At 44.3% G+C, this 72089-nt stretch overlaps 1 protein-coding gene and 1 non-coding gene across 2 annotated transcripts; both read right to left on the bottom strand.

The window, feature by feature from the left end:
• Positions 1-24943: 24943 nt before the first annotated feature.
• Positions 24944-25135, bottom strand: LOC116968965. The gene has a single exon (XR_004410572.1). It is a non-coding gene; the product is annotated as a U2 spliceosomal RNA (small nuclear RNA).
• Positions 25136-43318: 18183 nt separating this feature from the next.
• LOC116968956 lies at positions 43319-55273 on the bottom strand. Its single transcript, XM_033015944.1, has 2 exons — positions 54646-55273; positions 43319-43476 (listed from the first exon to the last, which is right to left on the bottom strand). Exons 1-2 carry the CDS (start codon positions 55271-55273, stop codon positions 43319-43321), a joined length of 786 nt encoding a protein of 261 aa, XP_032871835.1.
• Positions 55274-72089: the final 16816 nt, after the last annotated feature.

Below are 72089 nucleotides of genomic sequence, written 5' to 3' on the forward strand. Positions count from 1 at the left end.
CCAACCTGTGCAGCGACGTCCTCCACAGTTCGCATGGGGTAGTGTGGGCGCTTGATGGCAAGGTTCAGGTCCTTGGGGTTTATACAGATCCGGATTTCGCTTTTGTCCTTCTTAGCCGCGACCACCATGGTGGAGACCCACCTGGTGCGATCAGTCACCTCCTTGAGGACGCCAGTTGCCACCATGTGTTGCAGAGTCGACTCCACCTTGTCCTTCATGGCAAAGGAGACGCGGTGCGGCGGGCGGATCACGGGCTCAACGCCTGGGTCGACAACAATCCTGTAGCTGCAGGGCAGCTTTCCCAGCCTATCGTCGAAACGGTCAGGGTATTCGTTAAGCGGGTCCAAGGTGGAGCGCACCAGATGGATATCACGGTGGAAGGAGACTAAACCGAGGTCCTGCCACGCTCGTGCGCCCAACAGGGTGACGTTGTCAGTGTCCAGCAGAAAAAAAGTGAAGGGCCGAGAGGCCTGCGGGACCTTGCAGAGTAGGGTAGCCGTGCCGACAGGTTCGAGCACACCTCCTCCGTTGGCATGCAACAGGGAGTCGTTGGGAGTAACTCTCTCACCAGACCTTATCTTTTTGAAGAGGCTCAGCGACATAACATTGGCAACAGCGCCAGAATCGACCTTGGCAGGGAAAGGGGAGCCGTTCACAATAACACGAACTGAAGGGTCTGCAATCAGGGCAGGTGCACCCAGCAGCGAGAATATGCTGGTGTCGTCGTGGGAGGAGCTGTTATCAGAATCTGGGAGTTCGTCTAGGTGGTACTGGGAACCGACTGCGCTATCAGCTTCAGCAAGGTTGTTGACCATTCCCCGATGGGCAGAAACCTGTTTCCCACGGGACCGGCATGCGGCTGAAAAGTGGTTTAGTTTCTTGCAAAAGTTGCAAGTCTTGCCCAGCGCCGGGCAGACATTGAATTGGTGGGAGGCAAAGTTGCAGTTGGGGCAGCGCCGGGGACCACCACCACCCCCAGGAACTGGGGACCCCCGTTGCCGCGGCGGGCCGGAGGTGCGCCGGCGGCCAGCAACGATGGCAAAGTTAATGTCCTGGGCAGCAGGCGGCACCGCGGAGGCGACAGCCGCGGCCATGCGAGATGGATGCATGGCATCGTCCAAGGTCAAATCGGGCTTCCGCAGAAGTTCGGCCCGAAGTTTTTCGTCCAGCAAACCATAAACCAGGACATCGCGGGTCAATTGCTCGGGGGTCAGTAGGTCCAGGCGGCAGCGCCGCGCCAAATGCCGTAACGCAGCTATATAGTTGTCGATCGACTCACCGAGGTTTTGACGCCGGGTGAAACACTTAAATCGTTCAAGGATGCTGTTGATGGGAATGTCACACAGCGCAGTAAACTTAGCGATAAGACATACCGCGTCCCTGGCATCTTCACCAACGCCGTAGACGAACGACTCAGATCGTTCCAGGGCTTCGGGACCAGCAAGGTTGAGGATCAGAGAAGCTTGCGTTGCAGGGAGGGCAGCAGGGTGGGCGATCGCAAGGTAGTGCTGAAAGTCACGCCGAAAGACGCCCCACCGGTGAGCAATGTCCGAGTCAAAGACCAGGACATCAGGTTTGCGGCAAGAGTGTGCCATGGCACAGAAGACACACCAGATAACGGGAAAGGGAACTGGGAGAGAAAAAATAAAACCCGTTAAACAGGAGGCGCAGGGTACGTCTTTGACACCATGTAAAGATGTCAAGTCACACACTGTATCTTTACTGCTACTTTATTATCACTATACACAGACTGCTTCTCATATCTGTTCGTGGTCTGTCACCGAAGCTAGAGAGAGAGACACAGTGGGGAGGTTACAATTATACTAGTCATATGGGGAGTGGTTAGTAGTGATGAGGTCACTATGTTAAAGGTACATGCACAACCCTCTACAGAAACCAGTACCTTCGGCCCACAACACTCATACTAGCGCAAAATAAAGTGCACCCCCCGCCCACTGGCCAGCAATATTGGAATTGATGTCTGTGGGGAAGTAGCTATTCCTAAACCTGTTTGTTGCAGTCTTCAGGCTCCTGTACCTTCTACCTGAAGGTAGCAGGGAGATTAGTGTGTGGCCAGGATGGTGTGGGTCTTTCATGATACTGCCAGCCTTTTTGAGGCAGCGACGGCGATAAATCCCCTCGATGGAAGGAAGGTCAGAGCCGATGATTGACTCTGTCCCGCCCACTCCTGTGACATTAGTCTGAAGAGGATCTCGCCCCGAAACGTCACCGATTCCGCCTCTCCAATGATGCTGCCTGTCCCGCTGATTTACTCCAGCATGTTGTTTATATTTATGCTACAGTGTGTCACTCCATTTGTACTACCATACATGTTGTCACATCATCAGTACTACATGTGTATCACTCCACAATATGTCACTCCATCAATAATGCGCCATAGTGTATCTCTCCATCAGTATTACCCCACAGTGTGTTACTCCATCAATGCTCCACCTCGGTGAGTCACTCCGTCAATACTACCCCACAGTGTGTAATTGCATCTGTACTTACACACAGTGTATTCCTCCATCAGTACTACCGCACACCATTTGTCACTTCAAATTGGAAGAGTGGGCTGAAAAATGGCAGATGGAGTTTAATGCTGATAAGTGTGAGGTGCAACATCTTGGCAGGACAAATTAAAATAGGACGTACATGGTAAATGTTAGCGAATTGAGGAATGTAGTTGAACAGAGTAATCTAGGAATAACTGTGCATAGTTCCATGAAGGTGGCATTTCATGTAGATAGGTTGGTAAAGAAAGCTTTTGGTGTGCTGGCATTGAGCATAGAAGCTGGAATGTAATGTTTAAATTGTACAAGGCATTGGAGAGGCCAATTCTGGAGTATGGTGTACAATTTTGGTCGCCAAATTATAGGAAATACTAGACTAAGTGGGACCCGTTAGGACTCAGCATCACACGGGAGGGCTGGATACCCAACACAATATTCCGCCTCTGCAGCAATTCCAATATTGCTGGCCAGTGGGAGGAGACTTTCTGTTGCGCTAGTATTAGTGTTGTGGCCCGAAGGTGCTGATTTCCAGAGGGCTAGTATGGAGTTTGTGGGCCGAATGGATATTTGGGCTGGCAGCTCACTGAGGCCTGGCAGTACAACCACACGGACCTGGCAGGCTGGCGGCTGAGAAACTGCCAGAAATTGTGCCCAAAACAGGTGACAGACAGAAGGGGGAGAGGGTGGTCTTAATGGATTATTGGGCTGGCAGTTCACTATCTCACGGCTCGTGGGCTGGCAATGCAGTTAATCACGCCTGGGACGATGGCAGTTCACTCAGTCATCCCACCTACCTTCACCGCCCCCACTCTGCTCTCCATAGTGCGTTCGGCCGAACGCACTACTCTCTGCAGAGCCTTCTTGCCCTTGGCAGAGCAATTCCCAAACCAGATGGTAATATTTCCGGACAAGATGCTTTCCACTGCCGCTGCGTAGAAGCACTGGAGGATCCTCGGAGACACTCTGAATTTCCTCAATTGCCTGAGGTGGTAAAGGAAGACATACATAATCTGCCGGAAATAGCAGGGGACCACGGGTCAAAGGAGTTGGAGGAATTGAGTGAAATCCAGGTTAGTCGGGAAGTGGTGTTGGGTAAATTGAATGAATTAAAGGCCGATAAATCCTTAGGACCAGATAGGCTGCATCCCAGAGTACTTAAGGAAGTAGCTCCAGAATAGTGGATGCGTTAGTAATAATCTTTCAAAACTCTTTAGATTCTGGAGTAGTTCCTGAGGATTGGCGGGTAGCAAACGTAACCCCACTTTTTAAGAAGGGAGGGAGAGAGAAAACGGGGAATTACAGACCAGTTAGTCTAACATCGGTAGTGGGGAATCTGCTAGAGTCAGTTATTAAAGATGGGATAGCAGCACATTTGGAAAGTGGTGAAATCATTGGACAAAGTCAGCATGGATTTACGAAAGGTAAATCATGTCTGACGAATCTTATATAATATTTTGAGGATGTAACTAGTAGCGTGGATAGGGGAGAACCAGTTGACGTGGTGTATCTGGACTTCCAGAAGGCTTTCGACAAGGTCCCACATAAGAGATTAGTATACAAACTTAAAGCACACGGCATTGGGGGTTCAGTATTGATGTGGATAGAGAACTGGCTGGCAAACAGGAAGCAAAGAGTAGGAGTAAACGGGTCCTTTTCACAATGGCAGGCAGTGACTAGTGGGGTACCGCAAGGCTCAGTGCTGGGACCCCAGCTATTTACAATATATATTAATGATCTGGATGAGGTAATTGAAGGCAATATCTCCAAGTTTGCGGATGACACTAAGCTGGGGAGCAGTGTTAGCTGTGAGGAGGATGCTAGGAGACTGCAAGATGACTCGGATAGGCTGGGTGAGTGGGCAAATGTTTGGCAGATGCAGTATAATGTGGATAAATGTGAGGTTATCCATTTTGGTGGCAAAAACAGGAAAGCAGACTATTATCTAAATGGTGGCCGACTAGGAAAAGGAGAGATGCAGCGAGACCTGGGTGTCATGGTACACCAGTCATTGAAAGTAGGCATGCAGGTGCAGCAGGCAGTGAAGAAAGCGAATGGTATGTTAGCTTTCATAGCAAAAGGATTTGAGTATAGGAGCAGGGAGGTTCTACTGCAGTGTACATGGTCTTGGTGAGACCACATCTTGGGTATTGCGTACAGTTTTGGTCTCCAAATCTGAGGAAGGACATTATTGCCATAGAGGGAGTGCAGAGAAGGTTCACCAGACTGATTCCTGGGATGTCAGGACTCTCTTATGAAGAAAGACTGGATAGACTTGGTTTATACTCTCTAGAATTTAGGAGATTGAGAGGGGATCTTATAGAAACTTACAAAATTCTTAAGGGGTTGGACAGGCTAGATGCAGGAAGATTGCTCCCGATGTTGGGGAAGTCCAGGACAAGGGGTCACAGCTTAAGGATAAGGGGGAAATCCTTTAAAACCGAGATGAGAAGAACTTTTTTCACACAGAGGGTGGTGAATCTCTGGAACCCTCTGCCACAGAGGGTAGTTGAGGCCAGTTCATTGGCTATATTTAAGAGGGAGTTAGATGTGGCCCTTGTGGCTAAGGGGATCAGAGGGTATGGAGAGAAGGCAGGTACGGGATACTGAGTTGGATGATCAGCCATGATCATATTGAATGGCGGTGCAGGCTCGAAGGGCCGAATGGCCTACTCCTGCACCTAATTTCTATGTTTCTATGTTTCTATGTAGGCGCTGCCTTGCCTTACTCACGAGTGCTGAGGCGTGTGATGCCCATGTCATATCCTCGGAGATGTGGACTCCCAGATATTTAAAACAGTTCACCCTATCCACAGGATCCCCATTTATCCTAAATGGAGTGTACGTCCTCGGATGATGTGCCCTCCTAAAGTCCATGATCAGCTCCTTCGTTTTTTTGATGTTCAAGAGGAGGCTGTTATCCTGGCACCAGAGTGCTAGATCAGCCACCTCCTCCCGGTAGGCCTTCTCGTCGTTGTCTGAGATCAGGCCCACCACCACAGTGTCATCAGCACTTAATTATTGAGTTGGAGCTGAACCTAGCCACACAGTCATGTGTGTACATGGAGTACAATAGGGGGCGGAGGACGCAACCCTGGGGCGATCCTGTGCTCAGGGTGAGGGACTTCGATGTATTCCCTCCCATCTTGACTACCTGGGGCCTGGCGGTGAGGAAGTCCAGGACCCAGGCACACAGAGAGGTGTTGAGCCCCAATTCCATTAACTGCCCGGCCAGTCTGGTGGGGACTATCGTGTTGAAGGCTGAACTGTAGTCTATGAACAGCATCCTCACGTAGCCCCCCTTCTGGCTGTCCAGATGGGAGAGAGCGGTGTGCAAGACCTGGGAGACCGCTTCGTCCGTGGATCTGTTCGGACGATATGCGAACTGCAACGGGTCCATGTTCCGAGGGAGGAAGGCGCAGATGTGATTCTTCATCGGCCTCTCAAAGCATTTCATGACTACCGAGGTAAGGGCCACCGGACGGTAGTCATTCAGACAGGCTGGGGAGGCATTTTTTGGTACCGGTACAATGATGGATTTTTTGAAGCAGGCAGGGTCCACGGACTTGTCCAGGGAGAGGTTGAATAATGCAGTGAGCACTGGAGCTAGCTGCGTAGCACAGGACTTGAGTACTCGCCCCGAGATGCCATCGGGGCCTGCAGCTTTTCTCGTGGTCACCCGTGTCAGAGCCCTCCTCACGTCGTGCTCGGACAGCGAGAATGTGTGCACATTCCTCCCTTCAGCTTCGGTAGCCAGCCCGCTGGCGGTATTGTCGATAGTCGGCAGACCTGGAGTGGTGTTGCCCCTCTCGAAACGAGCGTAAAATGAGTTCAGGTCATCAGCTAGGGAGGTGCCGGCACTTGCGGATGAGGAAGGGGTGCTCCGGTAGTTGGTTACAATCCATAACCCCTGCCACAGGCTTCTGGTGTCCTGCTGCTCCATCTGTAACTCCATCTTGTCCCTGTACCTTCTCTTTGCGTCCTTCACCGCCCTTCGCAGTCGGTAGGACTCTGCCTTGTAGACGTCCATGTTTCCTGATGCCAGGCCCGAGTTGTAGGCAGCGGTGCGAGCATTCAGGGCCACACGAACAGACCCGTCTACCCAGGGTTTTTGGTTCGGAAAGGTGCTTACCCTTACCGTGGGGACGATATTGTCGGTTACTGTTGCGATGAAGTCCGTGACTGCTTCCGCGAACTCACCTACGTCACTGGAACTTGCTTCTAACATATTCCAGTCTACATCACTCAGTGCATCTTGCAGCATGGCCTCTGACTGGTCAGACCACCGCTTTACGTCCATCGTCTCTACAGCTTCCCGAACTATCCTCTGTTTATACTCCGGCAACAGGAAAATGGCAGCGTGGTCAGATTTTCCTAGGGGAGGGAGTGAAACGGCCTTGTAGCCTTTCCTGAACAGTGTGTAGCAGTGGTCCAAAGTTATCTCCCCTTGGTGGCACACGTGATGTGTTGGTAGAAGTTCGACATTCTTGCCATAGAGGGAGTACAGAGAAGGTTCACCAGACTGATTCCTGGGATGTCAGGACTTTCATATGAAGAAAGACTGGATAGACTCCGTTTGTACTCGCTAGAATTTAGAAGATTGAGGGGGGATCTTATAGAAACGCACACAATTCTCAAGGGGCTGGACAGGCTAGATGCAGGAAGATTGTTCCCGATGTTGGGGAAGTCCAGAACAAGGGGTCACAGTTTAAGGGTAAAGGGGAAATCTTTTAGGACCGAGATGAGGAGAACTTTTTTCACACAGAGAGTGGTGAATCTGTGGAATTATCTCCCGCAGAAGGCAGTTGAGGCCAGTTCATTGGCTATATTTAAGAGGGAGTTAGATGTGGCCCTTGTGGCTAAAGGGATCAGGGGGTATGGAGAGAAGGCAGGTACAGGATACTGAGTTGGATGATCAGCCATGATAATATTGAATGGCGGTGCAGGCTCGAAGGGCCGAATGGCCTACACCTGCACCTAATTTCTATGTTTCTATGTTTCTATGTTTCAAGTCATGCATATTGGATAGAGGTATCACACAATGGAAAACTTATGGAATTAAAAAGATTGAACATCTTTATAGGAAAGGCATGTGTCTTTCATTTCAAGAGTTACAACAAAATTATGGACTGCACTGTAATAATTTATTCAGATATCTACAAATTAGAGATTATGTTAAATCTAATAGCCAAGTTTATAGGACTAGGGAACCAGAAATTATTGATGAATGTTTGAATAAGCATCCTAACACTGAAAAACTAATAGCTTATCTTTTATAACACCCTCTTAAACAACGAGGTACCACCGACGGAACCATATAGGCGCACATGGGTAAATGAATTAGATCAACCTATAATGAAAGATATGTGCGACGAAAGTTTACAACATATACATCAATACTCGTTAAATGCCAGATATGCTTTAATACAACTTAAAGTCTTACACAAATTAAATTACTCCAAAATAAAAGTAAATATAATCTAGCCACATATTTCTCCTATCTGTGATAAATGTCTGCACCTAGAGGCCAATGCTTTTGGAAATTGTACAAAAATCAAAACTTTTCGGACTGATATTTTTGGAACAATTTCTGAAGTTGTTAATACTAAACTGGATCCAGACTCAAAGTTGATAATACTTGGGATATCAGAACAAAGTTTAACACTCACAACAAGCCAACGAATGTTCCTCGACTATAGTATAATAACTGGGAAAAAATTAATATTAAAATTTTGGAAAGGCCCTATAACGCCCACAATTAAAATGTGGATTATGGAAATGTCGGAGACCCTACATCTAGAAAGAATTAGACTTGTCTTAATGGACAAACAAGAACATTTTGTTAAAATATGATCTCCATTCATTAACTATTTGAAGGGATAGATTGGCCCGGCACGGAAACCCAACTGAAACTTGAACTCAGGAGTAGATGAAATGTTATACTTTATAACCTACGAACCTATCTCCAATGACGTATTATAAGTAATTCATTCCACCTTTTCTGTTTTTTTAATATTTGTAACTCTTTTTTTCTCTTTATCTATCTTTCTATCTACATATAAAAACTCTAGAGGCAGAATTAATCGACAATTGAATATTTTTAATAATGATGTATATGAAAAGTTTTTTTACTATAATATGTGACTATACTTCACCATAATATGTTTGCTTCTAATAAAAAAAAAATGTTTTAAATGTGAACGAGTCTTAAAACATTGCAAGTCTAACTTCACAGCACACCAAGCAGAGTGCAGGAGGCAAGTCCAACCTCACAGCACACCAAGCAACGTGCAGGCAGCAAATCCAACCAGACAGCAAGTAATGCAAGAGGCAAATTCAACCTCACATCACTTCAAGCTGAATGCAAACAGTAAGTTCAACTTCGCAGCACTCCTATAGAGTAGGCAGCAATTCCAAACCCACTGCACTCCAAACACTCCAACAGAAACACACATACACACACACAGACACATACACAGTCTCACGCACGCGCACACACACTCACACACACACACACACACACACACACACACACACACACACACACACACACACACACACACACACACACACACACACACACACACACACACACACACACACACACACACACACAGACACACACACACACACACACAAATAAAGATACCCAAAGACAGACACACATAGTCACACAGAGCACCAATTATAAAACGCCAAGTAACTTGAGAACATGGTAAGCATACTGAATCATGTTACCAACGGTTCCGAGCGGTGTCTCCACTGGACCCTTCCGCACTGAGCGCAACCTCTGAACTGCGGAAATGACACAATCAGCACCATCTCTCCACTAAGCGGAATTCACAGAAGGAGCGGCAATTTTGCATTAAACACAGTCCTGATCTAATAAATCATGTATTCACTGTTTTTCCAAAAACGGTTGCACAGCAAGCCACATTTAAAATACAAGCCAAATTTAAAACGCAAGGCACATTTATAAAGCAAAACACATTTTAAAATATAGGCGCACTTTAGCGGCACAGTCGAAAGGCACACTTTTCAATTAGCGGCACAGTCAAAAGGCACATTTTTCAATTAACGGCTGACAAAAGGCACACTTTTCAATCAGGGGCACTGAGAAAAGACACAATTTTCAATTACCGGCACAGTCAAAAGACACACTTTTCAATTAGCGGCACAGTCAAAAGACACACTTTTCAATTAGCGACACTGTCAAAAGGCACACTTTTCAATTAACGGATGACAAAAGGCACAATTTTCAATTAGGGGCACAGACAAAAGGCACACTTTTCAATTAGCAGCCTCTCAAAAGGCACACTTTTAAATTGGTGGCACAGTCAAAAAGCACACAAAAACATTTATTCCTTCCAAGCACAGTTCCCAATAAACCACATAAAAGCACATAAAACCACACTTACAGTTTAGTAGACATGTTTTCAGTGTTCAGTTTATTCACTGCTCGGACTGAGAGTTGTGACCTCCCCATCCCCAATCTTGCAGCGACTGCGGCAAGTCAACACTTCCGGGTTGATAGTCCCTCTCCCTCCCAGCGGATGGGGCATATTCAAAGCAACCACACTTGCTTTTGCATTTTCAAAGCAACCGCACTTGCCTTTGCATTTTCAAAGTAAACCACCTTTTGCATTTTCAAAGCAAACCACAATTTCCATTATCAAAGCAAACAACCTCCTGCATTTTCAAAGCAAACCATTTTGCATTTTCAAAGCATACCACCTTTTGCATTTTCAAAGCAAACGAACTGCTGCGTTTTCAAAGCAAAACACATTTTCCATTTTCAAAGCAAACCACCTTTTGCATTTTCATAGCTAACTTTTTGCATTTTCAAAGCAAACCATCTTTTGCATTTTCAAAGCAAACCACCTTTTGCATTTTCAAAGCAAACGACCTTTGCATTTTCAAAACAAACCACCTTTTGTATTTTCAAACCACCTTTGCATATTATAAGCACACCACCATTTCCATTTTCAAAGCAAACCACATTTTGCATTTTCAAAGAAAACCTTTTGCATTTTCAATGCATGCTTTTGCATTTCCGATCCAAACCACGGTTTGCATTTCTAAACCAAACCATGATTTGCATTTTCAAACAAAACCACATTTTTACATTTTCAAAGAAAACCTTTGTTGAAGGCAAACCATTTGCATATTCAATCCAACCCTTTTGCATTTTCATAGCAAACCTTTTGCATGTTCAACCAAATCTTTTGCATTTTCAAACCAAACCCTTTGCATTTCCAAACCGAACCACCTTTTGCGTTTTCAAAGCGAACCACCTTTGCATTATCAAAACAAACCACCGTTTGCATTTTCAAACTAAACCACCTTTTGCATTTTCAAAGCACACCATTTTCATTTTCAAAGCACTTCTTTTGGATTTGCAAATTGAAGTGGGCGCATGTTCGCATATGCGGAGCTTTTCTAGAGTGTGCGCCTGTGCAAGACTTTTCCGGAGTGTGCGCATGTGCGAGGTATTTCGGGCAGGAAAGGCCTGCAGAATCAGCCATGTTTGCCAGACGTTTCTGAGTTTTCAAAGAAAACCATTTGCATTTTCAAAGCAAACCCTTTGCGTTTTCAAAGAAAACCTTTTACATTTTCAAAGCAAACCTTTTGCATTTTAAAAGCATACCATCTTTTGGTTTTCAAAGAAAACCACCTGTTGCATTTTCAAAGCAAACCTTTAGCATTTTCAAACCAAACCACCTTTTGCATTTCCAACCAAAACCAACCTCAGTGTTTTCAAACCACAATTTGCATTTTCAAACCAAACCACCATTCGCATTTTCCAAGAGAACCTTAATTTGTTTTTGTTTTTGTTTTTTTTGTTTTGTTTATTTTATTAGAAGTTAATACAATACAAAACAATACAGTGGAACCTAATTTTAGGTGCCAACTATGTCATACCGTAATCCATTCTATGTACAACCTCTAGTTTTATGTTATGAGTAGGCAAGACAAGAAAAATAAAACAATAGAAAGGGGAACGAGTGGACAAATAGATGGTAGAGAGTAGAAAAATGTGAAGTGTGGTTATAAAAAATAAAAATAAAAAAATAAAATAAAAAAGAAAAGGTGCAAAGTAGAAATAGAAGAAAAGGCCCCTTAAAAGAGAATTTTTCAAATCTATATTCGGAGATGTAGATCTATCCACGTCATGAACTGAAATCAGCAATCCTTATGGTACCGCTGCATCACATGATTCCAAAAAGTCGATGAAAGGAGACCAACTCCTTAAGAATTGGTCATATTTATCTATTAGTCGGAGTCTCATTTCTTCAAGGCGTGCTATGTCCATCATATTCCTAATCCACATTTTAACAGTTGGTATGGTTGTATTTTTCCAAAATTTAAGTATCAATTTCTTTCCAATTATTAACCCATAATTAAAAAAAACATTTTGGTCTTTATTTAAATTGGTATCTTCTCCTATTATTCCAAATATAATCCATTCCATTTTGGGTTCTATTCTTGACTTGAAGAGCTTTGTAAATATATCAAAAATATCACTTTGTACATCCGACAAATGAATGTGTTAAATTAGCGTTTTGAAACAAACATTTATCGCATCTGGGAGAGATGTTTGGATAAAATTTATTCAACCTCGTTTTTGAATAATATAGTCTATGTAATAATTTGAATTGAATTAAATTATGTCTTGTATTAATAGAACAGTTATGTGTATTCATCAAATACTTTTCCCATCTATCCTTCGAGATCATTATCATTAGCTCATGTTCCCAATCTTCCCTTAGTGCTTCTGTTGAGGGTGATTCTCTATATAATATATTATTATAAAAGTATGATATTAATTTTTGTGAATCAGCCTTAATATTCATTGCTTCTTCTAAAGGGTCTAAAAATATAGTTTGAAATCTATGTATATATTTCTTCATATACACGGCTTCCTGTCCTGCAGCTGTCCGTTTTTCCCCCTTCTTTTTTATTATTTTTAGTTCGTTAAATGTACAGTCAGGGGGTCTAAATCTTTTATGTGTGGGGGGTGGTGGGGGGGAAGGTGGAAACTGCTTTTCTAAGTCCCTACCTGGTCGGAGGGGTTGCCTTCCTCCGAGCAGCGTCTTCGACCTGTCCTCGCGGCCTACCAGCGGGTCCTGGAGCGACGTTTCCCTGAGGGGACCTGGCCAGAACATCGGCGTTGGCGGCGGCGCTGAACGTCGGCGGTGGCGGCGGCGGCGCAGAACATCGGCTTTGGCGGCAGTGCAGCGCTGGAGCGCTATTGCGGAACGGGCGATGCCTTTCCTGGGTCGCCGCGCTGGGACTCCAGTATGCTTGGTACCGCCGAGGAAAACATCGTGGAGCCGCGGTTCTGCGGAGCGGCCAGCTGCGACGTTGAACTTACATCTCGCCGAGATCACCAGTGTGCGGAGCTCCGTCTGGCGTGGTCTGTTGGCTTGGAAGCCGCAGGCTCCGGTGGGAAGGCGGCCGTTCCTGGTACCCCAAGCTGCTGGGGTTTCTCCCGACGCCGGTGTACCATCACCCGGCGAGAACTTCGGGCGCCGTGGCGGCGACTGTGGAGGCCTCAATAGGCCCGACTATGGGTGGACAAGAGGATGGGGACTGGACTTTGTGCCTTCCCCCACAGTGGGAATCACTGTGGGGGGATGTTTTGGTGTTGAATTTCTTTATGAATACTGTGTTGTATTTTTATTAGTGTGCTGCATGGTCATCAGAATTTCCCCTGAATAAGGGGATTAATAAAGTATTTATCTATCTTTATCTATCTATCTATCTATCTATCTATATTTAAAATGTTGATTATCCTTCAATTTAAATTTTAATTTTAATTGTTGAAATGATAACAGTTTACCCAATTCATACATATCCCCTACTTTCCTAATCCCCAGTCTATCCCATTGTTGATATGTGTTGTCGATGAGAGACGGTTTGAATGCGGGGTTGTTCAATAGTGGGGTTAGTACTGATAAATTATTTAATTTCAAGGATACTTTTATTTGTTTCCAAATTCTTATTATATTGTGAATAATTGGGTTCTTCTTATATATTATACTATTCAATTTTATCGGTGAGAGCAGGATCGTTCCTATATCGTGCGGATAGCACTCCTCTTTCTCCATTTTTATCCACTCCAACTGCTGAGTGGAACCATCCAGCCAGTACATTATGTTCTTAATATGCACTGCCCAGTAGTAATACATAAAGTTAGGTAATGATAAACCCCCAACTTCTTTAGATTTGCACAAATGCTTTCGTTGAATTCTATGTGTTCTGTAATCCCATATAAAATTAGTGATAGTGGAATCTAGTTTTTTGAAAAAATATTTTGGAATATATATTGGGATCGCTTGAAACAAATATATTAATTGTGGTAAGAAAGTCATTTTTATAGCGTTAATTCTACCTATCAATGAGAGCGGAATTGTTTTCCAAAATTTAATCATATCATTCAGTTTATTTAATAGTGGTATAAAATTGGCACTAATTAATGATTTGTGTCTTCTCGTAATTTGAATACCCAGATACTTGAATTTTTCTGTTGCAATTTTGAAGGGGAATTTTAGTAAGTGTCTCAAATCCTGTGGTTTTAAAGACATAATTTCGCATTTATTCCAATTTATTCTATATCCTGAAAAAGAGCCGAATTCCTCAATTAGTGTTAATAAGGTGGGTACACTCGTTTGTGTATTAGTACTATATAAAAGAATATCATCAGCATATAGTGAAATTGTATTCTTTGAATCCTTAGTGTTATATCCGTGAATATTCGGGTGATTTCTAATCTTTTCGGCCAACGGTTCTATCATAAGGGCAAATAGCAATGGTGATAAGGCACACCCTTGCCTATTACCCCTTGGAAAGTAAAATTTTGGAGATAGCGTATTGTTAGTTAATATCCTTGCCGTAGGTCTATCGTAAAGTAGTTTAACCCATCTAATAAAATTCTCTCCCATATTGAATTTTTGGAGTAGCTTGTATAAATACTGCCATTCTACTTGATCAAATGCCTTCTCTGCATCCAGCGTAATAACTGAAATATCTTCATTGTCCTCATTATGAGAGTACATTATATTGAAAAGCCTTCTCAAATTATTAAACGATTGTCTTTTGGGTATAAATCCCGTTTGATCCGTATTTATTAAATAGTTAATATAAATATTTAGCCTTCTAGCTAGAATCTTTGCTAAAATTTTCTGATCCGTATTTAGTAGTGAAATAGCTCTATAAGAACCCGGTTCATCTAAATCTTTATCTTTTTTTGGTATAAGTGTTATTGTTGCTTCTGCTAGGGTGTCTGGTAGTTTATTTTCGGTATAAGCCTGCGTGTATAAATTGAATAATCTTGGTATAATTGACTCCTGAAATCTTTAATAAAATTCATTACTAAACCCGTCTGGTCCTGGGGTCTTCCCATTTTTCAGTGAGTTTATTATTTGTTTTATTTCTTCACTAGTAATCCGTGCTCCTAATTGCTCTTGTTCTAAACTATCCAATTTTGGGAGCTTGCAATTATATAAAAAATTTGTAATTTTACTTACATCTGTATTTGTTTTAGATGTATATAAATTGTGATAAAATTGGGCAAACCTCTTGTTAAGATCCTTAGGCAGTGTTAAAAACTCACCCTTATCCGATTTAATTTTAGTAATAGATGTTTCCTTTTCTCGTTGCTTCAGTTGCCTCGCAAGTAGTTTATGTGGCTTATCCCCAAATTCGAAGTGTGCTTGTTTTGTAATTTGGAATAATTTTATTACTCTAGCCGATAGTATTCTATTGATTTTATATTTCAATAAAGTTATCTTATTATGTTTATTTATGGTTGGGTCAGTTGCATTGTCCAGTTCTAGTAGTTTTCTTTTCTGTTCTATCCGCTGAAGTTCTCTTTTATTTTCCTTATTTTGAAAACGTTGGTAAGAAATTATGACGCCGCGAATATATGCCTTGAAGGTTTCCCATAATGGCGGTGCAGAAATACACGGCGTGTCATTTATTTCGAAAAAAAGTTTTATTTGTTCTTTTATATACTCATAACCCTGCGGGTTATTTAATATATGTACATTGAATCTCCAAAAAGGTTTTATACTCGGCATTCCCTCAATTTTAAGTATAAAAGTCAATGGTGAATGATCAGAAATAATACTATTATGATATGATGGTTTATTCGTATACGGGATTAATTTTGTGTCCAATAAAAATTGTCAATTCGCGAATAAGTTTTGTGAACTGATGAATAAAATGAGTATTCCCTACCACTTGGATTTGCTATTCTCCAAATATCAGCTATGTTATTATTTTTTATATAAGTATTTAAAAATTCACAGGTCTTAGTTTTAACAAGACGCTTCCCTAGCTTTATTGATTTATCTAAGTATGGATCTATAACACAGTTAAAATCTCCCCCCATTATTATATTTTGATAATTATGCTCTGCGATTAAATCTATTATTTTCCTAAAAAATTGTAGGTTATCAAAATTAGGCGCGTAAATATTTATCATAGTTAATGGTGTATTGTAAATTTCTCCCGTGACTATAACATATCTTCCCTCTTTATCAGATATAGATTTCTTTAATTTAAAAGGTATACCCTTCCGAATTATAATAGCCGTGCCTCTTGCTTTAGAGGTGAATGAGGAGTAATAGGTTTGACCTATCCAATTTGCCCTTAATCTGATCTGAGTTTGTTGTTTCAAATGTGTCTCTTGTAGGAAAGCAATATCCATATTTAATTATTTTAATTGTGCCAGAATTTTACCCCTCTTAATTGGCTCATTCGCACCTCTGATGTTCCAACTACATAAGGTGAGACCTACGATATTTATTCGACTATTATCTTGCATTGGCTATTATTACCAGACTGTATGATTCATGTGATGCAGCCAAGTACCTCGGAATCCCGAATCCAGAGTTGTCCTTCATAATTTCTACAGTAGTTCTGCATCTCCTGACACTATTAAACATAATTAAGGGAAAGAGAAAAACATAAAATAAAGTGTACATAAAAATTGTTAAGTCACACAACAAATAATTGTGAATAAACAAAAAAAGTGAATGTAATTTATCAAAAAAGCGACAAATTACAAAAAAGCCACCTAAGGTAGATAGATTTGTTTTTAAATTGACCTCCGTCGATGAGATTATGCACTGGGCCTTGTCCCCCTATTAGAATTTGACCCAACGTTAGTCGGTTCCCTCTAATTGTTACCAAAATTATCATATCAGGTCAATTAATCGCTGAACAGCTTAAAATAGAATAAAATAAAAGGGAAGGTAGAAGATTTGGATTAAAATTAAAGAAATTATGGGTTAAAGTACCTCGTCAATAATGACACTTTTCATTTACCTGTATGTTAAGTAATTCATAACTAGTATTTAGTATTTAAAATATATGTCTAACCTCCCCCATCCTTCCTGCTATATAGTTAGTCGTGTTAGTATAGAACATTGCGCCTTTAACGTTAGTTGAGTTTATTGCGCGTAAGTGGTTAATTAGTTAGTTAATTATATATATAAATAATAGGTCATATATCATATAGTGTGGAACAGATGCCTCATAATGGCCATTTCAAAAGGAGACGGTCTCATAGTTCTCCGTGCTGAGGGGTTTGTTGACGAGCTTGCGACCTTGAGCTTCCATCTGTGCTTTCAGTTCAGAAGTTTAATTCGGCGATAACCTTAATTTGTATTTTCAAACCAAACCTTTTGCATCTTCAAACCAAACCACCATTTGCATTTTCAAACAAAATCACCTTTTGCAATTCAAAGCAAACTAACTTTTACATTTACAAATCCAACCTTTTCCAGTTGCAACGCAAACCTTTTGCATTTTCAAAGCAAACCACCTTTTGCATTTGCAAACAAAACCACCATGTATGTTTTCAAACCACAATTTGCTTTTTCAAACCAAACCACCATTTGCATTTTTGATTCAAACCTTTTGCATTTAAAAAAAAAACATAATTTGCATTTTCATAGGTAACCACCTTTTTTTTTTTTCATAGCAAACCACCTTTTGCATTTTAAAAAGCGAACTACTTTGGAAGATTTGCACTGGAAGATTTATTAGTTCAACTCCGGCGAGTTTTGCACGGATCAAACGCAGTGGTGTTTTAGGTTAGAACGTTGATATCTGCTTTATTGAGGAATACAATAGTGATTGATTTGAGACTAACGTCCAACACCTAATACCAACACGAACGCGGTCAGTTCTACGCGACCCAAACATGTCCCCGTCAAAAAATAAAGAAAAGTCATATGCATTTAAGAGGGACTATTTCTTGGTAGCGGAATTGAAACTATTTCCCCCAACAAAATACGCCTTTCGATAATGGCATTATTGGGACAATTGGCATATGCTGTTTAGCAGGCATTGTAATGAGTCGATATGACACAGGGCAAAATTTGGGAGGAAGAGTGCACCGTCACAAATGATGCAGGATCCGTGTTGCGTCTACGGGGTCGTATGAAGGCTGAGAAAGTTATATAATCGTATCCAGCAACGACCCTTCCAAGAGCATTGTCAATGCGCAGAATCTGAATGGAGTGACATATTCTCCATTATCCATGCTGAAGCTCTATAAGGCGCTGCTTAGGCCACGTTTGGAATATTGTGAGCAATTTTGTTCATCATATTTGAGGGAGGATATTTTGACTCTGAAGAGGGCCCAAAGGAGTTTTCTAAGAATTATCCCAGGTATCAGTAGGTTAACCTAGGATGAGTGTTTGTCGGGACTGGGCCTCTACTCGATGGAGTTTAGAAAAATGAGGAGATAATCTCATTAAAAAAAATACAGAATAGTGAAAGGCTTGCATAGAGTGGGTGTGGAGAGTAAATTTCTACTAGAGAGAGAATCCAGGGCCAGTGGTCGTAAATCAGAATTAAATGTCTTTAGTCAGAGGGTGGCGAATATGTGGAATTATTTGCCACAGAAGGCTGTACAGACCAAATCAGTGGATATTGTTAAGGCAGAGATAGGTAGATTTTTGATTAGTACAGGTGGTAAAGATGATGGGAGAAGGCCGGAGGATGGGGTTGTCGATTCAGACTAAGCTGATATCAGCTAGAAACGACTGTCGGTATAAGGGTTTTCATTATTGTGTCTAACCCTGTACGCATGGAGACCCATGTCGGTGCTTCTAAAATTGCTGACGTTTAAACTTTTAAAATTTAATTCGTGATTCGAGTCTCCGTGGATCGGTTGGCAGTTCAGTGTCCTGAAGAGCTCGATTCAGTCCCAGTTACCTGAGTGTCTACGTATCCCATTGCAATCCGTCAATACAAGGCCAATGAGCTATTGCGCTGGTCAGTTTCACAGAGCTTCCGGGAGGAATAGGTGTATTGCTGATAATGTGTTACGCTGCTGCAAATCGTAAATGACAAACCAAGGCGCAACATTTGAATCCAAACCCACATCCACGCGTTTCATTGCTTTGAAATTTGCTGAAAACTGACGAAATCTCCTCTGTACTCTCTCTATTTTGTTGACATCCTTCCTATAATTGGGCGATCAAAATTGTACACCATACTCCAGATTTGGTCTCACCAATGCCTTGTACAATTTTAACATTAAATCCCTGCTGCTATACTCAATGCTCTGATTTATAAAGGCTATCATACCAAAAGTTTTCTTTACCACCCTATCTATATGAGATTCCACCTTCAAGGAACTATGCACGGTTATTCCCAGATCCCTTTGTTCAACTGTATTCTTCAATTCCCTACCATTTACCATGTACGTCCTATTTTTATTTGTCCTGCCAAGGTGTAGCACCTCACATTTATCAGCATTAAACTCCATCAGCATTAAACTCCATCTGCCATCTTTCAGCACATTCTTCCAAATGGCCTACATCACTCTGTAGACTTTGGAAATCCTCTTCATTATCCACAACACCCCCTGTCTTGGTATCATCTCCATACTTACTAATCCAATCTACCACACCTTCATCCAGATCATTTATGTACATAACAAACAACAAAGGACCCAACACAGATCCCTGAGGCACCCCACTAGTCACCTGCCTCCAACCCGTCAAACAGCCATCCACCATTACCCCCTGGCGTCTCCCATTCAGCCACTGTTGATTCCATCTTGCCACTCCTGCATTTATACCCAACAGTTGAACCTTCTTAACCAACTTTCCATGAGGAACCTTGTCGAAGGCCTTATTAATGTCCATATAGACAACATCCACTGCTTTACCCTCGTTAATTTCCCTAGTAACCGCTTCAAAAAATTCACGAAGTTTAGTCAAACATGACCTTCCAGGCACAAATTCATGTTGACTGTTCCTAATCAGACCCTGTTTATCCAGATGCTGATATATATTATCACTAAGTATCTTGTCCATTGATTTGCCCACCACTGAAGTCAAACTAACAGGTCTATAATGGCCAGGTTTACTCTTAGAACCATTTTTAAACAATGGAACAACATGCGCAGTACGCCAATCCTCGGGGACTATTTCCGTTTCTAATGACATTTGAAATATTTCTGTCTTAGCCCCGGCTATTTTCTACACTAACTTCCCTCAATGTCCTAGGGAATATCCTGTCAGGACATGGAGACGAATCCACTTCTATATGTTTCAAAATTGTCAGCACTTCTTTTACTTTGAAACTCATAGTATCCATAGCTACTCGACTAGTTCCCCTTACCTCACATAATTCAATATCCTTCTCCTTGCTGAATACCGAAGAAAATAAATTGTTCAATATCTCCCCCATCTCGTTTGGCTCTGCAGATAGCTGTCCACTCTGTCTCTCCAATGGATCAATTTTATCCCTCGTTATCCTTTTGCTATTAATATAGCTGTAGAAACCCTTTGGATTTACTTTCACCTTACTTGCCAAAGCAACCTCATATCTTTTTTTAGCTTTTCTAATTTATTTCTTAAGATGCTTTTTACATTCCCTATACTCCTCAGGCACCTCATTTTCTCCATGCTGTCTATAATTATTGTAGATCTCCCTCTTTTTCCGAAGAAGATGTCCAGTTTCCCTTGAACACCGTGTCTCTTTCAAATTTTAACTGTTTCCTTTCAACCGAACAGGAACATAAAGATTCTTTACTCTTAAACTTTCCCCTTTAAATGTCCTCAATTTCTCTTCTACATCCTTCCCATAAAACAAAATGTCCCAGTTCACTCCTTTTAAATTATTTCGCATCTCATCAAAGTTAGCCTTTCTCCAATCAAAAATCTCAACCCTCGGTCCAGTTCTGACCCTCTCTATAATTATATTGAAACTAATGGTATTGTGATCACTGGACCCGAAGTGCTCTCCAACGTATAACTCCGCCACCTGTCCCGCCTCATTTCCTAACAGGATGTCCAGCACTGCCACTCCTCTAATAGGTGCCTCTATGTATTGCTGCAAAAATCTACCCTGCACACATTTTACAAACTCCAAACCATCCAGCCCATTTACAGAATGTGTTTCCCAGTCTATGTGTGGAAAGTTGAAATCTCCCACAATCACTACCTTGTGCTTACTATTAATATCTTCTATCTCCTTACATATTTTCTCTTCCAATTCCCGATCCCCATTTGGCGGTCTATAATACACCCCTATAAGTGTTGCTACACCTTTCCCACTTCTCAGTTGCACCCAAATAGCCTCCCTAGATGAGCCCTCTAATCTATCCTGCCAAAGCACTGCTGTAATATCTTCCCTGATAAGCAATGCAACACGTCCACCTCTTGCCCTTCCTATTCTATCACACCTGAAGCAACGAACCCGTGGAATATTTAGTTTCCAATCACAGCCCTCCTGCAACCATGTTTCACTGATCGCCACAACATCATACTTCCAGGTGTCTATCCAGACTCTAAACTCATCCACCTTGCTTACAATGCTCCTAGCATTAAAATATGCACATTTAAGAAACCCCCCGCCTCTTATTCTCTGTTTATTTCATTTTCTTCTTTCTCCTCTTGTGTCCGAGTGCTTCCCTTTTCTGCTTCCTGTCTCCCATTCTATCTACTTGCTGTCTCTATTTGAATCCCTCGCCCCAACCATTCCAGTTTAAAGTCTCCCCAATAGCCTTTGCAAATTTCCCCAATGTAAATGGTGTAACCTGCCTCCAAGTTAAAGGGGGAACAGTGTGATGTATGTAATATAATTAGCATATATTATGTCTTGTGCGAGGGAACGCATGCGCTAGGGGAGACTCAATGAGGCGTCCTGCAATAAAGAAGCTTGTTAGTTTACACCTGTATCTTTTGAGTCAGTAACACGCACCCAAATACAATACAAGAAACATGGAAGTTTAAAAAAAAAAAATTACAGCCAGATTTATCACTTATAAAACTTTTTTGATACCAAAGAATTAAAGAAAAGCACAAATAATGCCTTACTGTTGATGAAATGCTGTGAACAAACGCCTTAATTCCCAATATTTTCAATCTCGATATTTGCAAGGCCAATGTTCGCCAAGCACTTTAGCTGTTGTAGCCTCTTCAGCTCCCTTTCTCATTAACTTCATATATCTTCACTTTTGGAATTGTGAAGAAGGATAGATGTCTCTCACGGTTACTCTGACGTCCACACTTATTTACAGCGAAATATATCACCATTTCGGTGATTTTTAACAGGTAGGAAAGTACGCGTTTCGTGTATTAACAAGATACACCGGGAACTGCTATGTCCACCAGATGGATTGAGCGGTTGCGGTCGTCAAACCATTTCACCCGGAGACCTTACGTGCAACCCCCTATACACACACACAGACTCTCAGATACACACTCACGCACACACTCGCTCACACACAGACACACACACAGACTCACTCACACACAACCAAAACAAAAATGCCAAATAACTTCAGAACGTGGTGGACATACAGTGTGTAAACCGAATGATTCAAACGTTTAAAGCCTCCCGCCGAAGCTGCTGCTGCTCAAGCAAAAACGTGCCTTCAATAACGTCCAATTATTGACGTCTTCATTCTCTTGACGTCTTCACTCTGTGCCTTCTACAGTCAGCGCCACCTTGTCAGGAGCCGGATTTGACGCACTCACCGCCATCTTGCCGCTAACCGGATATGACATCATCGGTGCCATGAGCGCGAATTTTGCAAGTAAACACAGTTCTGATCCAATAATATGTTTATTCACGCTTTTATCCGTCCGAAAACTGTTGCATGCCCTTTAAAATAGTAAGATTAAACGAGAACTTACCAGTTTGAAGTTTGATCTGTATTTTATGAGCAGTTACGATGAGGGATTACGTGAAGAACCCGCTCAGTGCGCAGGCGCGGCATACTTCCAAGCAGCGGTGTGGAATCACAGATAGACACAGTTATTTGAAGTATACATAGTAAAGACAAGGAGACATCAATTTATTAGTTTGATCCATATAATGAGGGTGGGAGCGGAGGGCACGTAATCCCTCATCGTAACTCCTCATAAAATACAGATCAAACTTCAAACTGGTAAGTTCTCGTTTAATCTTACTATTTTACTTCGGAGTCACGTGAGTGACTACGTGAAGACTTCAAAGCTCTGTGATTTCAAACCGTGTAACAGTTCATACTTCACTCGCTGCCGAAATCATTCGAGGGAGGAAGTATGTTATCGTAATCAACCATGAATCTGTTTGTAAAAACAATAATGGTGTTATTAACAACAACAAGACCAATTGCTCCCCCGGGCTTAAATTATATATTTTTTGCAGATTCTTTTTCTGCAAACGATACAGGTTCTGTCAGTGGTTTGTTATAAAAGTTTGGAACGTATACTCCCTAGACCACCCTGCAGTAGCCAGGATGTGGTCCATAGGCTCGTCCATCCTCTTAGTTACTGACGTGGAAGCTGTTCTGGTGGAATAAGGTTTTATACACGTTAGTATTTACTCCAGCAACTCCCAGTACCTGCTTGAGCCACTAGAGATAGTTTAGCTCGTCACCCGACCATGAGGTTTCCTGTGGCTGACCCATAAGGCTTTTTCCTCTCCCTCGGTATTCCTTATTGTGTCGATCTCTAAGTGGGTCATGACACATAAAACGTGGTTCAGGTGGGTATGCCCGGAATTTCATGACTGGACCTGATGTCCCTGGTCCGTTCTGTTTGGCCAACCCTTAAATGGGCATGTGACACTATCTGGTGTTATAACCATGTTGTCCCATCGCAGTAGATGGGAGAGCTGGCTCTTTGTGTTGATGTAAGGCCACCAGCATGTCCATCTTCAGGGTAGGCTGTTCCAGGGTGAGTGACCTGGCTGGTGATCATCCCCTAAGGTATGTCAGGATTTCACTGACATTCCAATTTGGGTGTACCTATTTCTGGGGAATGGATTGATATACCTCTCCTGTATCTGATCACCAGTGAGCGGTACCCAAGTTGAGTAGGCTAACAGAACATGTCCTTCATTGTGGTGAAGACCTGCCAGGAGCTCCAGTACAGTTTTTTGTTATAGTTGAATGTGTAATTCCTGTTTTGGAAACAGTGTACCATTTCTTGATGCTCCTCAGGTATGTTCCCTAGGATATGCGACGGAATGCTGTCATCAGGTTGATAGTGCTCCTGATCCAAGCACAGCAATGGTCTTCCCAATTCTGCAATTCTTTTAATGACCATGTCGAGGATCACTGGGAACCATGCTTGTGGACTTGGTCCACTGTAATTTGCGTAGTACCCGACTGATGAAGCCGTAGTACCTATTGAAGAGGTAGAAGGAAAGGAAAACATAGAGATTAGGTTCCCCCCACCCCTCAATACGCGGGAATGTCTCCATTGCCGCTGCCTTGAGATTGGTTTCATGTGACGTAAGTTAGTACGTGGTGATTTAATTGGATATAAGGAATCGATATCTGGTGTCCATATTGCTTAGTGATTTCAGCAAATATTTTTGGTTTAAATGTATGTTTACAGTATTTAGCTCACCTGATAGGTGAGTTACTGATGGTCAAACATGTTTGACGACATACGGTTTCCAATTGTTAATAAATTGTCCCCTAATATCGATGTTCTCCGCCCAAGTGGTTTGGTATATGCCACCACTGATGTTGTTATCTTATAAACGAACATGCAAATTTGGTGGATTACTGAGCAAATGCTTCAATAGAATTAAGTAAGTTAATATATAACACGTTTAAGTCAATTCATATTGGCATTAAGTATTACAAGCTCAGTAACACATCAGGACACATAAGATGTTACTCAAAACAGGTGGAAGTGTACAACCATAATCCTTCCTGCCGATAAATTCCATGATAACACTACAGATTAATCCATTTGCCCCCATATTACAGGTATGGAGATAGTTTTGAACACTAGTATCTCAGCTCATAGGAAAGGTACAAAGTTCAGTAGCTGGTAATGCTGCTATATCCCAATTACTTTGCCACGGAGTTGATTGGAGGTTAATGCACCATGACTGATAGTCTTAATGAATACCAGATAACAACGTTGTGGATGGTCAACGTAAATATCTGGATATATATTTTGTGCACCGTTCCCAGAGGCACTGCAATACTGGGTCGATGCGTGGAGTGGACGGAGCAAGCCCCTATTCCATCTCCCTGTTCCAAAATTCAATTTAAGATATGGTCCCTAGATAAGGGACGTATCAGATTATTAAACTGATAAGAACAGATACTACACTTGATATTAGCCAAAAGGCCGAGAAGCGATGCAGCTAAAGCTGTATCCAAGGATAGTTTGTCGTTAATATATAGACATGCCATGACGGAATGTTTCTAAGTGTCAGGGCTAGTTGATTCTGGATAACTTTGACTTAAATGCCGCAACGCTCATCATGGTTACTCCATCCAGGTAATTGCGGTATATCCGAAACTTATATGAGAAGGTACTGAATAGTGTGCATCTTCAAGGTCGATGTCTACCATAAAGTATCCTTGGATCCATGGTAGTAGTTACAAATCCCATGAATGGGTATACCTGGTGAAATACTCAAGTGGTTTATCAACGATGGTGCGACATTCACCATCGTGGGAGGGTAGACCACTTGGGGTGCTTGCTGAATTGGTGGCAATATATTAATTCTATTCCCCTTGTATTTATTTTTTGGTATATAACTACCAAGAGTGATAGCTTCCTAACCAGGCGTGATTCATCCACCCCTTGTTAGTACAACCCTTAACCTTTATGTGATGGTAGGAACCATACTTATCTGTCTTCATTGTTGTTTTCTTCGGTTTCTGGTTCCTTGTTCTTGTAGGGACGATGTTTGTTGGGGGGTGGCACATTTTCCCCTGGGACCTGCTCTGGGCCGTGGCCTAAAATGCTACAGGTTTGGCATGCAGGCCCCGAGCTTTCACCAGTACCATAAGGAAGACGCCCCTGGTGGACACGTAGAGGTACTGCTGTCTGGTTTAGTGTGGTGCTCATTCCAGACTCTGCCCTCTTGTGCCGAATAGTTTGAACACTTCGTCCAGTTTTTTAGGACTGGTTTGGTAAGTGCCAGGTAGCATGATCTGTGCTTATGAGGTCGGCGTTCTCATAGTCCTGTTAATTTCATAGATTGAGGGCAGGTTTGTGAGTTCATTTCAGAAGTTATGAGGTATACCGTTGAACAGTAGGGTCAGGTGTTTTGCCATACTACCCTGCCCTTCTGGAATGAGCAGGTGGACATGATAGCCGACGTCAGGATACCAAATGCATTTTTAAAATATTTAGGTTAAACGCGCTGCTCAATGTATCCCCCAATAATGGCGGGCACTTTGAGTAAATGCAATTTAGGGGAGGCGTGATAAAACCAACGCCTCATGGCTACCTGTCTTGGAGAGGTTTTTTGGAAAAGACAGGTAGTAAGCTGGCCATCAGTTGAGACTGAAAAGCCATCTCGCTAGTGGTGGAGCCACATAGCGGCCACACCAAGCAGCTCTTCCTGATCCTGTACCTCAAGCATACTACGGATATTGTTCAGCCAGTGACCCCTCTTCATGACCAGCCCAGCCACTGATCACCCCTAAGCTAACCACACTAAGTAGGAAGCGATGGGCAGTGCCTAGGCACTGTGGAGGGTATGCCTGAACCCTCCAGCGAGACTGCCCCTCACGTAGCGTGTCTCGCAGGAGCTCCTGCTCCAGGAGCCGCTCCAGCGGCTCAGGCGGCTCTCTCTCTCCCTGCGGGTGGAGAGACGTCCCCTCCGACAAGTCGGAAGCCACCGGCCGGATGCCTCTTCGGATGGCTAGACATCCAGCCCGCAGCTCAGGCACTAGTGGGACTGGCTTCGGCGCGTTGTGGGGATAGCGGAACGCCCGGTTAAATGTTCCTACCGCCTTCTTCTGGAGCTTTTGTGCCTTGTAGTAGCGAGAGCGCCCCTCAAGCAGCGCGTCTCGCAGGCACTTGCTCCGTGAGCCGCTCCAGCGGCTCAGGCGGCTCTCTCTCCCCCCGTGCGGGTGGAGCGACGTCCCGTCCCAAATCGGAAACACCTGCCGGATGCCTCTTCGGGTGGCTATACATCCAGCCCGCTGGCGGGCTGGGCTCGGCACGGTGTCGGGGAATAGAGGAACACCGGGTCGCTCCTACCGCCTGTTGCTGCCCCCCTTCCCCCCGACGGGAAACGTTCCTCCTCGAACGGGGGACAGTTTTGTTCCAGAGCCTTTTTCTCTGCCTGTAAAACACAAGCAGAAAAAGGGGCTCCCCTGTAAAAGAAACCCGACCTCAGGATACTCACCTGACGGTCCGTTTCATCTGTTGCGGGAGTGCCTAGCTCCCGCTGCCGCTGTTGCACTGCTGGCGTAATGCCGCGCCTGCGCACTGAGCGGGTTCTTCACGTAGTCACTCACGTGACTCCGAAGTAAAATCCAAGCCAGTTGGGCAAACACTTTGCAAGCCAACAAAACACATTTTCTGAAAGCACTTTAAAAGCCAAGAAAATTGGGCAAACACTTTACAAGCCATCAAAACACATTTTCTGAAAGCCCTCTAAAAGCCAAACCAATTGGGAAAACACTTTGCAAGCCAACAAAACACATTTTTCTGAAAGCATTTTAAAAGCCAAGCCAAATCGGCAAATACTTTGCAAAGCCTTCAAAACACATTTTCTGAAAGCCCTGTAAAAGCCAAGCTAATTGGGCAAACACTTTGCAAGCAAGGAGCACATTTTTCTGAAAACCACATCGAGGGGAGTCACCATGGAGTAAACGTGCTTTCAGTGTTATTCGCAGCTCAGAGAGCCGTGACCCTCCACCTCGCAGAGACTGAGTGAGGGACGACACTTTCGGGTTTTCAGGTCCGTTCCCCCTGACGCCAGCGGGGGCAGCAGAGAGAATGACGATTAAAAAAAAAAAATAATAATATTTATCTGATTTTTCAACGATGGGAAAAATCCTCTGGTCCAATCCGGCGTAGGAGGACTGAGCGAGGTGGCCAAAAATGACGGCCGTAAGTGGCTGCATTCTCTCGGAAATCACGAAAGAGAAATTCGAAAGCGGTCAAGATCTTAGTTTTAGTAATATAAGATATTTGTATGTTTGTGATTATTTTCTTAAGTCATGTCAGGACTTTCTCAATCGTCTGTTCTACCCTGCGGAGTACTGTAGAGCGGGGAAATCGAGGAGTTCACGTCCCATATCTCCGAATTTGGAGTCGCGGGTCGTTAAGATTGTAATGAAAATGTTGGCACAATGTATTTCACCAGTTACTTCATTAAGTGCAGATGATGGGACGTTATATTACAGTTTACAAGACGTCTGTGAGGCCGCGCCTGCTTGCAGTTCACATACCGGCCACTGGATGTCCCCATCATTTAAAACCTCGATATTGCATAACACCCAGGAATTTGTCTCCATGAATAGATCAGTGTATCATAGTTCAGGAGTCTAAAACAGAACTTCGAACAGCTAGCTTCGGTTAATAATAAATTAAGTATGTTCTTTAATTATAATATTATTTTCAACGAACGTACATGTATTCCAAATGATACACAAACCATGGACAGCCCTTGAAACAAGATGAGGGTGACTATCTACACAATCTCAGAGTATCTTACAGTCACACAATAACGATGCTATTTATAGAGTTATAGTCAAATCACGAAACAAGATATTTCGGAACCAGCGAACTGTCCAATTAATCTAGGCCAATAGCCATCTAACCACTTCTATCCATATACTCGTTGACATTTATCTAATACATTGTAATGGAGGCCATCTCTTCAGCTTCTTCTTGCAGCCATTCCACCTCACCACAACTGCCTTTGTGAAAAGTGTTGTCTCTCCTTATCTTCTGAATCTATCCACTCTGGCGTCTTCCAGCTTTAGACTCCCCAGGCTTGGAAAAACGACCGTAACCGTCTACCATTCCCTTGCCCCTAATGATGAAATATACCTCTGTAATGTTACCCATCAATCTCCTACTGTCCGGTGAAAACGTTCCAACTGTCCCTGCTCTCCTTAAATCTCAAACACTTCCGCCCCGGTAACAGTTTTATGAATCCTACCTGCGCCATTTTTAATTTCATGTATTCCTTCCAATCGCTGGAAGACCAGAATTGCGCATTGTAATCCAAGTTTGGTCTCAAATATGATTTGTATAGTCCGGGGAAGCACCTGGAATAACAGTTCATGAAGTAACGCTCCTTTAACCGACCGGATAATTCACCTCCACCATAGTGGTCCACATAGCACCCAAAGTCAATGCCAATGTGTCTCTGGAAAATTATATTCCGTCGTGTACTCTCTGTAAGCACCAGAACCGATGCCTTGCACATAATCTGCGGTAACCTTAATAAAGCGTAATTCAAGAATGCATTGGAAAATAAAATCAGCATATTCCCTGCCTCACAATGGGCTTCAACATTCTGGGCTGCACCTCCATCTAATATGTTCACGCTTCCAGCACAATTACCATGCTCTCAAAGCCAGGAAGACCAATTGTCTGATTCTGGGCATCGGAGAAGGAAGGTCGAGGTCCCGCAAACCTGTCTAGATCGACTGGACGATGGTGGAGAGAGGCGAAAGCTGCACATTCCTCTGCCTGGAAGTCTCTGAAGTTCTTTCCTGGACCCTGAACATTAATGCAATGATTACACCTCTACTCCTTGAAAAGATTACGAAGATCGGTATGTCGTCGAGTATTCTCTTGATGTTCTCTTGATATTCTCTAGGTGTACAGTAGAGAGCATGTTGTCTGGTTGCACCACGACCTGGGTCGGCGACCTGAATGCCAGGAGCGAAGGAGACTGCAACGTGTGATTAACACTGCCGAATCAATCAAGGGTACTGAATTCCCCACCATCGAGGGATCTGCAACTGTCGCTGCCTCAAACATTGCATCAATGGCCGACAGAGTGTAATTTGAGCTCTGAAATGTATTCATATCAACCTCATCTCAATTATTTTATACACGGTAAACGGGCAGGATACTGAAAGGAACGGCTCAGAGTCTCAATCCGCACAGACGCTGAGATGTTGAGGTCCCCGTTTATGGATTGTGTTGAGCAGAAATTCCTTCAAGTCTGCTCATTCCCGCCCATTGCAATTCATCCTGAACCAGTTTGTTGTCCGGTAACTTTACCTGGTGGTTTATGGCCTTGTTAGCGAACCTGCTAGTCAGTGATGCCAAAGATTTACTTTCCATCACTGGGTCCGTAGCCCTGTGGACGTACACTCCAACTACGCATCTTAATGTTTTAGGAGATACCGCATGCAAACGGGATCATTGCCCCACCGAGTACGCGCCGACCAGCCAAGGTCGTTCACTAGCACTATCCTACACACTAAGCACAACATGTACGTCTTTGGAGTGTAGGGGAAACCGGGGATGACCCCGGGAAACGCCTTTGAGAACGTATGAGCTTCGTACCGACAGCACCCATAGTCAGGATCGAACCCAGGTCTCTGGAGTTGAGAGGAAGCAACTCTACCGCTGCGCCACCGTGCCACCCCGCTGTTCAAACGTGATGAAGTTGCAGCCTCTCCCACGGTCTTCGGCGTCGAGTTCCATTCCACGTGTGCAAAACTGTCCTGATTTCAATGAATCATCTATTTATCCGCATATTTTGTCTCCCTTTCGACGAACGGTATTTCCCCCAACTCACGCTATAAAGAAGATCTGATATATAAATATTGTATGCAGTGCAGAAAGTACTTAGGGTAGGTGGGGCAGTTACCGATCTGTCCGAAGAACGCTTTCGGCCCGAAACGTTGCATATTTCCTTCGCTCCATAAATGCTGCTGCGCCCGCTGAGTTTCTCCAGCATTTCTGTGTAACTACCGAATCTGATACATTGTCCACTTAGCACATGTTGAGCGTGCTGACGTGATATAGACACATCGTATACAAGGGCGGCACAGTGACACCTCTAACATATCTGCTGCCTCACAGCGCACGAGACCTGGCATTTATCCTGACCTCGGGTGCTATCTGTGTGGAGTTTGTACATTAGCTCTGTGGCCGTGCGGGTTTCTTCCGGGTGTTGTGGTTTCCTCCCACATCACAAAAATATGCGAGTTTGCAGATTAATTGGACTCTGTGAAATTAGTCCGATTGTACAGTGAATGCAAACGTGGTTAACATGTAGCTGGTGTAACCGGATGAACATTGATCGTCTCCGTGGAATCTGTGCGTCTGTGTCCAGGCTGTATCTGTAAACTAAACTAAACTAATAAAAGGCAATGGAATAACACAATGCCTGCATCACAGAGTGTGCTCACGGGGACAGATTACGGAGGGATCCATTACACAGAGATTGAACACATCCGGCAAATCTTACAAATTGCTATCATTGAAATGAGACATAAATGCAACGGATAATCTTGGTGCCTCGCCGATTTTCGAATAACGGAATAGTAACAAACTCCAAACAAGAGAAAACGTGAGTATTTACAATGCGATTGCAAAATCTGCTTCCTTTTCCAACACCTGTTGGATGTCACACAAAAAAAGCTGGATAAACTCAGCGGGTGCAGTGAAGTGCCTATGTAGTGAGGGAAGACAGATGGCTCAATGGGCTAAGTGTTCGGCTGGCAACCGGAAGGTAGCTGGTTCGAATCCCGCTTGGAGTGCATACTGTCGTTGTGTCCTTGGGCAAGACACTTCACCCACCTTTGCCTGTGTGTGTCCTTGGGCAAGACACTTCACCCATCTTTGCCTGTGTGTGTGAATGTAATTATGTGAAGCACCTTGGGGTCAATGCAAGTTGACTAAAAATGTGCTATATAAATAAAGAAATTTAATTTATAAATTTTAATTTAGTGAAGGAAATAGGTAATGTTTCGGGCCGAAACACTGTTGGATGTTGCCAGGACTAGAGAGTCGCGGCTGCTGGGAGATGTTGAGCAGGCCGGGTCTCAATTCCGTGGAGCGCAGGAGGATGAGGGGTGATCTTATTGAGATGTACAAATAGGGAATAGTTCAGTTATATGCACAGCACATCTTAAACCCAGATCAGGCGAATTGAGGTCCAAAGGACGTAGGTTTAGTAGGTTTCTGATGGATCGCTTTTTCACACAGTTTGGTGGGTGTATGCTGCAACCTACCAGAGGAAGTAGTTGAGGCTGGGAATATCCCAACATTTAAGACGTATTCGGACTGGTACATGGGTAGATCAGGTTTGAAGGATATGGACTAAATGCAGGCAGGTGGGACTGGCGTAGCTGGGTTTTGATGGCCGGTGTGGGCATGTTGGGCCGAATGGTCTGTTTCTTCGCTGTAGCACTCTATGCTTAAACGATTCTACGATTCACTTACGAATCGCGACATATAACTTCGCCTAAATTTGCGAGCTCCAATACAGGCACCTCGTTGGAAAATCGAACCAATGTTTCTGGTGGGATATTTTGGAAATCTAAGTACGAATCCAGTGAGGAACTGGTTGAGTTCAATAGCCCTGTTATTCCACTACATGTCCACTAGAGGGCTCGCAGTCTTACGCCAGACTATTCCATCTGAATCCGGTTAATGTCAGACATGCGCTGCTCACCGTGTGACTGGCCGAGTGTCAGGATCCATCCACTCACCGCGAATTGTCGGGCGAGAGACAAACCATTCAGTGTGTGATTAAAACGATATCAGCACGACGTTAGCACACACACGTTAGTTTGGGACAAATGAGGGTGGGATACATATCAAGGACAACATTGTCATTGATATTCGGCAATCAGCGTCGATTGACAATAATGTTGGAGTCAAATAACGTTTTCAGCACCAAAGGAGGTCGTTTGGTCCCTCGTATACAGGTAGTCAAAAATGTGATTCCACCTTATGCAATGCATACCCCTTTGCACTGGCCCGTGGCCCTACGCGTGACAGGTCGTCAAGTACACATCTCAGTGTTGTTTACACGTGAAAGGCTTCTCTTCTCTCTTGCCTTCTCTGCCATCGAGTTCACATGAGATGTCACTTTATGTGTCAATTTATTTCCTTTTCTTTTTCAATCCTTTAATACATTCTCTAAATGCCCCCCAATTACTGACGCTTTAAGAGTCATGGAGTCATAGAGTGATAGATTGTGGAAACAGGCCCTTCGGCCCAACTTGCCCACACCGGACATACACTGCTCCCACCTGCCTGCGCTTGGTCCATATCCCTCCAAACCAGACCTATCCATGTACCCGTTTAAATGTGTCTTACATGTTGGGACAGTCCCAGTCTCAGACACCTCATCTACCAGCTTGTTCTATACACCCACCACCCTTAGTGTGAAAAGGATACCTCTCGAAATCCAATGAAATATTTCCCCCTTAATCTGGAACCTATGTCCGCTGGTCCTCGATTCCCCTAATCTGGGCAAGAGTGTGAATCTACCTATTCTAGACATCTCATGAATATCGACAGCTCTATAAGGTCACCCGCCATCCTCCTGCGCACCAAGGAATAGTGATCCAGCCTACTCAACCTCTCCTTGTAGCTCACACCCTCTAGTCCTGGCAATATCCTCGTAAATCTTCCCTCAGCCCTTTCAAGCTTGATAATATATTTCTTATAACATGGTGTCCAGAACTGAACACAATATACTAAATGCCTTGTCACCAACGTATTATACAACTGCAACATGACCTCCCAAATTCTATACACATACTTTATCTAATAGTTGAGATTTAATTACAGTAGATTGTAAAGAAGGCACCGAGTGTGAGAGCGGTGGTTACTGAATCAGCCTTACTTTCCCCATTAAATACATATTGAGGGTAGTGATGTGAGACGGACACGAGACACACAAGGTCGACGCAGTGGCGCATGTAGTAGAGCTACTGAATAACAGCGCCAGAACTCCGGGTTCGATGTTGAGCTAAGGTGCTATCTGTTTCGCGTTTGCACTCCCCGTGAGTTCCTCCAATTGCTTCGGTTTCTTCTCTCCTCCCGAAGACATTAGGCTTTGCAGGTTACATGGATTCAGTGATAACACCCATTGTGCGCCGGGAGTGGACGCGAGCGTGGTATAACGTGTCACCAGTGTAATATATTCACACATTTTCTTGTATATGTTAATGAGTTGGCGTTGAATATAAATAGGGAATGTTGGGTAGTGAACCTCTCTCTCGTGATCCAGGCAACCTGCGTGTAATTAGTTATTCATTCTGGCGTCCGGAATAGAACACAATTGGCGACGTGGATAGGATATAATTTGTAAACTCATCTTTTAAATACAGTGCAGGACTGTTGTGCAACATGCAGTATTGTTTAACATTTTAAACTGTACATACGGAGTTGGGTAGCAGTTGTTTGCGGGTCGGACACGATAGGCCGCAGATCCTTCCCCGCAGGGGTCTGTAGTTTAAAACAGCAGCTGGACAAATCGTCGACAGTTTGTCAGTCTCTCTCTATATTGTGTATGCGTGGCAAGATGTCGTCCTTATCATTGTGTAAGATTTGTTTTTGTCGACTTGCTCAAGCTGAATAGCCTTTGTACAGCTACGTTTTATGGGAATTGATACACCACCACAAAAAAAAGATAATCACACGACGCAGCGTCCACGGGCAACATCGGAAACCTTGGCACTTTTGACAAGTGTAGAGAGCCGTTCAGCTCCTATATGGAGAGAGCAAACATGTTTTACACCGCAAACCATATATTGGAGATTAGTGGTGAAGGACAGATAGTGACTGAAACAAATAAGGCAGTTTACGAACTCACGAAAGCGATTCTGCTCACGGAGATCGGGACCAGTGATCACAATACCATTAGTTTCAATATAATTATGGAGAGGGTCAGAACTGGACCTAGGGTTGAGATTTTTGGAGAAAGGCTAACTTTGAGGAGATGCGAAAGGATATAAAATGAGTAAATTGGGACAGTTTGTTTTATGGGAAAGATGTGGAAGAGAAATGGTGGACATTTAAAGGTGACATTTTAAGAGTACAGAATCTTTATGTCCCTGTTCGGTTGAAAGGAAATAGTAAAAATTGCAAAGAGCCGTGGTTTTCAAGGGAAATTGGACGCTTGGTTCGGAAAAAGAGAGAGATCTACAATAATCATAGGCAGCATGGAGTAAATGAGGTGCTTGAGCAGTATAAAGAATGTAAAAAGAATCTTAAGAAATAAATTAGAAAAGCTAAAAGAAGGTATGAGGTTGCTTTGGCAAGTAAGGTGAAAGTAAATCCAAAGGGTTTTTACAGCTATGTTAATAGCAAAAGGATAACGAGGGATAAAATTGGTCCATTAGAGAGTCGTAGTGGACAGCTATCTGCAGAGCCAAAAGAGATGGTGGAGATATTGAACAATTTGTTTTCTTCGGTATTCTCCAAGGAGAATGATATTGGATTATGTGAGGTAAGGAAAACAAGTATAGTAGCTATGGAATCTATGAGATTCAAAGAAGAGGAAGTACTGACACTTCTGATAAATATAAAAGTGGATAAGTCTCCAGGTTTGGCCAGGATATTCCCTAGGACATTGAGGGAAGTTAGTGTAGAAATAGCAGGGGCTATGACAGAAATATTTAAAATGTCATTAGAAAAGGGAATAGTGCCGGAGGATTGGCGTACTCCGCATGTTGTTCCATTGTTTAAAAAGGGGTCTAAGAGTAAACCTAGCAATTATAGCCCTGTTAGTTTGACGTCAGTGTTGGGCAAATTAATGGAAAGGATACTTATAGATAATATATATAAGCATCTGGATAAACAGGGTCTGATTAGGAACAGTCAACATGGATTTGTGCCTGGAAGGTCATGTTTGACTAATCTTCTTGAATTTTTTGAAGAGGTTACTCGGAAAATTGATGAGGGTAAAGCAGTGGATGTTGTATATATGGACTTCAGTAAGGCCTTTGACAAGGTTCCTCGCGGAAGGTTGGTTAAGAAGGTTCAATTGTTGGATATTAATGGTGGAGTAGCAAGATGGATTCAACAGTTGCTGAATGGGAGATGCCAGAGAGTAATGGTGGATGGTTGTTTGTCAGGTTGGAGGCCAGTGACTAGTGGGGTGCCACAGGGATCAGTGTTGGGTCCACTGTTGTTTGTCCTGTACATCAATGATCTGGATGATGGTGTGGTAAATTGGATTAGTAAGTATGCAGATGACACTAAGATAGGTGGGGTTGTGGAAGTGAAGTGGATTTTCAAAGTCTACAGAGCGATTTATGACGGTTGGAAGAGTGGGCTGAAAGATGGAAGGTGGAGTTTAATGCTGATAAGTGTGAGGTGCTACATCTTGGCAGGACACATCAAAATAGGACGTACATGGTAAATGGTAGGGAATTGAAGAATGCAGGTGAACAGAGGGATCTGGGAATAACTGTGCACAGTTCCCTGAAAGTGGAATCTCATGTAGATAGGGTGGTAAAGAAAGCTTATGGTGTGCCGGCCTTTATAAATCAGAGCATTGAATATAGAAGTTGGGATGTAATGTTTAAATTGTACAAGGCATTGATGAGGCCAATTCTGGAGTATGCTGTACAATTTTGGCCGCCTAATTATAGGAAGGGTGTAGACAAAATAGAGAGAGTACAGAGGAGATTTACGAGGATGTTGCCTGGCTTTCAGCAACTAAGTTACAGAGAAAGGTTGAACAAGTTAGGGCTTTATTCTTTGGAGCGCAGATGGTTAAGGGGGGACTTGATAGAGGTCTTTAAAATAATGAGAGGGATAGACAGAGTTGACGTGGATAAGCTTTTCCCACTTAGAGTAGGGAAGATTCAAACAAGGGGACATGACTTGAAAATTAAGGGACAGAAGTTTAGGGGTAACATGAGGGGGAACTTCTTTACTCAGAGAGTGGTGGCTGTGTGGAATGAGTTTCCATTGAAGGTGGTGGAGGCAGGTTCGTTTTTATCATTTAAAAATAATTTGGATAGTTATATGGACGGGAAAGGAATGGAGGGTTATGGTCTGAGCGCATGTATATGGGACTAGGGGAGAATACGTGTTCGGCACGGACTAGAAGGGTCGATACGGCCTGTTTCCGTGTTGTAATTGTTATATGGTTATTATTATATGGTCCTGAAGTGTGCGGCTCACTCGTGAATCTCCTTGCACCCCTATTGGCAAAAGACGTGCCATTCAATGACATTATAAAGAAGTTGGAGCACTTCAACCCAAAGCCTCTGGAAACGACAGAACGCTATACATTTGGCACTAGAAACCAGAAGCAGAATGAGACAATCAATGAGTACATTGTTGACTTGAAAAAACTTACGTTTACACTGAAACGTTGGAACATTTCTTGGACTAGCACTACGCGACAGATTTGTTTGTGGCCTAATGGATGGACGAATTCAGTCCAAACTGATGAACATTCCAGATCTCACATTCGAGAAAGAATGCAAGATTGCTACCACACTAGAGACGGCATCAAATAATGCTCGCGAGTTTCGCCCACCACGAACTACAGTGGCCGTTTACAGTCACAAGGCAGTGCCTATGGTCAAACCAAGAGGCGCTAAACAAAAACCAAAGTATGGCCGGGACCCAAGTTCAGCCAGTTGTTATCGTTGCAACGTTATTCACTCGTCCCAATTTTTTCAGTTCAAAATGACCAAGTGCTATAACTGCCAGAAGAAAGGCCACATCGCCTCAGCATGTCGGGCCAAGCATACAACATGAAACCAACAATCTGTGGGTATCAAGCAACAACGCCGGAGAGGAGTGCACAACTTGGAGGTGAACCTAGATGTAAATTAACTTGGGTTGTACTCCATTTATGCAAACAACATCGAAAAGTCTACCACCAGCCAAGGCAAGGACTTTCGAACGAAACTATTGATTATTAAACAGTTAATCGATATGTGTATTCACACAGACACCATTGTTTGAGAGTAAGGTCAAGCTGAGAACTTACTCGGGCGAAGTTTTGCAGACATGTGGACAATTGAACTCTAAAGTTCAGCATAATGGTCAGTCAGTAACACTGCCCATCACAGTGGCCAGCTACTGAAATAAACCAACCCTCCTTGGAAAGGATTGGCTGCGTAGAATAGAATTAGACTGGAAGAACATTTTCAACGTCAATTTGCCCAAATCACGTTTTGAAAACGTCACAAGCAATCATGCAAACATTTTTGCTGACAGTTACACGGGAATAACAGGGTACTCTGCACACATTCTGCTTAGGCAAGATTTGAAACCTGTTATATTGTCGACCAAGACCTGTACCATATGCACTAACGCAACAAGTGGAGGTAGAACGGAATGGAGTGCTCGTGAAGATAGACCAGAGTAACTGGGCAACACCAACTGTGGCCGTACCCAAGGCTGAAAAAACTGTTCGACTATGTGATGAATACAACGTCTCAATCAACCAAGCCGTTGATGACGAACAATATCCGTTACCAACCTCGCAAGATCTTTACGCAGAACTTAGCGGAACAAGAGTATTCACTAAACTGGATTTGTCTAACGGTTACGCCCAAATCAATGTCTGCAAGGAAAGTCAGCAGTACCTGACTATCAACACACATAGCGGCGTGTATTCATATACAAATATGCCCTATGGTGTGAAATATTCCCCAACACATTTCCAGTCTGTGATGGACAAAATGGTACAAGACATTCCGCACTACGTGTGCAACCAGGATGACCTACTGATATTCACAGAGGGCATGGTAGAACAACTTGAAATCCTTGAGCAATTTATCACACGACTGAACTGGCACAACGTCAAATAGCGACAAAGTAAATGTAAGTTTGCGCAGTCAGAGGTAGTCTACCTTGGACTCAAATGAGATGACAACAGACTTCGCGCCTTGAAGGCGAAAGTTGAAGCAATAGTTAATGCTCCAAAACCCAACAATGTGTCAGAGCTACGATCATTCCTTGGGATGGCGCAGTTCTATGCACTATTCCTTCCAGGTTTAATAACTGTGCTAAAGCCACTACGTGATCTGCTACAAACATATGTGAAATTGTCGTGGGGAAAGGAACAGCAACGTGCATTTGACATCTGCAAGGAAAACTTGACAAGTGACAAACTTCTTGCTCACTACGATACGACACGCGACATGAACCTTGCTTGTGATGCTTCAAGTTATGGTGTCGGTGCTGTGATCTACCACATAATGAATGACGGGAAGGAAAAGCCTATTTGTTTTGCATCCCGCACCCTATCACCGAGTGAACGCAATTATACACAAATAGAAAGCGAAGCACTCTGCATCGTGTTCAGAATCAAGAAATCCCATCACTTTGTTCTCGGCAGACCATTCATTCAAGTGACTGATCACACGCCACAACTAGTGATACGTGGTACCTAGTCAGCTATAACTTCCATGGCGGCATCAATGATGCAGCGCTGGGCAATTTTGCTGTCCCAGTATGTCTACAATGTTGAGAAGAGTAGAGAAGCTCCAAGTGCAACGCAGCAGCAGATGTGTTGTCCCGGTCGCCACATGAGAACTCTGACGTGGGAAGTGAGAACTCAATCTACACACTGGAAGTTGTAGATGGAGATTTTCCAGTGAATGCAACATAAATTGCAGCAGAAACAAAAAAAGACAATGTGCTGAAGTGGGTCGATGAACAGACATTGAACGGATGGACCGAAATCGATAGTGGATTGATCTCAGTTCTGAACTCAGAGGTGAAGCCTTTCTGTAATCGACTCCATGAATTATCATGTGAGCAGAAATGCATTAAGTGGGGTTACAGAGTGGTTGTACCAGAGTCTTTGAGAAACAAATTTAGGAACGAACGTCATGACGAACATCTTGGCATTGTAAGCATTAAGTATTTTGCCAGAAGTTATGTGCATTGGCCTGGTATTGTCAGTGACATCGAGTGACTGGTGAGCAAATGTAGCGTCTGCCATAATTGCCGGAGTAAACCTCCAAAAACACCACTGCAACTCTGGTCATGGGCAAGTCGATTTTTCAGAGAGTTCATGTAGATTTTAGTGAAAAGGGTAATGACATTTTCTGGTATTAGTAGATAGTCATTCCAAATGGTTTGAGGTTAAGTATATGGGGCCAAGCACTACTACTGAGCGTACCATAGATGAGTTGAGATGCATTTTTACATGCCATGGTTTACCGGAAGAACTTGTTTCTGCTAACGGGCGGTTCAGAGCGTTTTAAAGAGTTCATGCAGCGGGACAAAACACACAATTGTCCCCGCATACCATCCAGCTTCCGACGGGGCGGCGAAAAGGTATGTTAGAGTTGTCAAAGATGCTTTCAAGAAACAGGTTATGCAGGGTAGTTCAAAGTTCAGCATGAGACATCGTTTGGCTAGTTTCTTGCTGAAGTACAGAACCTCACGAAACACAACAACTGGTTACTCACCTGCAGAACTGTTGGTGAAGAGACGGCTAAGAATACGCCTAAGTCTTGTTCAACACAATTTGACCTTGAGAGTTGAGCAAAAACAGTTAAGTCAAAAACGCCATTTTGACGCCCACAAAAAGAAGAGGTACCTTGAGCCAGATGAGCAGGTTCGTGTTCTCAGTCCTCCCAACCAGTCCTGTCGAGAAATATGGGATGTTGGGAAAATAGTGGAAATGTGTGGAACAAAAAGATTCTTAGGTAAAGTTGTAGATAGGAATAAAAGTGTTCATGTTGATCAAATCATTCTAGCCAAAGATGAAACATTAAATGAGAACGAAGTGTAATCCCTGAGTATTTATCTGAAAGTGAGTTGGAAGAGACCGCTGTGATTGAAACACAAAGTTCAGTTAGTACAGACAAAGAAATGGACCCCTCTGGTCAAAGTCAGGGTACTAAAACAGAGCCAAACAAGCCTGCGTTGAGTAAACACCTAAAGCTGTTACACCTGTTACTGTTAGACGATCAGGCAGGATCCGTAAACCAGTAGTCAGATGAGTTTTGTAAGTTAAGTAACTCATTGTCTATGTAAAGCGAAAATGTGTAAATATGTAAAATAAATATATAATGTTTAACATTTAATATTTCATTAATACTGGTTTAAATCAAGTATCACAACAACAAACTTGTAACTGTGTACTTAGATGTAATACTTAAAAAGGAGAGCAGTGTAATGTATTCATGCATATTCATGTATATGTCCATGAGTGGTGTTGTATATAAGCAGGGCATGTTGGGTAATTAAAATCTATCTCGTGATCCAGGCAACCTGCATGTAAGTTGTTATTCAATCTGCCGATCGGAATATAACGATGGACAGTACAGATTTAAATTTAATATGGACATCACGCGGGTAGGTGGGACGAGTATAGCGATGAGATGTTGGCCGTTGTGGGCAGATTGGGCCGAATAGCCTATTTCCACGCTGTCTATAACTATGTGCCTGTCGGCCACTACAGGCTACGATTTAAAGGAATAATCTCGTAAGTCAGTTAGTGTTAAAATGTATTTCAAGATTTCCATGGGGATCACGTAAACGTTAACAATATAGTGAGTAAGTATATGATTCTCGATGTAGGAGTTGCCATTGTTGAGGCAAGCCAATTCAGCGAACGGGCATTTAAAGAACCGCTGATGATGGAGCTGTGAACGTTTCCAAGCTTAAATATCACAACGAACGCACACTTGAATGTGGCTCTTGTCACTAATGTGGGAAGTGTTTCATGTACAAATATAGATGGCGAAAGCAAACGCAATAAGTAGAGGGTTCGTTACGCAACGTTCCATATAGATATTTAGGATTTGATTTAACTTTGACAGATAAAGCCCAGTCGGCTGATGTTGGGAGATGAACGGTTTGCAGAAATCTCGATGGCGGTGAACACTTGTGCGGTGAATATTGGTTTTCTCCGAAGTACCCGAACGATTGTTCAGCGTTGTGGAGCATGACGTGAATAGACACGTGCTACTTCCTTCACATATTATGTAGCAATAGGTTTTCTCATCGACTGTGATCAATATGGAATTAATGACACACAACCGCCCCGCAAGGACATTCACTTTCCTTCAAATAGGGGAACATTTTCCATTCAGCCATTCCATAATCAAATAAGGTATTCGCCTAGATGCCATTGGAGGATAAGCGGTGACAAGGTGATGGGCGAAATACAGATTGTTAGAGTCATATATGAGATCGAAAAGATATACTACCCGATCCTGGCTATTCTCGGTGTTCCGGGTAAGTAATGAGAGCTGCCGTTTACGCTTTGAATATTTGTTAACCCGGCTGTATGTCTCTCGAAACTGCCTCTTTTAATTTCAAATGCTGTGATTGCATTATGCCGAGGAATTATTGAGGCGCGAGCGAATCTTGGTGTGACAGACACTTTGAACATCGCATTTTACAGGATTAAACGGTGAGGTCGGCAACTTCTCGGTGTTTGCATTCGTTAAAATCGAGCACAGTCACGTTGTGTTGCGTCCATTATGACCCATGGTCCAGTTCCAGCTGAAATTATGGAACGTACAAAGTCACAGTGGATGGTGGAAATGCTAAATGTTAAAGGAAACCCATCAGTAAGTGGGGCAGCAGCTGTGTCGGTCAATGTTTCAATTCAGTGCCCTTTCACTGGGTGATGTCGTGGCTTAGATTATCACAGTAGGATCGGGTGAATTGCAGAGAACGTGTACAACTGCAGACTCAAAGTGAATGATTAACCATCTAGAACTGAATCATGTTTCTGTCGAAATCTTCCCAGTCTCCTCTTTGCTTCACCTGACATTCTCCTGGGCTACCGTGGAATTAAAATCTGCGTTCCAGATATAATTTCATGTTTGCCGTTTAGTTCGATTGAGTGATTTCTAAAACTTCATTTGAAAAGAAAGTTCCACCGCACCGTGGTACTGTGGGATGTACTTCACAGTGTGGGGAGAACGTGATTTGTTACCTCTCTATATGATCTCCGTGTAACAGAAAGTTCCACCGCGGTACTGTGGATGAACTTCACAGTGTCAGGAGAACGGAATGTGTTACCTCTCTATATGATCTCTGTGTAACTTGACAAGTGCAATCATTTGATAGCACGACCCCCTCCTCAATTGCAGCTCTACTCTAAGCTCAAAATTACCATAAATCACACGTTCCCTTCAGATAACGTAAAAGAAAAGGCATTATCTGGGTGAATTGCAAAATAGAAGTTAATCGATACTTACCAACTGCATGGTAAACGCCAATCTGACTCACGCCAAAGTCTGATACTGAACCACATGTCTACGGTGATATACATGCATTCACACAACATAAACAGACCGCGTAGTTTATGGGTGGTTATGTTACTCAGTACATTACTATATCGTATTATTAACCTTTATTCATTGAGACCCATAACCTTGTTTTTTGATTCCGTAATTATAGATGGAATGTTGAACTCGCAGATGATCTTCATCCAAGTAAAGTGTGTTTGTTCACGGCGTTTAACTCATGTAAATCACATAATGCAGAGGTTGCAATCACCTTGCACTTGAAATATGATCATTGTTTTTTGCATCACAGTGAACCTGGTGACAATTGTGATCCTGCGTCGAAGAAAGTGTGGTCTCTCCAGATGTGTGACCCGCTACCTGGTGGCCATGGCAGCGGCGGATCTACTGGTCATTATCTTTGACCTGATATTGCGACAGATTCCGATTGCTCATTATAATATTTGTGAGGTCCATCCGCCTGTGTAATATTCACGCCGCCCTGCTTTACGCAGTGACCGACTTTTCTGTTTGGTTCACCGTCTCTTTCACCTTTGACCGATTTGTTGCAATCTGTAGCCAAAAGCTGAAGCATAGATATTGCACTGAGAAAATGGCGACTGTGGTTCTGGGCACGGTGAGTGCATTTAGCAGTGTCAAGAATGTTTTCTGGTATTTTATGTACACAGCTTCGTACAGATTGGCGAATACTCCCTGGTTTTGTTACATGGAAGTACGTGTTATGGCTTCACTGACCTGGACAACGATTGAGTTTCTTCATTATCTTCTCACCCCCGGTGTCCCGTTTCTATTGATTCTGCTGCTCAATGCTTTAACTGTTAGACACATTGTGGTCGCCAGCATAGCCCGCAGGAGACTCCGGAACCTGAAAAATGTGAAGAGCTCCAGTGATCCCGAAATGATGAATCGCAGGAAATCCGTGATATTGTTGCTATTAATCTCCGGAAATTTCATTCTGTTATGGTCGATAATGTCATTGTACGTGATAAATAGACGTTTGTGTTTTGGACATTGTGCTCTTTCCCTTCCTACTTTTGTATCGGAAATAGGATTTATGCTTCAATTACTTAGCAGTTGCACAAACACGTGCAGATATGCGGTGACACAGACGATGTTTAGGAAGCAATTGTTGACAATGTTAACGTATCCCCTTGCTCGACTGATAAGATTCATTAAACATTGAAAAATGATGAAAAGCGGAGCATTTAAAACATCTGAATCAAATATTAGAATCAGACCTGTGTGGCAAGCAGGGTTGGCCGCCATTGTGACCGCGCTACGTATCAACCATCTACTTACACTAATCTGAATGATTATATTCTCCATACATTGGATTAATCCCAGTGCCCTTCCCCACAATCGATATTAAGCGGCAGCATCGGAGGAATTCACCGAGGACGCACAACGTCCACTTTGCTTGTGGTGGGAGGTAATGGATACCTTCGGGCTAAACATATGTCGTCACAGAGAGAAAGCGTAAAGTGCACAAGCCAGCAGGCGGGGTTAGGACTGAACCAGGGCCTATAGCTTCATGAGGCAGACGCTCTAATAGCTGCGATACTCTTCTCCGATGTTCCCGCTCATTTTACCGCACAGTCTCCAACAGTAGCTTCGTTGCAAATACGGGGCATTCAGTTATATACTGCTCATCCCATGTTTTCACTCTTGTTGTATCTATCGTTGTCCAAATCAGTGTATAAACCCAGGTAAAGTAAATTAAATAATTCTAACACTGCTCGGTGCGTACCCCGACTCAGACAGTTCCTGGGCCGAAACCCTTCTTTTACATCGGGGAGACTATGCGGAGGTTGGGCGATCGTTTCGCCGAACACCTCCGCTCAGTCCGCAATAACCTACCTGAACTCCCGGTGGCTCGGCACTTTAACTCCCCCTCCCATTCCCAATCCGTACCTCTCTGTCCTGGGTCTCCTCCAGTGCCAAAGTGAGCAACACCGGAAATTGGAGGAACAGCACCTCTTATTCCGCCTGGGTTATTTGCGTCCCGATGGCATGAACGTTGAATTCTCCCAGTTTTGCTAGCCCTTGCTGTCTCCTCCCCTTCCTTAACCCTCGAGCTGTCTCCTCCCATCCCCCCGCCCCCGGGCTCCTCCTCCTCCCCTTTTCCTTCCTTCAGTGATTTAAGGGTTCAGTGAGTTAAGGGTTCAATGATTTAAGGGTTCAGTGATTTAAGGGTTCAGTGAGTTAAGGGTACAGCGAGTTAAATGTACAGTGATTTAAGCGTTCAGTGAGTTAAGGGTACAGTGAGTTAAGGGTACAGCGAGTTAAATGTACAGCGAGTTAAATGTACAGTGAATTAAGGGTACAGTGAGTTAAAGGTACAGTGAGTTAAATGTACAGTGAGTTAAGGGTACAGCGAGTTAAAGGTACAGTGAGTTAAATGTACAGTGAGTTAAGGGTTCAGTGAGTTAAGGGTACAGTGAGTTAAGGACAACAAAACTCATATGTCAGGGTGTTATTCATTGATTACAGCTCGGCATTTAACACAATCATCCCCTCCAAACTTGCTACCAAACTCGCAGAACTGGGTCTCTGCGCATCCCTCTGCAACTGGATCCTCGACTTCCTCGTCCACAGACCACAGTCTGTTCGTATTGGTGGAAATGTGTCAGCCTCGATTACAATAAGCACGGGAGCACCTCAAGGCTGCGTGCTCAGCCCCCTGCTGTACTCACTCTATACCCATGACTGCGTAGCGAACCATAGCGCGAACTCCATCATCAAGTTCGCTGACGACACCACTATCGTGGGGCGTATCACTGATGGGGATGAGTCAGAATATAGAAGAGAGATCGAGCAACTGTCCATATGGTGCCAGCACAATAACCTGGCCCTCAACACCAGCAAAACCAAGGAACTGATTGTGGACTTTGGAAGGAGTAGGAGGGGGACCCACATCCCCATTTATATCAACGGGTCGATGGTTGAAAGGGTCAAGAACTTCAAATTCCTGGGCGTGCACATCTCTGAAGATCTTTCCTGGTCCGAGAACACTAATGCAATTATCAAAAAAGCACATCAGCGCCTCTACTTCCTGAGAAGATTACGGAGAGTCGGTTTGTCAAGGAAGACTCTCTCTAACTTCTACAGGTGCACAGTCGAGAGCATGCTGACCGGTTGCATCGTGGCTTGGTTCGGCAATTTGAGCGCCCTGGAGAGGAAAAGATTACAAAAAGTAGTAAACACTGCACAGGCCATCATCGGCTCTGACCTTCCTTCCATCGAGGGGATTTATCGCAGTCGCAGCCTCAAAAAGGCTGGCAGCATTATCAAAGACCCACACCACCCTGGCCACACACTCATCTCCCTGCTACCTTCAGGTAGAAGGTACAGGAGCCTGAAGACTGCAACAACCAGGTTCAGGAACAGCTACTTCCCCTCAGCCATCAGGCTATTAAACCTGGCTCGGACAAAACTCTGATTATTAACAACCACTGTCTGTTATTTGCACTTTATTTACAATTTATTTATTCATGTGTGTATATATGTATATCATGGTATATGTACACATTGATCTGTACTGTAGTAAATGCCTTACTATTTTTCTGTGCTTAAGCAAAGCAAGAATGTCATTGTCCTATACAGGGACACATGACAATAAACTTACTTGAACTTGAACTTGAACCGTGCAAGTGGGAGGGATTCAAATTTCTAGGGAATTCGAGCCAGTTCTGGGGGAGGTGGGAACAGTACAAACTTCTGCCGCATGGACGACTGCAACTATCTTCACACTGGCATCAGCCAATTTACCCTATCCCGCCTGCAACTGGTCCAAAACGCCGCAGCGAGATTCCTGACGGGCACCCGAAAAGGGGGCCACATCACCCAGATCCTGGCCTCTCTCCACTGGCTCCCTGTGCGATTCTGTATACATATCAGGACCCTCCTCTATGTCTACAGAGCCCTCAATGGGCTTGCCCCCTCCAACATTAAACGTCTTTTCACCCACCACTCCACCTCCAGCTCCATCAGATCGGCCGATTTGGGGCTGCTGAATATCCCGCAGTATAGGCATAATCTTACAGGCGACCGCGCCTTTGCGGTTGCAGCTCCTTGACTGTGGAACAGCATCCCCTTTCCCATCAGAACTGCCCCCTCCATCGACTCCTTTATGTCAAGACTAAACACTTATCTACACTCCAAAACCTTTCCTGACATCCACTGAGGGAGGGCTATAAGTATATATGTATGTAGTTTGTTTGTTTATACTATTCGTATAACAGATATAAAGCACTTTAGCCGACGAGAGTTGTTGTTTAAATGTGCTATATCAATATCATTATGGAGAAGGTCAGAACTGGGCCTAGGGTTGAGATTTTTGATTGGAGAAAGGCTAACTTTGATGAGATGCGAGATGATTTAAAATGAGTGAACTGGGACATTTTGTTTTATGGGAAAGATGTGGAAGCGAAATTGAGGACATTTAAAGGGGAAATTTTAAGAATACTGAATCTTTATGTTCCTTTTCGGTTGAAAGGAAACAGTAAAAATTGGAAAGAGCCCTGGTTTTCAAGGGAAATAGGACATCTTGTTCGGAAAAAGAGGGAGATCTACAATAATTATAGGCAGCATGAAGTAAATGAGGTTCTTGAGGAGTATAAGGAATGTAAAAAGAATCTTAAGAAAAACATTAGAAAAGTTAAAAGAATATATGAGGTTGCTTTGGCAAGTAAGGTGAAAGTAAATCCAAAGGGTTTCTACAGCTATATTAATAGCAAAAGGAAAACGAGGGATAAAATTGGTCCATTGGAGAGACAGAGTGGACAGCTATCTGCAGAGCCAAAAGAGATGGGGGAGATATTGAACAATTTATTTTCTTCGGTATTCACCAAGGAGAAGGATATTTAATTATGTGAGGTAAGGGAAACTAGTAGAGTAGCTATGGATACTATGCGTTTCAAAGTAAAAGAAGTACTGACACTTTTGAAAAATATAAAAGTGGATACGTCTCCAGGTCCTGACTGGATATTCCCTAGGACATTGAGGGAAGTTAGTGTAGAAATAGCCAGGGCTATGACAGAAATATTTCAAATGGCATTAGAAACGGGAATAGTCCCCGAGGATTGGCGGACTGCGCATGTTGTTCCATTGTTTCAAAAGGGTTCTAAGAATAAACCTAACAATTATAGACCTGTTAGTTTGACTTCAGTGGTGTGCAAATTAATGGAAAAGGTACTTAGAGATAATATATAAGCACCTGGATAAACAGGGTCTGATTAGGAACAGTCAACATGGAATTGTGCCTGGAAGGTCATGTTTGACTAATCTTCTTGAATTTTTTGAAGAGGTTACTAGGGAAATTGACGAGGGTAAAGCAGTGGATGTTGTCTATATGGACTTTAATAAGGCCTTTGACAAGGCTCCTCGTCGAAGGTTGGTTAAGAAGGTTCAACTGTTGGGTATAAATGCAGGAATAGCAAGATGGATTCAACAGTGGCTGAATGGGAGAAGTCAGAGGGTAATGGTGGTTGGCTGTTTGTCGGGTTGGAGGTAGGTGACTAGTGGGGTGCCTCAGGGATCTGTGTTGGGTCCTTTGTTGTTTTTCATGTACATCATTGATCTGGATGAAGGGGTGGTAAATTGGATTAGTAAGTATGCAGATGATACCAAGATAGGGGGTGCTGTGGATAATGAAGAGGATTTCCAAAGTCTACAGAGTGATTTAGGCTATTTGGGAAAATGGGGTGAAAGATGGCAGATGGAGTTTAATGCTGATAAATGTGAGGTGCTACACCTTGGCAGGACAAATCCAAATAGGAAATACATGGTAAATGGTAGGGAATTGAAGAATACAGTTGAACGGAGGGATCTGGGAATAACCGTGCATAGTTCCTTGAAGGTGGAATCTGATATAGATAGGGTGGTAAAGAAAGCTTTTGGTATGCTAGCCTTTATAAATCAGAGCATTGAGTATATAAGCTGGGATGTAATGTTAAAATTGTACAAGGCATTGGTGAGACCAAATCTGGAGTATGGTATACAATTTTGGTCGCCCAATTATAGGAAGGATGTGAACAAAATAGAGAGAGTACAGAGGAGATTTACTAGAATGTTGACTGGGTTTCAGCAACTAAGTTACAGAGATAGTTGAATAAGTTAAGTCTTTATTCTCTGGAGTGCAGAAGGGGGGTTAAGGGGGGACTTGATAGAGGTCTTTAAAATGATGACAGGGATAGACAGAGTTGATGTGGATCAGCTTTTCCTTTGAGAATAGGGAAGATTCAAACAAGAGGACATGACTTCAGAATTAAGGGACAGAAGTTTAGGGGTAACATGAGGGGGAACTTCTTTACTCAGAGAGTGGTAGCGGTGTGGAATGAGCTTCCAGTGGAAGTGGTGGAGGCAGGTTCGTTGGTATCATTTAAAAATAAATTGGATAGGCATATGGATGACAAGGGAATGGAGGGTTATGGTATGAGTGCAGGCAGGTGGGACTAAGGGAAAAAAGATACTCGGCATGGACTTGTAGGGCCGAGATGGCCTGCTTCCGCGCTGTAATTATTATATGGTTATATGGTTTATATATATGTGTGAATATATATATGTGTGTGAATATGTGTGTGTGTGTGAATATATATGTATTTGTGTGAATATATATGTGCGTGTGTGTGAATATATACGTGTGTGTGTGTGTGTGTGTGTGTGTGTGTGTGTGTGTGTGTGAATATATATATATGTGTGTTTTTGAATATATATATGTGTTGTGTGTTTGAATATATGTGTGTGTGTGTGTGTGAATATGTGTGGGTGTGAATATGTGTGTGTGTGTGTGAATATATATGTGTGTGTGTGAATATACATGTGTATGTGTGAATATATGTATGTGTGTGTATGTGAATATATATGTGTGTGTGTGTGAATATATATATGTGTGTGAATATGCGTGTGTGTGTGAATATATATATGTGTGTGTGAATATGTGTGTGTGTGAATATATATGTGTGTGTGTGAATATATATGTGCGTGTGTGTGAATATATACGTGTGTGTGAATGTGTGTGTGTGTGTGTGCGTGTGTGTGTGTGAATATATATATATGTGCGTTTTTGAATATATATGTGTTGTGTGTTTGAATATATGTGTGTGTGTGTGTGAATATGTGTGTGTGTGTGAATATGTGTGTGTGTGTGTGTGGATATATATGTGTGTGTGTGAATATATATGTATGTGTGAATATATGTATGTGTGTGTATGTGAATTTATATGTGTGTGTGTGTGTGAATAAATATATGTGTGTGTGCGAATATATGTGAGTGCGAATATGTGTGAGTGTGTGCGAATATATATGTGTGTGTGTGTGTGTGAATATATGTATGTGTGTGTGTGATTATATATGTGTTTGTGTGTGTATGTGAATATATATGTGTGTGTGTGAATATGTGTGTGTGTGTGTGTGTGAATATGCGTGTGAATATGTGTGTGCGGATATGTGTTTGTGTGCTTGTGTGTGTCTGAATTAATGTGGGAGTGAATATATGTGTGTGTGTGTGAATATATGTGTATGCGTGTGTGAATATATATGTGTTTGTGTGTGTGAATATATGTATGTGGGTGTGAATATATGTGCGTGTGTGTGTGAATATATATATATATATATATATATATGTGTGTGTGTGAATATATCTATGTGCGTGTGTGTGTGAATATATATATGTGTGTGAATATATGTGTGTGTGTGAAAATATATATGTGTGTGTGTGTGTGCGAATATATGTGCGTGTGTGCCAATATATATGTGTGTGTGTGTGGGTGAATATATATGTATGTGGGTGAATATATGTGTGTGTGAATATATATATATATGTGTGTATATATGTGTGTGTGTGTGTGTATGTGTGTGTGTGTGTGTGTGTGTGTGTGTGCGTGTGTGAATATGTGTGTGTGTGTGATTATATGTGGGTGTGTGTGAATATGTGTGTGTGTGAATATATGTGTGTGTGTGTGTGTGAATATATATGTGTGTGTGTGTGAATATGTGTGTGTGTGTGTGAATATATATGTGTGTGTGAATAGATATGTGTGTGTGCGTGGATATATGTGTGTGAATATACATTTGTGTGCATATATGTATATGTGTGTGTGTTTGAATGTATATGAATGTGTGTGTGAATATATATGTATGTGTGTGTGTATATGTGTGTGTGTGAATAGGGGTTGCACGTACGGTCACAAAGTCATACGACTTCACGCACGGAGACGCTCAATCCACTGGAAGACATCCGTCACTTCCAGTAAATGTTCTTACTGCAAGAAACGCGTACTTTCCTATCTGTTAAAACCGCCAAAATGTTGAATTTGTGCTCTGAAAAAAAGTTGCGGAATTTGGGGTAAGTGTGAGAGACAGCTACCCAACATTAGAATTCCAAACGTGAAATGAAATGAAGGTAAAGAGAAGCGAGATTTGAAGGGACAACATCAGCTAATGTGCTTGGTAAACATTGGCTGTGCAGATATCGTAATTGAAAATATTGGGATTAGCGTGTTTGCTCACTGCATTTCATCAACAGTACGGCATTAGATTCCTTTGGTATCTAAAAGTTCTCAGAAGTGATAAATCTGGCTGTAAAATTTTCTTCAGATGCGTTTTCATTTTGTACATAAAAACCTACTTGAGATCCATGGGCGATTTAAAAAAAATACAGCCAGATTTATTACTTCTGCAACTTTTTAGTTGCCAAAGGAATCAAGAAAAAACACAAATAATGCTTTAGTGTTGATGAGATGTAGTGAGCAAACTGCCAATGTTCGCTAAGCATCTCACTGGAAGATGGAGTTGGAAACAATGGTAAGTGCCTACCAGCAGTACATCGCGTGTAATCCATTTGGTGTAGCGTGACCCGACTGCCGTGAAACCTCCCTATATGTGTGTGTGTGTGTATATATATATATACTAGACTAAGTGGGACCCGTTGGGTCCCGGCCTCACACAGGAGGGCTGGACACCCAACACAATATTCCACCTCTGCACCAATTCCAATATCGCTTGTCAGGGGGGGGGGGGGCACTTTCTGTTGCGCTAGTATGAGTGTTGTGGTGCGAAGGTACTGGTCTCCAGAGGGCTACTATGGAGTTTGTGGACCAAATGGATTTTTGGGCTGGCAGCTCAGTCACTGAGACCTGGCAGTACAGTGACTAGGACCTGGCAGGCTGGCGGCTAAGAAACTGCCAGAAATTGTGCCCAAAACAGGTGACAGACAGTATGAGAGATAAGAGGGAGAGGGTGGACTTAATTGATTATTGGGCTGGCAGTTCACTAACTCACGGCTCGTGGGCTGGCAGTGCAGTCACTCACGCCTCTTACGCTGGCAGTTCACTCAGTCATCCCACCTACCTTCACCCCCCCCCCACTCTGCTCCTTGCCATTACCCTCCCACCCACACATTCAGTGCATCTCCCCACAACCTCCCCCCCCCCCATGCACTCTTAGTGGCTCTCCCACTGAGCAGCCATTCCTGCCTATTTGGTTCTATTGTGATAAAAGAACACACAGGCATTAAAAGTGCAAAAAGGTTTTATTAAAGTTTAAAATGTGAATGACTCTTAAAATATAAGAACAATTTAAATGTTAAAGATGAGAATTAGTAAAGTTCTTTCTTGTTGTGTTCTGCTGCTCACTGCCTCTTGATGACTATTTCCTGTTGATAAAAAAAGACAATTTTAATATAGAGAAAGTCAGCGGTCACATTTTAAGAAGGAAAATCTGAGAATTTAACTCAAAGTCATCATTCAACGAAGCACGCTATTAATGACAACATTCTTGGTCGATGTTCCTTCCTTCAGGAAAACTTTGACATTTCCCTTCACCTTTCCTCGGCTAAGAGCCACATACAGTTGTCCATGCTGAAATACCGGTTTGTCGAGGTAGATCAACACCTGCTGCATTGTTTGTCCTTGTGCTTTATGGATCGTCATAGCAAAACTTGATTGAATGGGGAATTGGGTCCGATAAAGGGGAATGTCTTCTCCTTCTGTCAAAATAAGTGCTATCCTCGGAATGAGAACAATGTCACCTTTGAAGGCCCCAAGTTGATCCTTGCAACGATCAGATTATTGTGTAGCTCTTCCACAATCATCCTCGTTCCATTGCATTGCTTTGGCGGCTCCAAGTTTCTCATTAATATGATTGGAGATCCATTTTTCAACTCCAATTTGTGTGGTGGTAATCCAGAGAGCTCGAGTGATTCGAGGAATTCTGTTGGGAAGTGAGTATCATGAGTTCCCTCAGTGACAGCATTGAAAGAAAGGTACTCCTTAAGAATTCCGGGGAAGTGTTTGATGCATGTAGAATTGATGCTTCTCATGGTTTCGTTGTGAGGAACCAAGATACAATTGTTGGAGAATAATTCTGCAGGATTGTCAAATGTGGGATAGATGAAATCAATACAATCCTCCAGTGTTTCTGCTGATAGAAGCAGGTCTTGTAGAATTTCAATTTCATCGTCTTCATTCCTTAAAATCGTGTCATCTCCGACTTTCAACAAAAATTGAGAATAGTCGCCTTCTCCCTCTGTAAGTCGCACATTTGTGTGCAATTGAAACTTGGTGAAAAGTCTCCACAAGTAGGATTTCTTGATGCAGGCATTTTCAACATCAGCATCATTACCCCTTTTCACCACAGCAAGTAGTTGTCGAAAATCGCCACAACAAACGATAAGAATGCCGCCAAAAGGCTTAGTGTTGCTGCAGACATCTTGATGAGTTATGTCCACCGCTTCAAAGCTTTCTCTCCTAATCATTGGACATTCATCCCAAACAATGAGTTTCACTTGCCTCAGGAAATGTGCCGTCTTAGAATTGTTCTCGATGTTGCACAATGTATCCTCGGCCACTTGGATGGGTATCTTGAATCGAAAATGTGCAGTTCTTCCACCAGGCATTAACGTAGCTCCTATCCCAGACGATGCTACAGCAATAGCCACATCACCTTGACCTCTAACTTTGGAGAGGATCAAATTAGTGATAAATGTTTTTCCTGTTCCTCCTGGTGCTTCAATGAAAAACATTGAAGGGAGATTATTTTTCAAGGAGTTGCACACCTGCTCATCATTCAGCAGAGGCTCATTCTGCTCAACAACTGCTGTTGTTCATTTTTATCATATTGCAATTCCTGCAGCAATTCTGGATTGTCGCCATCAAGGTGCATCCTTCCATTTCTTGGTTCTGGCAAATTAATGAATGCCATTGTCTTGTTGTAATTCTCCAGCTTGTCTTGAATATCGAACAGAGCCTGCTCATGATGCTTCTCTTCCATCACGATATTAGGATCATTCATTGTTCTCCGGTCTTTTTCAAGGTAATCTTCAGACATTGAATCCTTGACGTGATCCCATAATCGTCGAGCATCGTTGATCTCAGTATTCGTCAACAAAACAACAAACAAATATCTCATTGTACTGAGGAGTCTTGTGTTCTCAGCATCTTCCATTGTTTGTTGCCAATGTCCGTCAGTCTGCAACAAACCTCTTTGTCTGCCGACGTCTTTGAAGAAAGGATACATTTGTCCGTCATGTGTTTTCAATGAATCAAAGGATACTGGCCCTTGTATGTGATACAGAAGCAGTCCAGGTAGTAGAGGTCACCAGATTTTGGAGACACGGTATACACTCGTCCCAGAACGTCACGTCTGGAGATCTTCTCCTGTATAGAGCGTATGAATTACGTCCACACCTTGTGCTGGCGATAAATGGCTTTGGGAATCTCTTACTGCATGTTCCTTTCTTCCAACATGGAGAGGCGTGGTTGCAGAACGGTCCGTGAATCATGTGCTTGAGTACCAATTCACACAGCTCAGGAACCACTTGCGGGTCTGGTATTTCAACTTGCACAAATGTGTCAAAATCATTTGGTGTTGGCTTAGTTGCTTCATCAAGCCACAGCAGACACTGCAAATGAGGCAGGCCTCTCTTCTGATATTCCACAGTGGAGACAAAAGCTATACAGTTGCCAAAGAGGCCATTTGGTCCAGTGACGTACTTGATGAATATCTTCATTTTCAGATCAAAAACACTTGCGATCAAGTCTGGTCTATCACACGGCTCCTGACTGTCAAAGAGGGACGGTCGGATCTCGCTCCAGTTCGGATTGCAAGTCATGGTAATGAAGAATGAAGCATTGCCATACTTCCGAACGTGCATCATGGCGTCCTGGCATCGTTCCATCATGTATCTCGGTCCACCGACAAATGTCGAAGAGAGGATGATGCGCCTTCCGATGTTTTCCAAATCATGATTGTCGTTTAATGCATCCATAAGGCCTTTATAAGTTGTCGATCTCAACGATGCTTGATTCAGGCGAAAATAATTCAATCTCTCCGCCTCAATCTTGGCTGCCATATCGACGACATTGTTGAAAGTCGTCCTCTCAAAAGGTGATTGAATTCATTATCGCGATTCATGATCCTATAGGCATAATATCGCATTGCTGACAATTTCCAGTTGTTTCTCATTTGGAGTTGGTAATGCCATCCATCATCTCCATGTGGAAAGTAAAGGATGTATTGAAAACTATCATACGACCTATGAGACTCCGAAATGGTTTGCAGGCCTCCTCCTCTTTCTTTCAAGACAGTGCCGTGATGTTGCTTGAGGGTAATTATCTTTTGGTATTATGACAGCAACTTCGTTGGCAATTTGTTCGTTAAACCGTCTTTCATGTTCCAAAGCTAGACGTTGATTTGGATCTATGATGATTGATGCCTCTGATAAACCTCGAATTATTTCCTTTGCCATTGTAAGTGTTTCAATGTAAGGGTTGTTTTGATTTATCAAGCGTTCAAGCATTGCAACAACTTCCCTTTGAATACCAGCATTTTGCAGGATACCCATTCGCAATTCAATGCTATCTTGGGGGTCCATGAAATAGATCTGCAAGAATCGACTTTGTTGGTCTGGGGCAGGCATCAATGAACCAATGTAATGATGAACCTGGCCTTGAATGATGACTGAAGGATTCCATCCGGGTTGCACCACTTCCTTGGCACCGAATGACGTCAGTTGAAATAAACAGTTGTATTGTCTAATATGCCTTCTGAACTCCTTTGCTTGTGCAGTGTCAACAGTATACAATCTCATGAGTTCATCAGGCAGTGTGTGCACAGGAGCAATGTTCACTTGACCATTCATGCAGCAAAAGTGTGTGGTTTCTGCAGGGAAACGGTTCGTTCGACAGTGAGGGCAAACCTTTGTCATTTGTCCAACATCAGAAGAAAGATGTATCCTTACCAGTTGTATATTTCGTCTTGTTGTATCTCTGGCCTGCTGTTCAGCCAGTCTGTTAGTTCTTTTATCTCCTGTCTCTTGAAGCCTTCTTCTTTGCGATCGTTCTCGTTCATGCTTGAGACGCAAACGTTCTCTTTGTGGTGTGTCTGCATCCCTGCTGCATTTTGGTCTTTCTTGTTGATCATACAAACATTGAGTTGTTTTTGGTTGTATCTCTTCATCCCTTCTCTGTGCTCTTTCTTGTCGATCTTTGATACGCTCACTTCTTCGTGAGATCTCTTCATCACCCCGTGTGCTTTGCGTTCTTTCTCGTTCATCCTCAAAATGTTCAGTTCTTTTTGGTTGAGCCTCTTGATCCTTTCTTCTTTGTCTGCTTTCTCGGTCATCTGCGCGACGTTGAGATGTTTCTTCTTCGGTCTCTCCTCCCTTCTCAATCTTGTTGCAGCTCGATGTTCCACTGCTCGCTGCCGTGACCAACCTGCAGTCCTTTTTGTCCCTTTCCCTGACATGATGTCGAAAAATCAGCCTAAAGACAATTTCATTTGTTAACACTGAAGAATTTGTGGAAAATATTTTTTTGAGGTGGGTGCTGTCAGGGTGGGATGGGGGGTGGTAAACATCGTGCAGCCAAGGGAGGAGGGACAGCTTCAGGCGGGGGCTCTTGTGAGCTGATGAGAAGGGGGGGTGTCCTCATGCAGGGGATGAGGGCGGCTTCAGTAGGGGGTGTATCCTATAGCCTGGCGGAGGGCAGCATCTTGAGGTGGGGGGGGGGGGGGCAGTGAGCGATTTACTCATGACCTGTGGACTCACTTACTGCCTTGGAATCAACTCATGGCCTTTGGACTGAGTGACTGACTCTCACGGCTTGTGGACTGACTGATGCTCGACTTCTGGAGTCACATCCAACTTATGTAAACTGAAAACTGTAACATATACATTGAGGAACAGCTTCTTCCTGACAGCCACCACGCTATTAAACATAACAAATAAGCTCTGAACTAGGAAACACTATATTATTTCTCACACACACATATTCCACACACACACACACACCCACACACACACGCACACACATACACACACGCACACACACATATATTCACACACACACACATATACACACACACATATTCACACACATTCACATATATTCACACACACACACATTCACACACACACATACACACACTCACATATATTCACACACATATATTCACACACACACACATTCACACACACACATACACACACTCACATATATTCACACACATATATTCACACACACACACATAAATATTCACACACACACATTCACAGACACACACACACATATTCACACATACACACACACATATTCACACTCACACACTTCTCTGTACAGTTCTTGCCTGCCTGCTAGTCCATTGTTCTCTCTCTCTCTCGTGTCGTCGTCGTCGTCGTCGTCGTCGCCGCCGCCGCCGCCGCCATCTTGCAAACGCCAAAATCACAAAATGAGCGCCAATTTTTAATTTAAACACATTTCTGGTCCAAATAAAAAGCTTTATTCGTGCATTACTCGCCTGAAAACGTTACAACAAATGCATTTCAATTTACATGAACATTTCAAAGACAATAGACATCAAGCTTTAGTTACCTGAAAACGGGTGCAACCATTTTAAAACCCAAGAGAAACAAATTTGCAAACGCTTTATAACAATAACAAATGCTTTTTATTTTCAATACACATTTCAAAGACAATATAGATAGACAAATATACAAATGCATTTCATGTTCAAGACACATTTCAAAGACAATATAGATAGACAAATTTGCAAATGATTTTTATTTTCAATACACATTTCAAAGACAATGTAGATAGACAAATTTGCAAATGCATGTCATGTTCAAGACACACTTCAAAGACAATATAGATAGACAAATTTGCAAATGCATTTCATGTTCAATACACATTTCAAAGACAATGTAGATAGACAAATTTGCAAATGGTTTTTATTTTCAATACACATTTCAAAGACAATGTTGATAGACAAATTTGCAAATGGTTTTTATTTTCAATACACATTTCAAAAGACAATATAGATAGACAAATATGCAAATACTTTCCAACAAAATGTCAAGAAACTTCAGACCATGGTGAATGGTGAACAACATACATATCAATTGGCTGAAAAAGCAAATGCAGGGGACTCATCTTGGAGTAGAGCTGCAGCTCAGAGAGCCGTGACCCTTTCACTTCGTGGTCCGGAAGAAAGTGATTGAAGCAGGACACTTCCGGGTTTTATAGTCCCTCCCCCCCCCCCCTGCCGCCAGCGGGGGCAGCAGAGAGAATGGGGAATGTTGTAAAAACATTAATATCTCGGTCATATTTCATCGATGGGAAGAATCCTCGGCACACATGCGGCAGGGGGGGCTCTGAGCGAGGTGGCCGAAAATGACGGCCGTAGGTGGCGGCGTTCTCTCAGAAATCGCATCACAGATCGCCAAAAGCGGTCAAGAACAGAGTTTTCGTAATATAGATTAATGATTTGGACGAGGGAATTGAAAGCAACATATCCAAGTTTGCGGATGACACGAAGCTGGGGGCAGTGTTAGCAGTGAGGAGGATGCTAGGAGGCTGCAAGGTGACTTGGATAGGCTGGGTGAGTGGGCAAATGCATGGCAAATGCAGTATAATGTGGATAAATGTGAGGTTATCCACTTTGGTGGCAAAAGCAGGAAAGTAGACTATTATCTAAATGGTGGCCGATTAGGAAAACGGGAGATGCAACGAGACCTGGGTGTCATGGTACACCAGTCATTGAAAGTAGGCATGCAGGTGCAGCAGGCAGTGAAGAAAGAGAATGGTATGTTAGCATTCATAGCAAAAGGATTTGTGTATAGGAGCAGGGAGGTTCTACTGCAGTTGTACAGCGTTTTGGTGAGACCACACATGGAGTATTGTGTACAGTTTTGGTCTCCAAATTTGAGGAAATACGTTCTCGCCATAGAGGGAGTACAGAGAAGGTTCACCAGTCTGATTCCTGGGATGTCAGGACTTTCATATGAAGAAAGATTTGATAGACTCGGCTTGTACTCGCTTGAATTTAGAAGATTGAGGGGGGGATCTTATAGAAACTTACAAAATTCTTAAGGGGTTGGACAGGCTAGATGCAGGAAGATTGTTCCCGATGTTGGGGAAGTCCAGGGCAAAGGGGTCACAGTTTAAGGATAAAGGGGAAATCATTTAGGACCGAGATGAGAAAAACATTTTTCACACAGAGATTGGTGAATCTCTGGAACTCTCTGCCACAGAAGGTAGTTGAGGCCAGTTAAGAGGGAGTTGGATGTGGCCCTTGTGGCTAAAGGGATCAGGGGGTATGAAGAGAAAGCAGGTACAGGATACTGAGTTGGATGATCACCCATGATCATATTGAATGGCGGTGCAGGCTCGAAGGGCCGAATCGCCTACTCCAGCACCCATTTTCTATGTTTCTATGTTTCTAGGTGCTGGCTCGAAGGGCCGAATGGCCTACTCCCACACATATTTTCTATTATCTATAGTCACCCGTGGTCGGGATCGTACCTAGGTCTTCGGTATTGCTTTCGCTGTAAGGCATCAGCTCTGCTGCTGCACCACCACTCCTCCCGATGGGAGAGGGGAGAAGAGGGAATGGCTGTGGCGTGAGCGGTCCTTGATTATGTTGGTAGTTTTCCTGAGGAAGCGTCAAGTGTTGATGGAGTTGCAAGTTCACAAGTTATAGGAGTAGAATTCCGCCGTTCGGCCCATCTAGCCTATACCTCCATTCAATCATGGCTGATCTCGGCGTCCCAATCCCATTTTCCTGCTTTCTCCCCATAACCCTTGACGTTCGTTCTAATCAAGAATTTGTCTATCCCAGCCTTAAAAATATCCACTGACTTGTTATCTGGATAAATAATTCCAGTTTCACCACCCTCTGAGCAAAGAAATTGCTCCTCATCTCCTTTCTAAAAGAGGGCCCATTAATTTTGAGGTTATGACCTCTGGTCCTAGACTCTTCCACCAATGGAAACATCCTTCATACATCCACTCTATGCAGGCCTTTCACTATTCTGTACATTTTAATGTGGTCCCCCCGTCAACCTTCTAAACGCCAGTCAGTACAGGTCCAGTGCCGTCGAAGGCTCATCGTATGCTAACCCACTCATTCCTGGAATCATTCTTGTAAACCTCCTCTGGACCCTCTCCAGAGCGGGCACATCCTTCCTCAGATATGGGGCCCAAATAGAGTCGATAGGGGGGAGGGGTGAGGTTGGTTTGTGTGACGGGAACGGGCTACGCTGGGAAAATATCAAATGTTTACGTGGATGTTGCCAGGACTCGAGGGTGTGAGCTATGGGAGAGGTTAAGTAGGCTGGGACTCTATTCCTTGGAGCGCTGGAGGATGATGGGTGATCTTGTAGTGGTGCACAAAATCATGAGAGGAATAGATCAGGTAGACGCACATAATCTCTTGCCCAGAGTAGGGGAATCGAGGACCAGGGGACATAGTTTTAGTCTCCTAATTTGAGGAAAGACATTCCTGCTATTGAGGGAGTGCAGCGTAGGTTCACGATGTTAATTCCCGGTATGGGGGAACTGTTATATGTTGATAGAATGGAGCGGCTGGGCTTGTATACTCTGGAATTGGAAAGGATGAAAAGGGATCTTATTGAAACATATAAGGTTACTAGACTAAGTAGAACCCGTTGGGTCCCAGCATCACACAGAAGGCCTGGACACACAACACAATATTCCACCTCTGCAGCAATTCCAATATTGCTGGCCACTGGGGGGGGGGGGCACTTTCTGTTGCGCTAATATGAGTGTTGTGGGCCGAAGGTACCGGTTTTTACGTACAAAATGAAAACGCATCTGAAGAAAAATTTACAGCCAGATTTATCACTTCTGAGAATTTTTAGATACGAAAGGAATCAAGAAAAAACACGAATAATGCCTTACTGTTGATGAAATGCAGTGAGCAAACTCGATAATTCTGATATTTTCAATTACGATATCTGCACAGCCAATGTTTACCAAGCACTTTAGCTGCTGTTGTCCCTTCAATTCTCCCTTCTCTTTACCTTCATTTCATTTCGCGTTTGGAATTCTAATGTTGGGTACATGTCTCTCACACTTACCCCAACTTCCACATTTTTTTTCAGAGCACAAATTAAACATTTTGGCGGTTTTTAACAGATAGGAAAGTACGCGTTTCTTTCATTAATAACATATACTGGAAGTGAGGGACGTCTTCCAGATGGATTAAGCGACTCCGTGCGTCATGTCCTATGACCTTGTGACCTTACGTGCAACCCCCTATTAACACACACACATATACACACACATTCACGCACACATACATATTCACACACACATTCATATATATTCACACACACACATATATTCAGACACACACACACATATATTCACACACACATATATTCACACACACACATATATTCACACACACACACACACATATATATATTCACACACACACATATATATATATATTCACACACACACATATATTCACACACACACACACATATATATATATATATATATTCACACACACATATATATACACACACACACATATATATTCACACACACTCACATATATATATTCACACACACACACATTCACACACACACATATATTCACACACACACACACATATATATATTCACACACACACATATATATATATTCACACACACACACATATACATATATTCACACACACACACATATACATATATTCACACACACACACATATACATATATTCACACACACACACATATACACATATTCACACACACACACTAATATATATATATTCACACACACACATATATATTCACACGCACACATATATATTCACACACACACACATATATATATTCACACACACACACACACACACATATGTATATTCACACACACACACACACATATTGTAACGGGTATAGCTTGGACCCAATAGCAGCACAGAATCAGGCAGGTATAGTTGGTAACGAACTTTATTACGATACTGTAACACAGAGTAGTAACACAGGAATGGGTACACCGTACTCACACAGAGGCTCAGGATTGAGAGAGGATTCCGCAGAGGGGCAGGCAGGAGACGTAGTCGGGGTAGCGGAAGGTCCGGTAACCAGGAGATCCAACACACGATGGAAACAAACCAGCGAGGGACAGACGAAAGGATAGTTGAAGCCAGGCAGGAAGTCGGGAAATCGCTGGAGAGCCTTGCATGAATGCTGAGAACAATCTGGCAGTGTGTGAACGGTGAGGAGAGTCTATATACCGGGTTAATTGGTGATCAGAGGCAACTGAGTGCAACAGGTGAGGAGAGTTGGGCTGATGAGAGGGGAGTGGCAGGCAGGCAGGGGAGGAGAGGGTGGGACCGGTGGAAAAGTACTGGGAGGTGAAGTGGATGAGAATGAGGAGAGGGCAGACTGTGACAGAACCCCCCCCCCCCCCACCCTCAAGGGACGGCTCCTGATGTCCCAAAACAAAAAAAGAAAAAACAATAAATAAAATAAACCCAATCCCACGCAGAGTCGGGTGGGAGGAGGGGGACCGGAGGAGGGCTAATATTCGACCGATACATCCATGTCCGCATCCTCCTCCATAGCATCAGAGGAAAGCTCCGTCTCGTCGTCACTGGGCGCCTCAGACGGAAGAGGGGACAGAGTCTCAGGGGCGGCGAACCCTCTAGGAGTGGCGGACTTGGACGGCTGGTCGGGATGACGCCGGTGAAACTCCCTGATGAGGGAAGCGTCCTGGATGTGTCGAGCAGGAACCCAGGACCTCTCCTCTGGACCGTAACCCTCCCAATCGACCAGGTATTGGAGACCCCTCCCGCGACGGCGGGAGCGCAGGAGGCGGTGCACCGTAAAGGCGGGGCCTCCGTCGATGAGACGAGGAGGTGGAGGAGGAGGGACTGCGGGGACCAGGGAGCTCTCCCGGACTGGCTTTATTCTGGACACGTGGAACGTAGGATGGACCCGCATGGAACGAGGCAACTTGAGCCTCACAGCCGCTGGGTTGATGACCTTCTGGATCTCAAAGGGACCGATGAATGTGGGTGCCAACTTCTTGGACTCCACCCTCAAGGGAAGGTCCCGGGTCGACAGCCACACCTTCGGCCCCGCGAGGTAGGTGGGGGCCTGGGTGCAGTGACGGTTGGCAGCCGTGGCGTAACGGTCCACGGAGCGGAGAAGAGCCGCCCTGGCTTGGGTCCACGTCCTGCGGCAGCGACGAATGAAGGCCTGGACGGACGGGCAGGAAACCTCTTTCTCCAGCGCCGGGAACAGTGGAGGCTGGAACCCGTAGGCAGACTGGAAAGGGGCACGAGGTGAGCCATCTTGCTAAATCTATCGACCACGGTCAGGATGGTGCTGTGACCACTGGATGGAGGCAGGCCGGTAACGAATTCCAGGGAGATGTGGGACCGTTGTCGATGGGGTACAGGCAGTGGAAGCAGATGATCCGCAGGAGCTTGGTGTGAGACCTTGTGCTGGTGGCAAACGAGACAGGCGTTGACAAACTCCCAAGTGTCCCCCTCCAGCGATGCCCACCAGAACCTCCGTAGCACCATCTCCTTGGTCCGCTGAATGCCGGGATGACAGGTGAGTCGAGAGCTGTGGGCCCACTGAAGGATGTCGGACCGCAGGGCAGAAACCACAAACAGGCGATCAGGAGGGCATGCGCTGGGTCCCGGCTGGTTCTCCAAGGCCGCCTTGACCCTCTCCTCCACTTCCCAGGTGAGGGAGGCAACCCTGTGCGAGGACGGGAGGATGGTGTTGGGGCCAGAGGCAGGCTCCTCCTTCGCGAAGAACTGTCGAGAGAGGGCATCGGGCTTCACGTTGCGGGACCCAGGTCGGTAGGAGAGGGAGAAGTTGAAGCGGGTGAGGAAGAGAGACCAGCGGGCCTGACGAGAGTTGAGCTTCTTGGCTGACTGGAGGTATTCAAGGTTCTTGTGGTCAGTCCAAACCAAGAAAGGCTGCTCGGTTCCCTCCAGCCAGTGACGCCATTCCTCCAACGCCAACTTAACCGCCAACAGTTCTCGGTTGCCGATGTCATAATTCCTCTCAGCAGGGGGCAGGCATCGGGAGAAGAAGGCGCATGGATGGAGCTTCTGATCCCCGGCAGCCCGCTGGTGTAGAACAGCTCCCAACCCCACGTCGGAGGCGTCCACCTCCACCACGAACTGTGTCTCTGAGTCCGAAATTTGGAGGATGGGGGCCGATGTAAACCGTGTCTTGAGTGTCTGAAAAGCTTCGTCAGCCGCGGCAGACCATCGGAACGGAACCTTGGAGGAGGTGAGTGCCGTGAGGGGTGCGGCCACAGTACTGTAGCCACGGATGAACCGTCGGTAAAAATTGGCGAACCCCAGGAACCATTGGAGCTACTTGCGGGAGTCAGGAACAGGCCAGGTGGTGACAGCAGAGACCTTGGCGGGGTCCATCTTGATGTTCCCTTGGGCAACGATGTATCCTAGGAAGGAGACTGACGGGGAGTGAAACTCGTACTTCTCAGCTTTAACGAAGAGCGAGTTCTCCAGGAGCCGATGTAGAACTGCCTGGACGTGGTGTACGTGTTCCTCCTTGGTCCGTGAAAAGATGAGGATGTCATCAATATAGACGAACACGTACTTGTTCATCATGTCTCTGAGAACGTCATTGACCAAAGCCTGGAAGGCGGCCGTTGGGCGTTGGTGAGGACAAAGGGCATCACCAGGTATTCATAATGTCCCGTCGTTGAGTGTTGAAGGCGGTCTCCCACTCATCTCCCTCTTTGATGCGGACCAAGTGGTAGGCGTTGCGTAGATCCAACTTCGAAAAGATGGTGGCCCCCTCCAGGAGCTCGAAAGCAAAGGAGATGAGTGGGAGAGGGTAGCGATTCTTCACCGTGATGCCGTTGAGCCCCCGGTAATCTATGCAGGGACGCAGATATTTGTCCTTCTTCTCCACGAAGAAGAACCCAGCCCCAGCAGGAGACGAGGAGGGACGGATGAGACCAGCAGCCAAAGAGTCGTTTATGTATTTCTCCATTGCGCCTCTCTCAGGGGCGGACAGGGAGTAAAGGCGACCCCTAGGAGGAGCGGAACCAGGCAGGAGGTCTATGGCGCAGTCATAGCGCCGATGAGGAGGAAGGGAGGTGGCCCTAGACTTGCTAAAAACCTTCCCAAATTCGTGATACTCGGCTGGGACCCCCGTCAGATCTGGAGCAGAACTGGAGCAGGTGGCCGGTTGAGGAGATGAGGCTTGCTTCAGGCACACTTGGTGGCAGGAAGGGCTCCAACCCAAGATGACCCCCGTCCTCCAGTCGATGTTGGGGTTGTGTCGCCGAAGCCAGGGGTAACCCAGGATGAGGGGAAGACGGGGAGACTGCAGGATGTGGAACTGGATGGTCTCATGGTGATTACCAGACAGGAGCATGCGCACTGGGACCGTCTGGTGAGAAACAGTCCCCAGGAGATGGCCGTCGAGGGCGTTGGCGGGAACAGGTTTAGGCAGGGGAACACAACTGATGCCTAGCTGACGGGCTAGTTCCATGTCCATAAGATTAATGTCACAACCAGAGTCTATGAAGGTGTCGAGGGTGTGAGAACCATCAGACAACAGCAGACGGGCATGACAAAGAGGGCGTCGGGCAGAGGAAAGTTCAGAGGTTCGACTCACCAGTAATTCCTCCGCTACTGGCGAGTCTGGCCTTTTACTTGACACTTGGAGATGTAATGACCCGCCAGGCCACAGTAGATACAGAGGTTCCCCCGACGCCGACGTTCCCGTTCCTCGGGGGTGAGACTGGTGCGACCCACCTGCATGGGTTCGGGTTGCCTCGACGGTTGCCCCGACGAGGGTAGTCCAGTCTCCGGAGGAAAACGAGCTTGGGTGGATAGCTGGCCGACCGCCAGTCCCTGTCGCCTCTCCCGACGTCTCGCCAGGATGCGTCGGTCCAGACGGGTCGTTAGCTCGATAAGCCCATCGAGAGAAGAAGGAAGGTCGTGGGACACCAACTCATCCTTGATAAAGTTATTCAAGCCCAGCAAGAAAGCGTCACACTGGGCCGGGGCGTTCCAATCACTCTGACGGGCCCTGGTGCGAAAGTCGATGGCGAAGTCAGCGACGGTCTGGTTCCCCTAGTTCAATCCCAGCAGACCTCACGCAGCGTCCGGACCCATCGAAACCTCACCGAACACCTTGCGAAGCTCCGCGGCGAAGGCCTGGAAAGAGGAGCAAGCCGGCGTGCGTCGCTCCCATTCAGCCGTTCCCCACAGCCGAGCTCTGCCAGTCAGGTGATTAATGGTAAACGCCACTCTCGCCGCTTCCTGGGCGAAGGTGTAGGGCTGTAGGGCGAAGAGAATGGAACAGTTCGTGATGAATGGGTTGCAGCCCTCCGGGTCTCCAGCGTAGCGCTCCGGGGTTCCCACCCGGGGCTCAGGTGATGGTCCTGGCGGACCGGGAGCTGGTGCTGTCGGAGCCGGAGGCGAAGCATGGGGTGTAGCCTGGGCGAGGGTGGTCGTCAGCTGTTGGACCTGGGTGGCTAGTGCAACCAATGCTTGCTCTTGGTTTGACACAGCCTGTCTAACCTCGGAGTTGGAGGCAGTGAGCATAGCTTCGTGCTGCAGGAGCGTGTGCTCAATCCTCTCGAAGCGGTTTGACGGAGACGTTGTGTGCGCTGAGTCCTTTGTTGACCATATTGTACTGTAACGGGTATAGCTTGGACCCAATAGCAGCACAGAATCAGGCAGGTATAATTGGTAATGAACCTTATTACGATACTGTAACACAGAGTAGTAACCAGGAATGGGTACACCGTATTCACACAGAGGCTCAGGATTGAGCGAGGGTTCCGAAGAGGGGCAGGCAGGAGACGTAGTCGGGGTAGCGGAAGGTCCGGTAACCAGGAGATCCAACACACGATGCAAACAAACCAGCGATGGACAGACGAAAGGAGAGTCGAAGCCAGGCAGGAAGTCGAGGAGCCGTTGCAGGGATACACCAAACAACCCAGGAGAGAGGCAGACAGATACCAGGAGGTACGGGACGAAGGCCGTGGTCGGGGTACAGAAGCTGAGGTGATATCCGGGAAGACGACAGGACGGAATGGTCAGGGGCAGGTAGGTTCGAGTCCGTGTAGGCAGTCGGGAAATCGCTGGAGAGTCTTGCATGAATGCTGAGAACAATCTGGCACTGTGTGGAACGGTGAGGAGAGTCTATATACCGGGTTAATAGGTGATCAGAGGCAACTGAGTGCAACAGGTGAGGAGAGTTGGGCTGATGAGAGGTGTGTGGCAGGCAGGCAGGTGAGGAGAAGGAGGGACCGGTGGAAAAGTACTGGGAGGTGAAGTGGATGAGAATGAGGAGAGGGCAGACTGTGACAAATGCCTGGTGGATGAACTGCGCATTCTCGATTCAAGATACCCATCCAAATGGCCGAGGATACATTGTGCAACATCGAGAAGAACTCTAAGACGGCATATTTCTTGAGGCAAGTGAAACTCATTGTTTGGGATGAATGTCCAATGATTAGGAGAGAAAGCTTTGAAGCGGTGGACAGAACTCTTCAAGATGTCTGCAGCAACACTAATCCTTTTGGTGGCATTATTATCGTTTGTTGAGGCGATTTTCGACAACTACTTGCTGTGGTGAAACGGGCTAATGATGCTGATGTTGAAAATGCCTGCATCAAGAAATCCTACTTGTGGAGGCTTTTCACCAAGTTTCAATTGCGCACAAATATGCGATTGACAGAGGGAGAAGGCGACTATTCTCAATTTTTGTTGAAAGTCGGAGAAGACCAGGTTTTAAAGAATGAAGACGATGAAATTGAACTCCCACGACATGCTTCTATCAGCAGAAACACTGGAGGATTGTATTGATTTAATCTATCCCACATTTGACAATCCTGCAGAATTATTCTCCAACAATTGTATCTTGGTTCCTCACAACGAAACCATGAGAAGCATCAATTCTACATGCATCAAACGCTTCCCTGGAATTGTTAAGGAATACCTTTCTTTCATTGCTGTCACTGTGGGAACTCATGATTCTCACTTCCCAACATAATTCCTCGAATCACTCGAGCTCTCTGGATTACCACCACACAAATTGGAGTTGAAAAATGGATCTCCAATCATATTAATGAGAAACTTGGAGCCGCCAAAGCTATGCAGTGGAACGAGGATGATTGTGGAAGAGCTACACAATAATCTGATCGTTGCAAGGATCAACATGGGGCCTTCAAAGGTGACATTGTTCTCATTCCGAGGATAGCACTAATTTTGACAGAAGGAGAAGACATTCCCCTTCAGCGGACCCAATTCCCCATTCAATCAAGTTTTGCTATGACGATCCATAAAGCACAAGGACAAACAATGCAGAAGGTGTTGATCTACCTCGACAAACCGGTATTTCAGCATGGACAACTGTATGTGCCTCTTAGCCGAGGAAAGATGAAGGGAAATGTTAAAGTTTTCCTGAAGGATGGAACATCGACCAAGAATGTTGTCATTAATAGCGTGCTTCGTTTAATGATGACTTTGAGAGAAATTCTCAGATTTTCCTTCTTAAAATTTGACCGCTGACTTTCTCTATATTAAAATTGTCTTTTTTTTATTAACAGGAAATAGTCATCAAGAGGCAGTGAGCAGCAGAACACAACAAGACGCAAAAAGTAAACACGTAATAAATCTCATCTTTAAAATTTAAATTGTTCTTATATTTTAAGAGTCATACACATTTTAAATTTTAATAAAACCTTTTTGCACTTTTAATGCCTGTGTGTTCTTTCATCACAATAGAACCTAATAGGCAGGAATGGCTGCTCAGTGGGAGAGCCACTAAGAGTGCATGGGGGGGGGGGGGTTGTGGGGAGATGCACTGAATGTGTGGGTGGGAGGGTAATGGCAAGGAGCAGAGTGGGGGGGGGGGTGAAGGTAGGTGAGGTGACTGAGTGAACTACCAGCGTACCAGGCGTGAGTGACTGCACTGCCAGCCCACGAGCCGTGAGTTAGTGAACTGCCAGCCCAATAATCCATTAAGTCCAGCCTCTCCCCCCTTCTCTCTCTCTTACTGTCTGTCACCTGTTTTGGGCACAATTTCTGGCAGTTTCTTAGCCGCCAGCCTGCCAGGTCCGAGTCACTGTACTGCCAGGCCTCAGTGACTGAGCTGCCAGCCCAAAAATCCATTTGGTCCACAAAATCCATAGTAGCCCTCTGAAGACCAGTACATTCGCCCCACAACACTCAGACTAGCGCAACAGAAAGTCCCCCCCCCCCCCCCCCCCCTGACAAGCAATATTGGAATTGGTGCAGAGGTGGAATATTGTGTTGGGTGTCCAGCCCTCCTGTGTGAGGCCGGGACCCAACGGGTCCCACTTAGTCTAGTAAAATTATAAAAGGACTGGATAAGCTAGATGCAGGAAAATGTTCCCAATGTTGTGCGAGTCCAGAACCAGGGGCCACAGTCTTAGAATTAAGGGGAGGTCATTTAAGACTGAGGTGAGAAAAAACATTTTCACCCAGAGAGTTGTGAATTATGGAATTCCCTGTCACAGAGGGCAGTGGAGGCCAAATCACTGGATTGATTTAAGAGAGAGTTAGATAGTGCTCTAGGGGCTAGTGGAGTCAAGGGATATGGGGAGAAGGCAGGCACGGGTTATTGATAGGGGACGATCAGTGGTATGAAACTGCACTTGAATTCGGCGGCCTTGCACACTGCCTAACGTGGTAGGAAACTGCACTTGAATTCGGTGGCCTTGCACACTGCCTAACGTGGTAGGAAACTGCACTTGAATTCGGTGGCCTTGCACCCTGCCTCAAGAGGTAGGAAACTGCACTTGCATTTGGTTGCCCTGCTTGAAATGGAATTTGAAGGAATAGCCTTGAGTCAACTGCCAGCCCACCAGCGGTGAGTGAGTGAGTTGCCAGCCCACCAGGCTTGAGTGACTGAGCTGCCAGCCCAAGAATCCATTCGGCCCACAATGCCCATACTATCCCTCTGGAAACCAGTCCCTTCAGCCCACAACACCCATACTAGCGCTCCAGAAAACACCATCTCCCCCACTGGCCACTAATATTGGAATTGGTGGGGAGGTGAAATACTGCGTTGGGGGACCAGCTCTCCCGTGTGAACATGAGACCTAACGGGTCCCACTTAGTCCAGTACTAACTAGCGTAGGCAAGCTTTTGATAATATAAAGCACATAATAGGCAGAGTCACTACTAACAAGCACTATAATTGGCTAGTATGAAATAGCCAATCTACATCTTTCCTTGTAGAAATGAAAGAAACATCGGTTGCTGAGCAACATGGGTGGAATGTTAATAACACATTTGGGATAGTTTGCAAAATTACACAAAATCACCATATCTAACGAGTGGACTGCAAACCTGTCCGGCCCGTGTGCGGTACGAGTCCGCCTCACCTCCTTTTACCGGAGAAAATACCGGGGAGGGAATTGTGGAAACGACCGGCGACCAGACTGGCAGGGAGGGTGACGAGATAGACGAGCTGATCGCCAAGCAACCTGGGGAGGCAGCGGTGGAAACGATAGTTGGCAGTGGGACCGACCGTGGGAGGGTATACGAAATGCTAGACATCTGGATACGGAGTCGCAGGACGCGGTTCCTTCACCGGAAGCCTAGGTTGACAGTTGCGTCTGTAGATGGCTCCGTCCGCTTCAACCAGATAAGAGTGCGGTTCTTTGGCAGGGCTTGGATGTGACCCAGATGTGCATGGCCCTTGTTGGTCTGGAGACGAACCATTTGCCCACGTGCGAGAGGTTTAAGTGGCTTGCTGGATTTGTCGAAGAAGCGCTTCTGCGTGTAACGTTTGAATTGTAGTTGTTGCTGGACTGCAGGCGGGGAACGAACTTGTGGCTGCAAAAGCTGCTGGGACACAGGTAGGGGAGCACGGGTTTGGTGAGACATCAGTCGTTGCGCTGGGGAACCCAATATGGGATCGCGTGCAATATTCCGTATGCCCTGCGTGACAGAATACACAATGAACTCAAGCCCATGGTCTCCATGGGTTTTACTGCTGAAGTTACTGACCCGTCTGACTGGGTTTACACAGTGGTGGTCGCAACAAAGAAAAACAAGGAGGAGATCGGTATCTGCATAAACCCCAGAGATCTGAACACTGCCATCAAATGCCTGCATTACCCAATGCCAACAACAGAAGAAGATGCTGCCCAGATAGGCAATGCATCAGTATTCTCCGTTCTAGATGCCAAAAGCACGTTTTGGCAGATTCCACTGGACCCAGACTCGTCCAATCTCACTACGATCATCACCCCCTTTGGCCGATACATATTTCTGAGAATGCCCTTTGGCATCAACTTCACCAGCAAAGTTTCCCAGCGCACTACGGAACAATTGTTTGCAGAGTACCCATGCACCATCATTGTTGATGATATTCTCATCTACAGACGTGATTTGACTGAACACAATGTCAATCTGAAGAAAGTACTTGATCATGCCAAAGACATTCAGGTCAAACTCAATCCCACTTCTGAAACCATGTAATGATTTGACTCGGACACATATCAAGATACAACATGTTTATTTAATCTACTTACAGCAAGGATCTGCAGACATTACATTTCCTAGCTGCTACTCATACTAACTAGCGTAGGCAAGCTCTTGATAATATAAAACAGATAATAGGCAGAGTCACTACTAACATGCATTATAATTGGCTACTATGAAAGGACGAGGATGAGTGACAGTAACAGTAAACGGGGAGAGGGGAGCGGGGGAGTGAGAATAACATCACAAGTTTGAATGACATTTTATACCATGCAGCCATGACAGAAATACACACATGAACACAAAACACACATGAACACAACTTAACACAAACGTCCATCACAGTGAATCTCCAGGCACCTCCTCACTGTGATGGA

This window comes from Amblyraja radiata, chromosome 48 (genome assembly GCF_010909765.2).
Source record: "Amblyraja radiata isolate CabotCenter1 chromosome 48, sAmbRad1.1.pri, whole genome shotgun sequence".
NCBI classification, from domain to species: Eukaryota; Metazoa; Chordata; class Chondrichthyes; order Rajiformes; family Rajidae; genus Amblyraja; species Amblyraja radiata.

Coding starts and splice junctions, on each gene's coding strand:
- LOC116968956 (XM_033015944.1), bottom strand. CDS start 55,273: ATGGCAGCCAAGATTGAGGCGGAGAGATTGAATTATTTTCGCCTGAAT. Junction 43,477..54,645: donor TTGGAAGAAAGGAACATGCA/GTAAGAGATTCC, acceptor TTTTGGCTACAG/ATTGCAACAAATCGGTCAAA.